The 72,089-nt window shown below is 38.0% G+C and overlaps 2 long non-coding RNA genes across 8 annotated transcripts; both read right to left on the reverse strand.

Moving 5' to 3' along the window:
• Window positions 1–2,132: 2,132 nt before the first annotated feature.
• LOC138819746 (uncharacterized) lies at window positions 2,133–48,466 on the reverse strand. Of its 7 annotated transcripts, XR_011369597.1 has the most exons (7): window positions 38,325–38,517; window positions 37,926–38,065; window positions 37,682–37,825; window positions 33,070–33,152; window positions 32,099–32,238; window positions 31,008–31,111; window positions 2,958–4,207 (listed from the first exon to the last, which is right to left on the reverse strand). It is a non-coding gene; the product is annotated as an uncharacterized lncRNA (long non-coding RNA). The 7 variants fall into 7 exon arrangements; XR_011369601.1 differs by lacking the exons at window positions 37,682–37,825; window positions 37,926–38,065; window positions 38,325–38,517 and adding exons at window positions 5,806–5,975; window positions 48,293–48,466; XR_011369599.1 differs by lacking the exons at window positions 37,682–37,825; window positions 37,926–38,065; window positions 38,325–38,517 and adding exons at window positions 46,716–46,770; window positions 48,293–48,466.
• Window positions 48,467–52,464: 3,998 nt separating this feature from the next.
• Window positions 52,465–58,565, reverse strand: LOC138819747 (uncharacterized). The gene is made up of 3 exons (XR_011369603.1): window positions 57,538–58,565; window positions 55,142–55,259; window positions 52,465–52,873 (listed from the first exon to the last, which is right to left on the reverse strand). It is a non-coding gene; the product is annotated as an uncharacterized lncRNA (long non-coding RNA).
• Between the last annotated feature and the right edge of the window lie 13,524 nt (window positions 58,566–72,089).

Raw genomic sequence — 72,089 nt, forward strand, 5'->3', positions numbered from 1 at the left:
GGCATGAGCCACCAGTGCCCAGCTTACAATGACTGTTTAGTGAGAGGTAGCTATAGGCAGCCTGTAGGTAGATGACTTGTTAGATGGGTTTGGTTTAGTACCAGCGAATTGTTCCTGGAACTTAAGCTTGGAGCTTGGGTGCTGTCCCTCAGTTTTTGTGCTCCGGGCTGCTGCTCTATCACTTGAGCCTCAAGTCTACCTCCAGCCTTTTGGTTAATTGGAGATGAGAGTCTCATGAATTTTCAGGATGGCTTTGAATCATGGTCCTCAGATCTCAGCCTCCTGAGTAGGTAGGATTACAGGCATGAGCCAGGTGCCTGACTTAAAAATGAGATATTTTCACATGCAATTCACATGTGTTTCTAGCTCCTCTGGGACACCAGATTTTTTGATAACATTGGTCTTTTTTTGCCAGTCCTGGGGCTTGAACTTAGGACACTGTCCCTGAGCTTCTTTTGATCAAAGCTAGCATGCTACCACTTGAGCCATGGCACCACTTCCGGCTTTTCTATTTATGTGGTACTGAGGAATTGAACCCAGGACTTCATGCATGATAGGCAAGCACTCTATCATTAAGTCACATTTCAAGCCAATATTGATCCTTATACGTCTTCAGTAGTATACTATGAGAAATTGGTTTGTGTGTGTGTGTGTTTGTGCATGCATGCATGTGTGTGCATATGTGTGCGTACATATGAATGAGTATACACCTTGCTTTGCACTTGCCCAGAGCTCTCTAGTTCCAGACCTCTTGACCTGTCTAGCCATTTTAATACTTGATGGCCCAATCATTTATGACACCTGATCCAGGCAATCATTTAACCTTAGAAGTAAGTACATGAGGCCCAGATAAGGTGTGTGACATTATCAGAGTCACACAGCCTCCACCACAGACAGAGTAGGCATTGTTTACATAATATGAAGTGGCCCTGTGGCTCAAGTGGTAGAGTGCCAACTTTGAGCAAAAGAAACAAAAAAGCCAAGAGCAAGTGCAAGATCCTGAGTTCAAATCCTAGTACTGACACAAAAGACAAGGCTTTCTCTGCATCTCTATGTTATGGCATCTCATTTCCCTCAGAGATGATCGTTGTTAAGATTCCTGAGTGCTTACTTCAACATTTTATTTGGATGAATCTAATAAATTCTTTCTCCCCCAGTATTTTAACACAACAGTAATTAGGCCACTCATGGTGTGTGCAGACCTCTTCAATTTTTGCTTAACATTTTTGCTTTCATTTCAGCACACAGGACTCTTTCATTTATCTCTTTTTTTGGCCGGTTGTGGGGCTTGAACTCTGGGCCTGAACACTGTCCCTCAGCATTTCAGCTAAAGCCAAGTGCTCTACCACTTGAGGCACAGTGCCACTTCTGGTTTTCTGGTGGTTTATGGAAGATATGCCAGCCTAGGCTGGCTCTGAACTGTGACCCTCAGATCTCAGCTTCCTGAGTAGCTAGGATTACAGGTGTGAGGCACTGGCACCTGGCTTTATTTATCTTTGATGGTTGCTTATGACAGATGAACGTAGGCTATTAGTCAGGACCAACAAAGTTAATCCACTAAGAAGCACAGACAAGAAACTTCTTAGACTTTGTGGATCCTAGGATCTCTGGACCTACTCTTCTTCCTTCCTCTTCTTTTGAACACTGCTTTAACAATGCAAGGATTATCACTAGCTCACACCAACAGTCTGATGGGGCTACTACCTCTGGTCTCGAATCACAGCTCATTTACTCAGGCCTAAGGTAGAAAAAACAAAATGTAACCACCAGACACTTTGGGGACACATTTCAAGCAAAATCGTGACCAGTCTTGCCTCAACCTTTGCATCTATGAGTAATAGAAGAAATCATGTGGAGACAGTGATTCACAGACTCCGGGCTATTCAGTGGGTACAGCAGAGCTGCTGGAAGCTCTTCAGTCATTCCTTCAGAGAGCTCTGTCCATTGTGATGAAGATTTGTCCCCTGCTAGAGGCTTACCTGGAACTTGTCTTGGAATACAAAATTGGAAAGACTCACCATTTTCTCAATTTGAGAGGGAGGCTCAGAGCATAGCCGCACCCCTCCCCCCAATGCTGCTTTATCACTTTCCTCCTTTTTTTTTTTTTGGTACCACTTCTGTTGTTCACAGTCTTTGGTGATAGCCCTGCTACCCACACTTTTAGGGCCAGTGAGTGGATCCATGTGGAATGGAGGGGAAAGGAGTTGTTTCATCACTTTGGAGGCTTCTGGCTACCATGAACAGAACCCTGTGGCACAAATGAATTTAAATAAACAACATCAGATATATACCACGTGCAGGTACAGAAGGAAGGATGTGTCAAGATAAGACGCAGAGAGTAGCTGGGTGGGGATGCATCATGGTTTATTTTGGCATATCTATTCAACATATTAAGTCCATCTTTGGGAATAAGATGGGTGGCCTTGCTCTAGGAGACATCGTCTGCTGTTGCTTCACAGAGACAGGAAACTTCTCCCCTCCTCCCTTACACCCTTGACATGCATTCCCTCATTGGCCAGAACTGCATCACCTGGCCAATTCCTGAGCCAATCATTGATAAGAGGAATTTAGAAAACAAGCCCTGGCTGAGAAAAATTCTCTGGGGTTGAACAGATAGCTGTTTGGGCTGCCACTGCCCTTTTTAAAAATTCACTGTGTATTTTTGTTTGTCAAGCAGATCACATCTGGGACACTGGCAGAGAGGAAAGTGGGTAGAACTTTTCTTCTTCAGGGGAGAGATAGGGAGAGTTCTTTCTCTGCAAATCCCTTATCTGAGCAAACCTAGGTCCTGGGAATGAATGGACTCGGAGGAAGGCATTAGAGTGACAGGGAGGAAGAGGAAGAGGTGAAGCTTCAGAGTGAAGCCCGCCTCCTACTTCCTTCTCCATCTTTCTTTACTTTTTCTTCTTCTAAAGTTTCTGTTCTCTGCAGAGACCCAAGCATCCAGAATAGAAGCTCCCAATAGATTTATCTACTCATTTATCCTTCTCTGGGAACAATTGCTTTGTTAGCAGTGAAAAGATTTTTTCACCCAATCTTTGTTTTCACCCTTGTGGGCTTTCTGCTTATTATTGGTTGTTTTTTTTTTTTTTTTTTTTTTTTTGTTTTCTTGCTTTTCCTTTTTGTACCAGTCCTGGACACTGTCTCTGAATTATTTTTTGCTCAAGGCTGGCACTCTACCACTTGAGTCACAGCTCCAATTCTGGTGGTTTCTTTTGTTAAATTTTTTGGGGGGGGTCCTGTCATGGGGCCTGAACTCTGGGCCTGGGTGCTGTCCCTCAGCTCTTCAGCTCAAGGCTAGCGCTCTACCACTTGAGCCACAGTGCCACTTTCTGGCTTTTTTTCTTTTTGCTTATGTTGTGCTTAGGAATTGAACCCAGAGCCTCAGGCATGCAAGGCAAGCGCTCTACCACTGAACCACCTTCCCAGCCCTGGTGGTTTCTTTTGGTAGTTAATTAAAAAGAAGAGTCTCACAGGCTTTCCTACCCAAGCTGGCTTTGAACTGCGATCCTTAGATCTCAGCCTCCTGAGTAGTTAGGATGACAGCGGTGAGCCACAGGCTCCTGGCTCTGCTGATTATATTTTAAGCTTAAAATTGAAAAGCTTCTCTTTGAAATCTTCGCTTATGTGTCAAATGTCACTGGAGAGTTGGAACCAATTTACCATGTGTTTATATCATTTCATTCTTTCCCTAATGCATTAATTCATTCATAATCCTGTAATATCATAAGCACAAGTCCAATGCTGGCCCTTCTTTCTTGCCATAGGGGGGATTTGGGCATGCCCTTTGAGGCCAGACTCCCAGGAGAGTCAAAGGAAGAAATACCAAGGACTGAGGCAAGTACTGAGAAATATAGTCCCCAAATTCCTTCCATGGAATTTTGCTCCAGAATCCATGCTGCCTGAATCCTGGAATAGGTCACCTGCCTAATCTTGTTTCACAGACAAAGTTGGCACAAGTCAGCTGATGCTTTCTGTTGATCTATCCTCCACATCGTCAGGAAGGAGACCACATAATTACATGACCAGAAGATCATGTGACCGTGTGACCACACGTCTCTTTCGCTGCTCCAAAGATGGCAGACACGTGGGATGGGGAACCACATTGGTTTCTGCATCAGGCTGACTCATTCCTTCTGTCTCTACTCCTTTCCAGCATCACAAATCTTGAGATAATGTTTGCCTGTTCTTCAGTTTTCTGGTCTACCTAATGGGAACAAAGATAACGTTTACCTCACAGGGTGATTGCAAAGATAACTCATGGGAAGTCTCTGGTCTAGGCCCTGCCTCTAACAGTGCTCGATACACTGTATTCTTTTTCCTATCTGAAAGTGTATTTTGGTCCCAAACAGTACTATTTTCATAAGCAGAGAAGCATGATCATATGCTGTTGCTGTTTAGAAGGAGGTCATCAGCAAAAGGTTGTTGCTCAGACTGGATCTCTCTCCTGCTTGGGGGCTCGAGTTGTTTGGTCACCCCATGCCTGTCGCTCCCTCAACATGTTAGAATTGAGCTGCATGTCTCACTTTGAACTATGATAATTGCCAGTAAACACTGGGCATAAACTGCATTGGAAATGATTCTTGAAGAGTTTAGCGGGACAGAAAATACACAAATGCAGAACATAGGCAACTAGACTAAGAGCCTTGACCATTGCCAAATGTAGAGTAGCAAAGAGATCAAGGAGAAAACTCCATGATTATTTCATCCACATGAGTCTCTCTGCCTTCGTTTGTGTGTGTGTGTGTGTGTGTGTGTGTGTGTGTGTGTGTGTGTGTGTGTGTGTGTGTGTTTAAAAGAGACAATATTATGATGATATTATATTGTGCTATAGATCCCCCAGATTGGTACCCACAGACGGTTTTGCTTGACCCACAGAAGATTTTAGACTTTCAAATTAGTTTGTCAGGTCTGGTGCCTGTGGCTCACACATGTCATCCCAGATACTCAAGAGGCTGAGATCTGAGGATCAAGGTTCAAAGCCAGCCTGAGCAGACCAACTGGAGAGGCTCTTATCTCCAATTAATCAGCAAAAAAGACAGAGGAAGAGGTGTGGTTCAAGTTGGTAGAGCACCAATCTTGAATTTTTTAAAAAGCTAAATCAGAGCATGAAACCCTGAGTTCAAGTTTCAGTGCCCACTACCACACACAAATTAGTTTTCAACATTTAAAGAATAGATGGTTTCATTCTGCATCTGGAGGAATAGATAGCTGGAGTTGAAAATTGCTACCATTAAAAAATGTCATTCTAGCTGGGAGCTGGTGGCTCACATCTGTAATCCTAGCTACTCAGGGGGCTGAGATCTGAGGATCTCGGTTCAAAGCAAGCCGGGGCAGGAAAGTCTGTGAGACTCCTATCTCCAATAAACCACCCGAAAACCGGAAGTAGCGCTGTAGCTCAAGTGGTAGAGCGCTAGCCTTGAGCTGAAGAGCTGAGGGACAGCGCCCAGGCCCAGAGTTCAAGCCCCATGACTGACAAAAAAAGAAAAAAACATCCTTGTTATTATAAAATAAATGATGCACAGAGGGGTTACAGTTCCATAAGTCAAGTCATGAGGACAATTCTTCTTAGCCAGTGGTCACCCCTTCCCATGCTCTCTTGCAGTGTTTCCTCAACTCCCATCTCCACCAGTAAGTTGGATAGTTCATTTAAAAGTGTCCATTGAGTACTGTTACAGCATTGGTTCACCCTTTGTCCCTCCATTTCTATGCCTCCAACTTCCCACCATTTGAAAGGCCAGAAAGGTGATTGGGGGGGCAGGGGAAAGGGGGCGCTACATTTCCTGGAACTTCATCTCCACTCACCCATATGGATCAGTGGAGTTTGCTGCCTGTATCCCTGAGCAGATCATCTGCTTAGCATGATCCAGATTCTTCTGAGGGTTCTAACTACAGCAAGGCTTGCTCCATTCTTCCAGCCAAAAGGGGAAATAAAGGCAGATTGATATTTTCCTGTCTGTCTGACATTTCACCCCCTGTCCCAGAAAGAATGTGTATCATTAACTTTATTGATCATAACAGCCATTATTTAGTAGAATTTAGGATGATTTCAGCACCTTCTCTCAATGGCTTCTTTTGAATTGTAGGCATTAACTTCTCCCACTTGGTAGAAGAGGAGACAGAAGTTCAAAGAAGCTAAGGAATTTACCGGGCCAACCTCTGATGCAGATTGACTGACAAAACACAACCCCCTGCCCTGGAACATTAAGTAAATATGATAAACTGTACTTCTCCTTTTCTGTTCTTTATCATATCTAAACTGCTACAGGCAAAAGAAATAATAATCCTTGGAGAAGTATAAGATGTTATAGTTGTCTAAAATGGTTCTCATATGGGGCTGGGAAGGTGGCTCAGTGGTAGAGTGCTTGCCTGCATGCATGAGGCCCTGTGTTCTATTCCTCAGCACCACATAAGCAAAAAGAAAAAAATCTGGAAGTGGTGCTGTGGCTCAAGTGGTAGAGCGCTAACCTTGAGCTGAAGAGCTGAGGGACAGCGCCCCGGCCTAGAGTTCAGGCCCAACGACCAGACCCAAAATTTTAAAAAATGGTTCTCATACAACAAAAAGAGATGACTATAAGGTCAACAATGAAATTAAAACAATCCTTTGAAAGACTCATATTACTTAAAGAATAACCTAGATAATCATGTATTTACTACTGAAATTAAGTTTTGAATGTATAAAAATGGCACTGAAGCAATAGAGAATGGCCCTAGTTCTCTCTAACCAAATAGACTTAGGGTCCCATATGCAGTTCCCCCAAGAAATAGACAATAACGAATAAACAAACATGCAGAGAATCACAGGAATTTGCACACACAAAGATGGAAAATCTCAAAGTCCACCCCCTGACCCCTCATGGCAGTGCTGTTAAGCATTGAAAGGGGCCCACTGCTTGTGTCTTCAGGAACACCAGCCAATCTCAAAAGGCAGACACAGAAAACTCCCATAGCACTGGACACAGACCAGGCAGAGACCAAGACCAGAGACCAGGCACAGCAACACCCAGTCAGAGACAGCTCCCACTGCCCCACTGCTCAGCCCACAATTGATATGAAGGAACATAGTGGCCTACCAACCTGAAATCTGCAACAATAGATACAGAAATCTGCCACAGCACTGACAGTCAGCCAAAACCAGTTCTAGGATCAGTAAGTATCAGGCTGGAGCCACTCGCCCCACACAGGAGACCAGTACTGCAGCACTGGTTAGTGACCCACAGAGGTTGATCTGGACCTCTCTCCCTGCTAAGAAGGAACAGCACACTTGAAGCACACAAAGAGGCCTGAGCCCTTCCATATTCCCACCACCCCAACTGCTGGCTTCCAGTGGAAGGCTACAGGAACTCCAACTAGACAGGTGCTAGGACCCTGTATCCCCCATAGCACTGGCTATCCAGAGAAAGGTCAGTGTGAGAACCAACGTTCACTCACCCACAGGGACATGCCCCCTCATCCCAGAGTAGTCCAAATCTCGGCCCTCCCTAACAGACAAGACAGGCACTGGTAGAGGGCTCTCCTGTCAGAAAACACAAACATGTGTGCTAACCAGCCACCTGTAGAGCATTTCCACCAGGAACAGCCAAGTGAATGCATGCACCATCCCTATACAGGAGTGCAAGCTGCCTAGGTGCCAAACCCTGACGAGAACTGCAGGCCCATTAAACATTTGCAGGTCAAATCACAGGTACATGCTGTCCACCAACAGAGCACACCCTTGTTGGTAGCTGCAGCACTGAACCCTGCCAGGACCCACTGGTCCCTGTCTGGAACTGCAAAAAGAGTAAATGTATGAGCAACAGGCAGAGCACATGTAAACACATACAAGATGCACCAGACCAACTGCTGGTCACTTGTTGGAAGAGAACCAACCCAGGGCCAAGGCACAAAAAAAGCCCTGTGCACAGTGAGGACCCCAATCCTTCTGAAGCCAATGCCTAACCCAGACTCCTGAAGCTAACTTCAGTCCCCGCTGCAGACCAGACCAAGCTCCTTTCAGTTATCCCAGGGCTGATTATGCACACAGGTGCTAGCCAGCTTGGGGACCCTGCTTCAGTTACCCTACCCAGTGTAAACCAGCCCAGGCAAAGTGAAGGCTGTTGGTACCTGACAGGCAAAAATTGGGCCAACAGACAAAGATTAGACTACAGCACCGACAATCCCTGAACCCAAATGCATATACCAAAAGGAAAGATTACAAGAGTCATGGACAGTAAAGAAAACAAACCAAATCCAAAAGCCAGCAGCAATCCAGGAAAGAACTACAGTAACAAGGAAGAAGAAATGGAGGACAAAGGAACCAGTAAAGAAATGATGGCCAAATTGGCCAATGAAATAAAAGGGAAGATGGAAAAGCAATTTCAAGAACACAAAAAGAAATATCAAAGAACTTCCAACACTTCAAAAAAGATACAGACAAAAATAGACACAGTATATACCTCATTAAAAGATAGAATTAACAATGAGACCTGATATAGGAACCATAAGTTGTCAATTTCCACAATGCAAACCATAATGGAAGCTATAGGTAACATAATAAGTGAGATGGAAAATAGAATATCAGGAGTTGAGGATAAAACAGAGAATCTGGAACAGCAATTAATAGGTATGGAAAAAAGAACTCAAAAATTACCAAAAGGAAATCCAAGAATTGGCAGAAAAAGCCAAGAACTCAAATCAACATATAAATTGGGATAGGTGAGATGGAAAAATTTCAAAAGAGTTATGGAACACCTATTCAATAAGATCATTACAGAAAATTTCCCCAGTCTTAAGAGAGAAAATCTCACCTGCATAACAGAAGCATATAGAACACCTAGTAGACACGATCCTAGAACACTTCTATACATATCATAGTAAAACCATTAGACCTGAGTAGCAAGGAACTGATTTTAAATGCCACAAAATCAAAGAAGGAATTACATTACAATGGAAAAATCAAAATCGCTGAGGACCTTTCCACATAAACCCTCAATGCAAAGAGCCTGATAATGTAGTTTCCAACAACTGCCTACTCAAATTGGTGTACCCAGAGAAGCTATCGAAATGAAAACCTTTCATGACAAAAATTAAAGAAATTCATGAACACTAAACCCACACTGCAAAAAATAATAAAAGAAGAATACAATCTGAAGAAAACAATTAAGATCAGGGAATCATATCAGACAGAAATCACTAGAAGATCAATTTAGTAAGCGCAGGGAAAGGAAAGAAGCAACAAGAAAACAAGAAAATGGCAGATAACATAACACATCTCTCTCTAATAATCCTAAACATTAACACACTCAAATTCTCCAATCAAAAGAAAAAGAACTACAGACTGGCTCAGAAAAGAAGATCCATGGGGGAGTTAGGGGGTGAGGGGAGATGGGAAGGAATGGGAAGGGATGGGAAGGGGAAACAAAGGAGGAGGCAACAATACTTGATAATAAATGTACTCATTACTTTGCCCATGTAATTGTAACCCCTCTGTACAGTATTTTCACAATATAAATAAATAAATAGCAAAAAAAAGAAAGAAAACAAGATCTATTAATTTATTGTCTCCAAGAGACCCATCTCACAGCCAAAGTAAAAACAAACTCCAAGTCATGTTATTGAAAAGATCTTCCACCCAAATGTACCCTGTAAGAAGGCAGTAGTCACCATATGGATATCTGATAAAAAACAGACTTCTCATTAAAATCAGTACAAAAAGACAATGTAGGTCCCTACATATTAATAAAGGGAATGATCCATAAAGAGAAAATCATAGTGGTCAATGTCTGTGCACCAAACAATAGCGCATCTAAATGTGTTAAACAAAAACTCTTGGATTTACAGAACAAGAAAGACCCAAACAAAATAATAGTGGGAAAGTTTCACACTCCATTCTCACCAAAGGACAGGTCAATCAAACAAAACAAGCCAAGAAGCCTCTGAACTAAATGACACCATAACCTCTTCTCAGTAGCTTGTGGAACATTCTCCAAAATAGATAATTTTATAGTTCACATAAAGAACCTAAACAAATAAAGAGAATTGACATAATCCCTTGCATCCTATTAGACCATAGTGGAATTAAACTAGTTTGTAAGAACAAAGCATACTGTAGAAATTAGTCAAATACAGGGAGGCTGAACAGCACACTACTGAGTAACACCTGGGTCACAGAAGAAATTAGAAAGTTCTTCCAATTCAATGAAAATGGAAACACATCACAACAGCACCTCTGGGATACGGCAATAACAGTGCTGAAGGGAAAGACCTAAGCATAAAGAAAACAGAAGCAGCTCAAGTAAATAATCTCATGATATAATTAAAATTGCTAGAAAAGGAAGAAAAAAGTTAAATCTAAAGCTACATGGAGAGAGATGTTAAAAAAGGTTATGGCAGAAATCGAGATAGAAATTTTTTAAATATACCTGAAATTAATACAACAAAAAGCTTCTTCTTTAAAAAGTGATTAAATTGACAGACCACTTGTGAGGTTACCAAAAATGAAGAAGAAGGAGGAGGAGAAGGAGGAGGAGGAGGAGGAGGAGGAGGAGGAGGAGGAGGAGGAGGAGAAGGAGGAGGAGGAGGAGGAGGAGGAGGAGGAGGAGGTGGAGGAGGAGGAGGAGGAGGAGGAGGAGGAGGAGGAGGAGGAGGAGGAGGAGGAGGAGGAGGAGGAGGAGGAGGAGGAGGGGAGACAAACCAACAAGATCTGGGATGCCACATGAAAAATTACAAAGTAGGCTTCATCCCACAGATGCAAGATACATACACAAGATATATACATACATACCTACATGCCACATATGCAAATCCATAAATGCAATTCAGCACATCAACAGAGCCAAGATCAAGAACCACATGATCATCTCAACCGATGTACAAACAGCCTTTGACAAAATCCATCCACTCCTATTCAAAGAATATAAGGCACTTATATTCAAAGAACAGAAGGAAAATTCTTTAAAGCAACAAAAGTAACATATCATAGACCAACAGCCAAAAGAATACTACATGGGGAAAAACTAGAACCATTTTCCCTAAAATCAGAAACAATGCATAGATGCCCACTTTCTCCATTCTGCTTCAATATGGTTACAGGATCCTTAGCCAGAGAAGTAAGGCAAGAAAAGCACATTCAAGGGATCCACATAAGGACAGAAGAAATGAAACTATCCTTATTTGCAGATGACATGCTGTTATATCTGAAGGACCCCAAATACTCCACTCCCAAACTCATAATAGACCACTTCAGCAAAGTAGCAGAATACAAAATTAATCCACAAAAATGAGCAACCTTTGTGTATGCCAACAATGTTCAAGCAGAAAGGGAAATCATGAAAACAACACAATTTGCAATAGCCTCAAATATATATATAGGAATTAACCTAACCAAAGATGTAAAAGATCTATTTAGTAAAAACTATATACATCTAAAAAAGAAATCAGACACTAGGAAAGTGAAAGACCTCTCATGTTCTTGGAGAGGTACAATCAATATTGTGAAAAAGGCTATACTGCCAAGCACCAGTAGCTCACACTTGTAATCCTAGCTACTCAGGAGGCTGAGATCTGAGGATCACAGTTCAAAGCCAGCTCAGGCAGGACCAAGGCCCCGAGTTCAAGCCCCATGACCAACCAAAAAAAAAATGAAAAAAAAATGGCCCAATAATATAAACATTAAATGAAATCCCCACCAAAATCCCAATGGTGTTCTTTACTGAAATAGAGAAAACAAATAAAAAAATTCATGTGGAACAACAAAAGACCTAAAATAGGCAAAGAAATTCAAGTTCTACAAGGAGCCATGATAATAAAAACAGCTTGGTATTAGTACCAAAATAGAACCAAAGACCAATGAGATTAGAAGACCTAGAAGTAACACCACATACTTTCAGTTATCTGATATTCAACAATGGATCCAAATACATACAGTAGGGAAAACATAGCCTCTTCAACTATTGGTGCTGGAAAAACCAGGAAGCCACATGCATGTTTGTCAACATGCACTAACATCAATTCAAAATGGATTAAAGACCTCAACCTCAGACTCAAAACTCTGAAACTACTGTAAGACAGTGTAGGAGAGACTTTAGAACTTATAGGCTCAGGCAGGAATTTCCTAAATCAAATCCCAGGGGAACTACAGATTGGAGAAAGACTCGACAAATGAAAAGACATAGGTACTAAACAAGGAAGACAGCCAATCAATTGGGAAAAATCACTACCAGCAATACATCAGACAAGGCCTAATATTCCATATAAACAGGGAACTCAAGAAACTAAGCCCCTCCCAAGTCTAATAAACCAATCACTAAATGGGCAATGGACCTCAAAGGAGGTTTCTTAGAATACAAGGTAAAAATGGCAAAGAAACTGTCATCCCTGGCCATAAAGGAGATTTAAATCAAAACAGTCCTGAGATACCATCTCACCCCAGTTAGACTGGCCAATATTCTGAATTCAGACAAAAACAAATGCTGGCGGGGATGTGGAGAAAAAGGAACCTATTGCACTACTGGAGGGTGTAAACTAATACAACCACTCTGGAAAGCAGTCTGGAGGTTCCTCAAAAAACTAAACATAGACCTTCCCAAAATCCAGCCATACCACTCCTAGGCATTTATTCTGAGCATCATGAACCAGAATATGAACAGGATACCTGCACATCCAAGTTCATTGCTGCAATATTCACAACCTCCCACAAGAAGCACTCAGATGTCCCACAACAGATGAATGGATACAAAAAATGTGGTACCTATAGCCAATGGAATTTTAAACAGCCATTACAAAGGATAAAATAATGGCATTTGTAGGGGAATGGATGTAACTAGAACAAATCATGTTGAGCAAGGTAAGCCAAGATTATGGAGACAAAAGGTGCATGAGCTGGGCGTCAGTGGCTCACGCCTGTAATCCTAGCTACTCAGGAGGATCACAGTTCAAAGCCAGCCCGGGCAGGAAAGACTGTGAGACTCCTATCTCCAATAAACCACTAGAAAAATGGAAGTGGCGCTGTAGCTCAAGTGGTAGAGCACTCGCCTTGAGCTGAAGAGCTGAGGGACAGCGACCAAGCCCAAAGTTCAAGCCTCATGACCAACAACAACAACAAAAAAGGTGCATGTTCTCTCTGATATGCAGATGTTAGATTTAAAGCACAACAAGATATGATCAAGTATACAGGGTTCTAGACACAGATATATAGTGAGACCAAAAGAGGATAGCCTTAGGAGAAAAGCACCAAAATGTAATACACAAGCAGCTCTTCATATATATATATATATATATATATATATATATATATATATATATATATATATATATATATATATATATATATATATATATATAAAAATCATAGACATATATATAAAATCATACACATATTGAAAAGAACTCCAAAGAAAACAAAGAACTTTTTCTTAATTTGTCTTATCATTTTTAGATTACTCTATTTTTTTACCTCATATATGGTGTATTCACATGCATATGTGAAAAAAGGTGGGGACAGAGCACAGAATCAGTGGAAGACAAGTAAATATAGATAGCAGTGGGGCTCATCAACTGCATTGGACATTGATGTAAGTGAACCAAGCAACTCGTGGAGGAGATGGAATGAAAGGAAAGAGAGAATGAGGGAACAGATGATACTAAGGAAAAGGAAAGAAATGTACTTATCACCTGACATATGTAAATGTAACCTCATTGTATATCACATCTAAAACATCAATAAAGTAATTTTTTAAAGCTATGTATAATGGGGAATGGTAATACTCAACACTGTGGAGGCAGAAGCAAGGGGACTGCAAGTTCAAAGCCATCTCTACAGTAAAATTTTTTGTCTCAAAAAAACAAAAAAAGGATATGGATGTTACAGGTCTTGATAGACCATGTGAGGTTCTGGGTTAGATCTCTAGCACAAAACAAAACAAAACAACAACAACAAGAACTACTCTTTGTATAATTAATTTACAGTGATAATTACTGAAAGAAATGGCCTATATAGGGCTGGGAAGGTGGCTCAGTGGTAGAGCGCTTGCCTTGCATGCATGAGGCCCTGGGTTCGATTCCTCAGCACCACATAAGCAAAAAGAAAAAAAACACGGAAGTGGCACTGTGGCTCAAGTGGTAGAGTGCTAGCCTTGAGCTGAAGAGCTGAGGGACAGCGCCCAGGCCCAGAGTTCAGGCCCCACGACTGGACCCAAAAATAAATTAATTAATTAAAATGCCAAAAAATATTAAAAAAAAAAGAAATGGCCTATATAAATAAAAACCAAGAAAGAAACCAACTAAAATGGTGCACAATAGAATCTGGCAGGGGGGAAAACTACAAAGGAAACATCACATCTGCAAAATCTAGTTTCAAGAAACATTAGTATGTATAAAAATCTTCAATATATAATTAATTTTTTTTAAAAAGTTTTTAATTCCTCCTGAAACCTCTAGACCAATTTTTTTTTTCACTGAAGAAAAATGTCAGGTGATTTTGACACAGTAAATAATTTTACAATAAATGATGTCCTAGGAGTTGGCACTTGTAGTTTTAAAACGTGGCTTGGGAAAATTGGGAGGGAGCAGAGGAAGGGCTGATATTGTCCAAAAGAAATGGACTCATTAATTGCCTTATGAAATTGTAACCATTCTGTACATCAACTATATAATTATAAAAATATTTTTAAATATGCCAAGTTAAAAAAAAAAAAACCTCAGAAGAGTTCCGGGAAGATGGCGGAGGAGAAGCTGGAATCTGAACAAGCTCTCGCATAGAAAGTAGTTTTAGAGTTCCAGTAAACAGTCCTAAGCCAGAGAATCACACCAAGTGTGCCATCACAGGACAGAGAGTTAGACAAGAGAGGGGAAGCCAAGGAAACGCATCAGTTGCCGCTCCAGCGGCGGCGGGGTCGCGGCGGCAACCACCGGCGTGGAGTCATACCTGAGACACAGAGAGCCGGAGATGAAGGAGCCAGACGCAGCGGACGAGCGGATTCTACTCAACACCAACAAGAACCGACAAGAAGCAAACATCTTCATCCTGCTGTTTGCAGACCAGAGACGACCCAGGATCCAAGACTCGGCGTGAGTACAAGCCCGAAGTCCTCACTCCTCAGGGAGCAGAGGAGGGAAGGCCACCCCTCCCCCCCCCCAGCACCGGTGATCTCCATCTTGGATACCGACAAAGCTCGGAGGAGCTTCTAGCTCCAGCTCAGGCCTTGGAATAAAATGAGTCATTTAGCAGGTCACAAGAACTTAACGGCGAAGTGACCTGCCAGACTCAGCTCCATCCAGGGAAAAGTCACCCAGCTCAGGCGCCAGCCATCGGAGTGCCTTGCCTCACTGGGTAACCAGAGCCAGAGGCTGCCCCTCCCTCTAGCAGCCACCACAATCAATTGAAAAACAGAAACCCTGAGAATGGCTCCAGGCTGGGCACTGTGAGCTTTATCACAAAATAGCCCCAGGGAAAAGCTACTGTTTGTTGAAAGGCCTCAACTCTACCCAGAACCTAGCCTCATCACCACATCCCCCTCTTTTGTGACTCTCAAAGCAGACCACCCTCCCAGAAAACTAACCTGGGAGGGGGAATCTCAAAATCTTGGGTAAAGCAGAGCATTTTTCTGCCTCTTCCAACCAACTGACTTAAGAAACCAATCAAGCCATAGTTCCTCAAGCTGACCAGAGACTCCAACAAGAGACTGGTGGCAGACAAAAGGGAGATACAGGATTCTTCCCACTCCTCCCCCCCCCAAAAAAAAATCAAAAGACTTTTTTTTTCTTTTTCTTTTTTTCTTCTTCTTCTTCTTCTTTTCTTTTTTTTGGCTTGTTTTTTGTTTTTTGTTACCTTATATATATATATATATATATATATATATATATATATATATATATATATATATATATATATATATATATATATATATATATATAATTTTTTTCCCTTCTAAAACTTTTATTAATCTTTAATTTTTGCCTCTTCTGAAAAAATAATTGTTTTCCAGTAACTTTTTTTTTCTCATCTTATAATTTTTATTTTAGGAATACGTGAATAAGAGTTTTCCTTTCTTTTCTTGTCTTCTTTCTCTTTTTCTTTCTTTCTTAATTATCTTTTTCTTTTTTATCTAGGTCTACTGAACTTCTGATCTTTTCTTCTCCCTTTCCCATCCTTCAAGCTTTTCACATCTCCTCTATGTCCCTCCGCTTCTCTGAACATATTCACATTCCTCTCTAAATAGACGGTCTTTTAAGCTCTATAATAACATTAATTTTTACGTTTCTATTCTTTTTCTGGTCTCTCTTTATTCCCCTTTCCGTCTCTTCTTTTTCTCTCTCTCTCTACTTGCATTCTACCCAACCCATTTCCTGCACTGTGATTAGGACATAGTTAACTCTCCCTGTGCCTCCCCACACCAATCTATTCCTATTTTTTACCCACATCTCTCCCTAATCCTAATAATTTCTGGTTTTCCAAATTCTTTTCTGCGGTTCGAAGTCCTTTAACATATAGTCGTTTGATGTTGAATAGATGTATCTGTTGAACTAGATTGTATCTGTAGACTATTGACTGTACAAATGCAAACTTTGGTTGATGGTTGCCTTAAGATATTGTTCTAGCACAAAACTGGTGCAATCTTTATCTCAAATGGGCCGAGTAAGCCGGAAAAACACAAGAAAAATGGCAAATTCGGGTATCTCAATTCCCAACCTGGATAATCAGGGATTAGAACAGATAAAGAATAATCCAGAGGAGAGTTCCCAAATAGCTCTACAAACACTAATAGCAAACATGATAAATGAGAAGTTTGACAATGTACAAAGGACTCTGTATGAGTGTGATAGGGAGAGAGAGGAGGCATCCCAGAAGTTTATACAGGAATATCATAAGCGTGAGGAAGCTTCTCAAAAACTGATACAGGATTTGCGTGAACAACTTGAGAATACTCAAAGAGAAAGGGAGGAATGGCGTGAGCAGGCAGAGAACACTCAAAGAGAACTGCAGGAATCCCACAGAAGGGAGGAAACTAATCAAAGAGTAATTCACGAATTAAGAGACCAGGTAGAGAATACACAAAGATCACTAAAGGCATTCATGGAATCCATTAACAAAGAGCTGAAGGAAGTCAGGGAGACCACAAAGGGAATGCTGAATGGAACCCAACAGAAGGAATGGGAGTCCAAAGAAAATAACCAATCAACTAAGTGATTTGAGAACAAACACTGAACACCAAATTAAGGAAGTAAAGAAATTCATACAAGACCTAAAACAGAGCTTCAACAAAGAACTTGAAGCCATCAAAGCTGACCAATTAGAAGGAAAAGAAATAAAAAACAAAGTAGAGAGTCTTGATAGCAGGTTAGACCATGCAGAAGATCGAATCTCAGGGATTGAAGACAGCCTAGATATTATAGAGAAAGAACATACAACCATCCAAGACAAGTCCAAGAAATATGATAGGTCTATCCAACACCTGGAAGACACCATCAGAAGGCCCAATCTAAGGATAATGGGTGTAGAGGAGCACCTAGAAACAGAAGTTAATGGTCTAGGAAATTTGTTTAACAGGATCCTAGCAGAGAACTTCCCAAACATACAAAAAGATAGGCCTATTCAGATAGAAGAAGCTTTTAGAACCCCAAATAGACCAGACCAGAATAGGACATCCCACCGTCACATTATAATCCACACAGGATCAACCCAGACCAAGGAAAAGATCCTTAAAGCTGTCAAGGAGAAAAGGTTAATCACCTATAAAGGGAAACCAATTAGAATCACCTCAGATTTCTCAGCAGAGACAATCAAAGCAAGAAGAGCCTGGAATGACGTGTGCCATGCCCTAAAAACAAACAACTATCAACCAAGAATGCTGTGCCCAGCTAAACTCTCCTTCATAACTGAAGGCCAAATAAAAACCTTCCATAGCAAAGAAAAATTGAAACAATACATCTCCACCAAACCAGTCCTGCAAAAGATTCTTAAAGATGTCCTACACATAGAAAACGAACAAGAACGCAACAAAGGCCAAGAAACTGCACCCAAACTGAGAATCCAAGAACCTTAGGAAGAACCCAGTTTTCACAGCCCCCAAGAAGGTGGATAACATGGCAGGAACTCCCAAATACCTCTCAGTCCTATCTCTTAACCTTAACGGACTGAACTCTCCAATTAAGCGACATAGACTGTCTAGTTGGATTAAAAAACAAGACCCTTCTATCTGCTGCCTGCAGGAGTCACATCTCGCCTGTAAAAACAAACATATTTTCAAGGTTAAAGGCTGGAACAAAATCTACCAAGCAAACGGCCCTCATAAACAGGCGGGAGTTGCAATCCTAATATCAGATAAAATAGACTTCAAATTAAAATTCGTGAGAAGAGATAAAGAAGGTCGCTACATACTAATTAAAGGATCTCTCCTTAAGGAGGATATTACAATTCTAAATATCTATTCGCCAAACAATGGAGCACCCAAATTTATCAAAGAAACACTACTTTCCCTCAAATCCCATATAGATCCAAAGACATTAATTGTTGGGGATTTTAACACACCACTCTCCCCACTAGATAGATCAACTTGGCAAAAACTCAACAGAGAAACCGCAGATCTAAACAGCTGCATAGATCAACTAGACTTAACAGACATTTACCGAACATTTCACCCAGCAGCAACAGAATACACGTTCTTCTCAGCAGCACATGGAACGTTTTCTAAAATAGACCACATTTTAGGCTACAAAGCAAACTTGTCTAAATTCAGAAACATTGAAGTTATACCTTGCATTCTCTCTGACCACAAGGGAATAAAATTAGAACTCAACACCAAAAGTCACCAAAGAAAGCCCAGTATCACATGGATGCTGAACAACACCCTGCTGAATCATGAGTGGGTCATGGAAGAGATTAGAAAGGAAATTCAAATGTTCATGCTATTCAACAAAAATGAACACACAAATTACCAGCTCCTCTGGGACACAGCAAAGGCAGTACTCAGAGGCAAGTTTATAGCTCTGAGCTCCTACATCAACAAATTGGAGAGATCGGAAACTAACAATTTAATGACACATCTAAACCTCCTTGAAAAAGAGCAGCAAGATAAACCCCAATCCAGTAGATGGAAAGAAATAATCAAAATTAAATCAGAATTAAATGAATTAGAATCCAAAAAATCTATAGAAAGAATCAACAAAACAAAGAGTTGGTTCTTCGAAAAACTTAACAAAATTGACAGACCCTTAGCAAACCTTATCAGAAAAAGGAGAGAACACACCCAAATTAATAAACTCAGAGATGAGAATGGAAACATCACCACGGAAACAACCAAGATTCAGAACATTATAAGGGAATACTTCTCAAAACTTTATGCTAATAAGTTTGAGAACTTGACAGAAATGGACCTTTTCCTAGCAAATATTGACATGCCAAAACTAAACCAAGATGAGTTAAACCAGCTTAACAGGCCCATATCAAGCATTGAAATAGAAACAGCAATAAGAGACCTCCCAGCTAAGAAAAGTCCAGGACCAGATGGTTTTACAGCGGAGTTTTACAAGGCCTTCAAAGCAGAGCTCACACCAATACTCCTCCAACTCTTCAATGAAATTGAAAGAGAAAGCTCACTACCGAACACATTCTATGAAGCCATCATAACCCTCATGCCAAAACCAGGCAGGGACTCATCAAAGAAAGAGAACTATAGACCCATTTCTTTGATGAACATTGATGCAAAACTTCTCAACAAAATTTTGGCCAATCGACTTCAACAATTCATCCAAAAAATCATACACCATGATCAAACAGGATTCATTTCAGGGATGCAAAGCTGGTTCAATATACGCAAATCAATTAATATTATTCATCACATCAACAGGAGCAAGAATAAGAACCACATGGTTATCTCAATAGATGCAGAAAAAGCATTTGACAAGATCCAACACCCCTTTATGATGAAGGTTCTGGAAAAATTAGGAATCCATGGAACATTCCTCAATACAATAAAGGCTGTATATGACAAACCTACAGCCAGCATTATACTCAATGGTGAAAAACTAAAGCCATTTCCTCTTAACTCAGGAACAAGACAAGGATATCCACTCTCTCCAATTCTCTTCAATCTAGTATTAGAATGCCTAGCTACAACAATAAGACAAGATGCAGACATAAAGGGGATCCAAATAGGGAAAGAAGAAATAAAACTCTCCCTCTTTGCAGATGACATGATCTTGTATTTAAAGAATCCCATAGAATCCACTCCCAAATTACTCAAGCTGATTCAAAACTTTGGCAAAGTAGCAGGTTATAAAATTAACCCCCCAAAATCAATGGCTTTTCTATATGCCAACAATGAGAAAAGTGTGGCTGAAATTAGGAAAGCAACTCCATTTGTAATAGCCCCACAAAAAATAAAATACCTAGGAATTAACTTAACCAAAGAAGTGAAGGACCTCTATGATGAAAACTTTAAAATCTTGAAAAAGGAAATCAACACAGAACTTAAAAAATGGCAAAACCTCCCATGCTCCTGGATTGGCAAGATTAACATCGTGAAAATGGCAATACTTCCCAAGGCTATCTACAAATTCAACGCGATACCTATCAAAATTCCACCCTCATTCTTCAAGGAAATAGAGGAGGCAATCCAAAAATTCATATGGAACAATAAAAGACCCCAAATAGCAAAAACGCTCCTCAATGGAAAGAACACTGCTGGAGGAATATCAATACCAAATTTAAACTCTACTATGAAGCCATAGTAATCAAAACAGCTTGGTATTGGCATAAGAACAGACCTGAGGACCAATGGAATAGAATTGAAAACCCAGAAATGAACCTACAGACCTATAGCCATCTAATCTTCGATAAGGAAGCTAAAACAATAGAATGGAAGAAAGACAGCCTCTTCAGTAAATGGTGCTGGCAAAATTGGTTAACTACATGTAGAAAAATAAACCTAGATCCTTATATATCACCCTGCACCCGAATCAACTCCAAATGGTTCAAAGACCTTGAACTCAAAGCAGACACTCTGAAAACATTACAGGATGGAATAGGAGAAACCCTAGGTCTCCTTGGCTCAGGTCGAAATTTTCTGAATAGAGACCCGGAAGCACAACAAATCAAAGAAAGGTTGGACAAATGGGATTGCATAAGATTGCAGAGCTTCTGCAGGGCAAATGACATAGCTGGCAAGATCAATAGAAAGCCCACGGATTGGGAGAAGATCTTTACTAGCCATACAACGGACAAGGGTCTCATATCTAAAATATACTTGGACCTCAAAAAATTAAACCCTCCAACAACAAATCCTCAAAGAAACAACTGCCCAATAAATAAGTGGGCGAAAGACTTAAAGAGAAGCTTCTCTGAAGAAGAAAGAAGGATGGCCAATAGACACATGAAGAAATGTTCAACATCCCTAGCCATAAAAGAAATGCAAATCAAAACAACATTGAGATATCACCTCACTCCAGTTAGAACAGCAAAAATCAAGAACTCTAACAACAACAGATGCTGGAGGGGATGTGGACAGAAAGGAACCTTACTTCATTGTTGGTGGGAATGTAAACTTGTTCAACCACTTTGGAAAGCAGTATGGAGGTTCCTCAAAAGACTTCACATAGATCTCCCCTATGATCCAGCAATCCCACTTTTGGGCATTTACCCAAATGTTTACAAAGAAGACCACACTAAAGCTACCAGCACAACTATGTTTATTGCAGCATTATTTACCATAGCTAAGATATGGAACCAACCCACATGCCCCTCAGTAAATGAATGGATCAAGAAAATGTGGTATATATACACAATGGAATTCTATGCCTCCATCAGAAAGAATGACATTTCCCCATTTGTTAGGAAATGGAAAGGTTTGGAAAAAATTATATTAAGTGAAGTAAGCCAGGCCCAAAGAAGCATAGGTCCCATGGTTTCCCTTATTTGCAATATCTAGTATAGGTATGAGTCAAGCGGAAAAGGTCAGATAATGTGATGTTAGGAAAATGAACCCTTAAATATGTATTTTAATGTTTTCGTTTCTTTCATGCATGTGTTTCTAACGCATTTATAAGATTATTTCTTTGTTGCTTTGTATGTCCCTCCCCCACAGTGTAACCCCTGCTTTCACTATATTTGATGTCAGTATAACATGTGGAGGAGATGGGGACAAACAAGTCGTTTAAGGATTCAGGTGGACCTGTTGCAACAATGAGAAGTACAAAATGTCATGTCAAAACCAGCTTTACAATGTCGGTGTGGGGGGGAGGGGGGTATAATTGGGTGGGGGAGGGGGGTAAAATTGGGTGGGGGGAGGGGGGAGGCGGGGAAAGGAAGTGAAGGGTAAACAAAGGAGGAGGCTGCAATGCTTGGTAAGAAATGTATGCATTATCCTGCCCATGTAATTGTAGCCCCTGTGTACAGTATGTTCTCAAATAAAATAAAATACAATTTAAAAAAAAAACCTCATAGATCTAAACATAACCCACATACTACAACACTTTAAATGAAAGCACATGAAACTTCATGTATTTGTGTTGCTTTGAAAATGACCTCTGTGTACACTTTAATGGGTTTTTTTGTTTGTGGTTTTAGTTTTGTCTTTGGATTGTTGTTCTTCATCACTGATGTCATGAAGCTTGGACTCAGCCTGGGTGCTGTCACTGAGCTATTTATTTCGAGGATAGTGGTCTACCACTTTGAGCTACATCTCTAATTCCAGGTTTTGAGGACTGTTCATGAGTGCGCCACTAGCACCTGGCTACACTTCGGATTTTATTATTTTATGTCGGTTGTGGGGCTTGAACTTTGTGCTTGGGTGTTGTCTCTTCAAAATTCTACCACTGGAAACAAGGTCAATTCCGGTCTTCTGAAGATTAGAGTCTTACGGACTTTCTTGCTGGCTAATACTAATACTGTGTCTTTGAGAAATCATTAACGACAGCCCGAGATTTCTATAGGTAACAAAGGCCTGGATATTTTTTCATGACAAGTTGATTAAAGACAAAGCATTGGGGAAGCTTTACAGATATTTAAGAAAAGGACACAAAACACCATCTCTAGAAAGATGGCTTACATTTACATTTTCATTCTAAGAAGGCACCCTCTAAAACTTCCTTTCTATTCATAAAGTACAAGTAATTCCATCAAAAGATAGCAGCAGCACATAAATAGTCTGCAATATGATACAAAAACAGCAAAGATGTAAGCCATAACGTATTATGTAAAGAACTGAAAATATTCAAACAAGACCAAGAAAAATGATCCCATTTACACTATGTATCTCCTATATGCTTACTTATAGTACAGCATTATATGGGCCAACCTTGTCTATCTGCTTGTTTTCATTGCCAATTAGGCAGAAAATAGCCACAAGTGAAGGTGTGATACAAGAGGTAGACCTCAAGCCTTTAACAAAAAGCCAAGTAAGAAAAGCAAGTTCCTGACTTCAAACCCCAGTACTAGCACAAAAAATAAAATAAAACTATTATTATCTCGATGAAAATAATAGGGAAGGTAGTGCCATTACATCAGCATTTTGGAGCTTAAATATAAATAAATTGATGTTATTTAAATGAAATTATGAATGTATATGGAGGAAACAGAGATTATGTTTTCTAACTGTGGAGTCAGGGAGGAACTTTAAAGCAAAATGTAAATATCAGAAACAAGAAAAAAGATGGACTAATTTTGGCATAAGATAGTATGTTGGTATATATCACTAACAAAAACTAGAATAACATATTTGTAAAAAAATAATCTGCAACATATTTGATAGGTAATATATGTTGTAAAAATATTTTTAAGCTTTCAGATGCAGAGTTGTAGCTCAACAAAATGAAGCTGGAAATTGAAATATAACAGGGGAAAGTAAAGGGGAGGAGTGTAAATGAATGAAGAGTGGGTAGTAATGGCAGTATGCAGTGATAATATTCAATGCATATCCTATGAAATGAGGAAAGTTGAAGAAATGGCTTGGGTTGGTGAGAGGGAGTTGGTAGAATGATGATAGGATTGATATTGAGTAAGATACTTTGTACTTATAAACTGGTACATTGACAGATAAACCCTTTGTACAACTACTTGAAGATAATCAAAATATAAAAAACAAAAAAAAATTAGCTGGGTGCCAGTGGCTACAACTGTAACTCTAGCTTCTTAGGAGGATTTGAGTATTGAAGCCAATCTGGGCAGGAAAATCCATGAGATTTTCACCTCTAATTAATCACCAAAATGTCAGAAATAAAAGTTCTGGCTCAAGTGGTAGAGCACTAGCCCCAAGCAAAAAGAGTTCAAAAATAGTGCCCAGACCCCATTGTTCAAGCCCTGTACCAACAGACACACACACACACACACACACACACACACACACACACACACACACACACACACAATGTCTCAAAACTCACTAAAAAGAAATCTTCCTAGGCTGGTAGTAGTGACTCACACCTCTAATCCGAGCTACTCAGCTTGATATCTGAGGCACTTAGTTCAAAGACAATCCAAGCAAGAAGATCCTTGAGCCTTATGTGTAAATAAATAATAAAAAACCAGAAGAGGGGCTGTGGCAATACACAATACAGGCACAAAAGGCAAAACAAAACTTGTTTCAGTCAAATAACATCATATATTATACTCAGAGTAATATAAATTGTCAAAAAGACCTTTTGAAAATATATACAAAAAGCACTAAAAATACTAGTACCCTTCAACCCACTGGCTGTAACAAAACAATAAAAGAGAGGCAATTGATAAGCTAAGATGATGTTTACCATGCTAATTCATAACTTAAAAAGTGAAGAAACATATAAACTAGCTAGTAGGTGATTGAATAATACAATACTTTTTATCATGACATTCAGACATACAATGATAGTCTACGTATATATTTATGTAGATAGATGATAAATAGCTAGATAGGTAGATATATGAGCAGAAATATATTTGCTGCTAATTATTCAATATTAAAAGCCTCCACAAGCATTTATATATTCCTATTCTAAGTTCTTGTCTCCTGCCTCAACATAAAAGGAAAATAAACATCCATAACTAGCATTTTACTTTTACAGGAACTGAGCACAATCTTCTCAAACAGCTCACTCCATCTTTCACCACACAGTCAAGCCCTCTACTTTTTAAATTTACATATTTCCTTTTTAAATTTGAGGCTAGAATTCTTACACTTCTCCCCCCTCCTCTCTCGTGACAACTAAAAGTGTAAATGGTCATCATGTTTTTTAAATATGCTCATTGAAGCCAGGACCCAATCACCTTCTTAGTCTTACTTTATTTCCATTCTTTTTGTTGTTGTTGTTGGTCATGGGGCTTGGATGCTGTCCCTCAGCTCTTCAGTTCAAGGTTAGCACTCTTAACACTTGATGCACAGGGCCACTTCCAGTTTTCTGAGTGGTTTATTGGAGATAAGAGTCTTATGGCCTTTCCTGCCTGGGTTGGCTTTGAACCGTGATCCTCAGATCTCACCTCCTGAGTAACTAGGATTACAGGTGTGAGCCACCAGTGCCCAGCCTCACTTTATTTCCAAAAGAAAGCTTCCAGCTCTCAAAGCAGAGCCTTATACAAAACATGTACCAAATAAATTTATTCCATTAACATTTTCTATGTACCTACTGCATGACAGCAGGACAATACAATACTGTGTTTGGATCTCAAAGATCATGAAATATGTTCATGTATAAACATGACTAGTGCTTGGGAAAATTGGGAAGTGGAGTAGAAGTATCAATAGGTTATTGATATATTATTATCCTCACAATAGTATGTATATTAGCTCAAATTCCCAAAAATAGCTCAACAATGTCTTATGCATGTTTTAAATATTTGATAACAATATGTCTATATAAATATATCAAGTATCAATAGATATTTGGGAATAAGAGAGGTAAAATAGAGAAAAAAGGCTTTGATTAACCTAGACATAAACAATAAACAAGTACTACTATACTGAAGCCTGTATCTTGAGAGGTGGAGATTAACACTGTCAAATTCAGATTCACCATACATCTTCCAAGAATACAATTCTGAAGATATATAAGCAAAAGTTATGGTTATAGTTTGGAAAGAATCCAATGATAGATCTGAAGTTTGTCTTCCTTTCTTAGGGAAATAGAAATGTAAGAGGAAGATATCAAAACATTCCCAACACAACAGTTGATTTCCTCCTGGTATCATTTAGTGCAATTTAATCTAACTTGACTCATTTTCTAAATTGTTACAGTTCCTCAAACTATGGTGCAGAATGACAATATGAAAAGAATGCAAATGCAGTGAGACAAAGGTAATCTCTACAAATTAGTTGATTTAAACTTGCTTGCTATTTTCTCATTCAAAAATGCTATATTGATGCATTTCACTCAAAGTGGATTTCACTCAGTATTCTTTTGCTTGCTTGCGTTTTGAGTTCTGCTGCCTACTTTGTTAGCATAGGGTTGAGTGAGGGCAGTTCATGCTGCAAAACACAAGAAAAAAAACAGAATGTCTGTAATCTTAATGCAAAATGTTGCCATCTATTGTTATAGGAAATGATATTGAAATTTCAAAACCTAAATGAGTAAGATGAATCAGTAACTGAATAGAATTTGTCACATAATGTTTCCAATGGGCATAATAAAACAGTACAATCATCAAGGCATTTTTAAAAAGAAAAGAAAAGGTAGGCATGGTGATTCACATCTGCAATCCCTACTCATTAGACTGAGGAAGATCATTGTTCAAGGTCAATATGAGACAGAACTTTACAAGACCCTATTCTCAACCAGAAAGAGTGTAGAGGTGCACACCTATCATCTCAGCTAGGGCACATAGACACACACACAAACACACACACACACACACACACACACACACACACACACACACACACACACACACACACACACACACACACAAAGAACAGGAGGATTACAGCCTATGCTGGCTCATGCCAAAAGCAGATATTTTTATCTCAAAACTCACAAGCACTTCTGTGCTCATAAGAGAGTAATTGAGGGGGCTGGGAAGGTGGCTCAGTGGTAAAGCACTTGCCTTGCATGCCTGAGGCCCTGGGTTTGATTCTTCAGCACCACATAAGCAAAAAGAAAAAAATCCGGAAGTGGCACTGTGGCTCAAGTGGTAAAGCGCTAGCCTTGAGCTGAAGAGCTGAGGAACAGCTCCCAGGCCCAGAGTTCAGGCCGCACAACCGGACCAAAAAAAAAAGAGAGAGTAATTGACTACCATGTCAAATCCTAGTATTTCCAGAGAAAAAATACTTTAAATGATGATAATATAGCAACTTTCAATTGACTTTCCTTTGAAAAAGGGGACTTAAAGATAGATATTTGAGGCATCTGAACACTGGTTTTAAGGTGAAAGTTTCCAAGAGTTGGCTGGGAAGGAATTCTGGACATGGGTTCTCTGCAGTTTTTCAGTGCATGAAAATACCATGGCAATTCAGAAAATTTCGGCATGAGCCAAGGAGACCTAGGGTTTCTCCTATTCCATCCTGTAATGATTTCAGAGTGTCTGCTTTGACTTCGAGGTCTTTGGTCCATTTGGAATTGATTCTGGTGTAGGGTGATATATAAGGATCTAGCTTTAGTTTTCTACAAGTAGTTAACCAATTTTGCCAGCAGCATTTACTGAAGAGGCTGTCTTTCTTCCATTCTATTTTTTTAGCTCCCTTTTCAAAGATTAGATGGCTATAGGTCTGTAGGTTCATTTCTGGGTTTTCAATTCTATTTTATTGGTCCTGAGGTCTATTCTTATGCCAATACCAAGCTGTTTTGATTACTATGTCTTTATAGTAGAGTTTGAAATTTAGTATTGATATTCCTCCAGCAGTGTTCTTTCCGTTGAGGAGCGTTTTTTCTACTCGGGGTCTTTTATTGTTCCATATGAATTTTTGGATTGCCTCTTCTATTTCCTTGAAGAAAGCAGGCCAAAATTTTCTGAATAGAGACCCGGAAACACAACAAATCAAAGAAAATTGGACAAATGGGATTGCATGAAGTTGCAGAGCTTCTGCATGGCAAAGGACATAGCTAGCAAGATCAATAGAAAGCCCACGGATTGGGAGAAGGTCTTCACTAGCCATACAACAGACAAGGGTCTCATATCTAAAATGTACTTGGAACTCAACAAATTAAACCCCCACAACAAATCCTCAAAGAAACAACTGTCCAATAAATAAGTGGGCTAAAGACTTAAGAGAAACTTCTCTGAAGAGGAAAGAAGGATGGCCAATAGACACATGAAGAAATGCTCAACATCCCTAGCCATAAAAGAAATGCACATCAAACAACATTGAGATACCACCTCACTCCAGTTAGAATGGCAAAAATCAAGAACTCTAACAACAACAGATACTAGAAGGGATGTGGACAGAAGGGATCCTTACTTCATTGTTGGTGGGAATGTAAACTTGTTCAACCACTTTGGAAAGTAGTATGGAGGTTCCTCAAAAGACTTCACATAGAGCTCCCCTATGATCCAGCAATCCCACTTTTGGGCATTTACCCAAATGTTTACAAACAAGACCACACTAAAGCTACCAGCACAACTATGTTTATTGCAGCATTATTTACCATAGCTCATATATGGAACCAACCCAGATGTCTCTCAGTAGATGAAAAGATCAAGAAAATGTAGTATATATAAACAATGGAATTCTATGCCTCCATCAGAAAGAATGACATTGCCCCATTTGTTAGGAAATGGAAAAACTTGGGAAAATTATATTAAGTGAAGCAAGCCAGGCACAAAGAAACATAGGTCCCATGGTTTCCCTTATTTGCAATATCTAGTATATATATGAGTCAAGCGGAAAAGGTCAGATAATATGATGTTAGGAAAATGAACCCTTAGATATGTATTTTAATGTTTTTTTTTCTTTCATGCATTTGTTTCTAATGCATTTGTAAGATTATTTCTTTGTTGCTTTGTATGTCCCTCCCCCACAGGATAACCCCTGCTTTCACTATATTTGATGTCAGTATAACTTGTGGAGGAGATGGAGAAAAACAAGTCGTTTAAGGATACAGGTGGACCTGTTGCAATAATGAGAAGTACAAGTTGTCATGTCGAAAATGAGCTTTACAACGTTGGTGTTGGGGTGGGAGGTGGGAGGATTGGGTGGGGGGGTGGGGAGGAGGCTGGGAAGGGATGTGAAGTGTAAACAAAGGAGGAGGCTGCAATGCTTGATAAGAAATGGACGCATTATCCTGCGCATGTAATTGTAACCCCTCTGTACAGTATGTTCACAAAAATAAAATAAAAAAAAATAAAATAAAATACCATGGCAAGGGCACTGAAAACCAGTGAAATAGAAATCTCCCTTGTATTTTACTGCAAGTCTTCAGAAATACAAGAGAAGCCTCATTGGTCTAAAGACTGTAATAAGAGTATTGTTTCATTAGGAGAGAATGGTGTTTTCAGCCACTGTCTTCTTCTAATACATGGAACAGATTTTAGTAAATATTGCGCAATTGATTCTGTACAACTTAAAATTTTGAGGCATGGAGTAAAACCAGATCTTTGGAATCAAGAATCAAAAATAGAGCAGCATAACTTGGCAGAGTTAAAGAGGGAACAAGAAACAAAGGAAGTAAACAAGAACGAATAAGGGAAGGGCTAAGAAAATATTATAAGTAAAAGAATCAACACATTAAAAAACTGAAGCCTATCAAAATACATCGAAGTATCCTATTGACTTGGTCAACCCTTCTACATTTAGTTCTATCCTAGTTATTATGGCTGCTCAGTCTCTGAAAGCTCAGATCTACAATGTTTAGAATTAAGAAGTAAATTGATACAATATAAAAAAATAGGAAAGTAGCACATTTTTTTTCATTTGCAACTTATTCACATCCTTCAATTTTAAAATACATAATGGGAAAATACAGTTAAATAATTACCTGGTAAAGCCAATAAAATTTGACTCAGTTTGGGGGGAAAGATTAAGGTGGTTATGGATTTAGAATTTCTTACAATGACATTATGTACAAGACATTATGTCGAAAAATGAATTTTACAACTTTGGCGGGGGTGCGAGAGCACGGGATGGGAGGGCAGGGATGGTAAGGAGGAGGCAACAATGCTTAATAAGAATTGTACTCATGGGCTGAGAAGGTGGCTTAGTGGTAAAGAGCTTGCCTTGCATGCATGAGGCCCTGGGTTTGATTACTCAGCACCACATAAACAAAAAGAATAAAGCCGGAAGTGGTGCTGTGGCTCAAGTGGTAGAGCACTAGCCGTGAGCTGAAGAGCTGAGGGACAGTGCCAGGCCCAGAGTTCAGGCCCCATGACCGGACCCCCCACCCAAAAAAAAGAATTGTACTCATTACCTTGCTCATGTAATTGTAACCCCTCTGTATGGTATTTTCACAATAATAAAAACTTATTATTAGTAAGTTTTAGCAATGTTTATCTTACATCTCTAATTTTGATGATCATCAAAAGAAGTCTGACTCTTAAAAGAACATATGTTTTTATACAAATAGAATATTTATCTGAAAAGTAAAGCTTTCCTTTAAATGCTAATTTCTTCAATTGGCTACTTCATGATGAGATTTGAAGTTTATTGTCTTTCTTCTAGAGTTGATTTTTTTGTTATCAGCAGTTATAAGAATAAGTCAAATGCATGATTTCAAAAGAACATCTGGATAGTAGAACATTTGCCTAGCACAAGTGAGAGGTCCTGAGTTTGATCCTCAGTAGCCCAAGAGAAGGTGGAGGAGGAAGAGGTAGGCAGAAAGGGTGTGATGGGTGTGCAGAAGGATAAAAAGGAAGAGAAAGCAGAAGTAAAGCATCATATTATTCACTGTGAAACTGGTAGAAAAGCATGACCTTATTCTGTTATTTCTGCTGACACTATAAGCAGGAGGATTCATAGATTTCTCATAAGGAACAAAAGTGCTGAGCCATACCCAGGATTGGAAAAAGCAATTGTTCCTGTTTCCATCATGTTAAATGTTTGTATGTTGGTTACCCTGAGGATAATTTCTTTCAAAATTATCTCTATTTTTCCTGCAATTAACTTCATGTCTACGTATCTATAGGTTTAACTTACCTAGGTTTTAGTTTGATGTGTTTTCTCTCTTGAGTTGAAGAGGTAACTGTGAAGAGTATGGGGCTCTGAAATGGAATTAACTTTGTCCAGAATGTTATCTTGTGCTGTCAAAATAGTTACAATAAATATTTAAAGATCTGTGATGTATCATGCATCATATAGCAAGCAGCTAATGTATTAATGACATACTTCTGGTGTACATTAATGACTGAAATTTCTGATGTACTTATTAGTAAAGTTTTTTAATCTCTCTTGTGTACTTATTTGTAAAGTTTTTTTTTACTGTCTTCAAGTATAGCTACATATGCATTTGTCTGACCATATATCATTGCAAGTATGGCTAATTTCTTAGGGTTCCTCATTACATGGTCATTTTATGGTATCTCCAAATTTTTTGGTTGTCAGAGCCAAGGGTGTTTTATTTCCCGTCTAACTGCCATGAATTCCCACAATGATGAAAACTCATTGGGTGGTTAGTTGAGATCCTCAGTAATCCGTGGCTTATATTTACATTTTTCTCTTAAGAAGAATTTTTTATTAATATCAGAACTTAATATTAATATTACAATATAATATAATCATATCATAATAACATTATTAGTATTGAGGCTTTTCTTGGCCATTCCTTGAGGATTTTCCTTGGAAATCTATTGTCTTTTTCTAGGTATAATTGTGTATCCTACCCCCAAGGATTTTGAGATCCGAGGTTTCAGAGATCCAAATTTCAAGCAAATAATTCAGAACTCTGTTTATATTGCCTACTTTTATATTAATTTACAGCACTATGCCTTCAAAATACTTTATAAATTTGCCCATTCTTCTGTCCTCAAGAATTTGGACAGGCTTTTAAACAATATCTTAGAAATCTATTCTCTTGGTGCTTTATGTACTACTACACTTACCTTATTAGGATCTGTTAAACATAATCTTCTGGTACTATTGCTCTTATCTTTTTTCTATTCTTCTCTGTGGGGTATCATGTATCCCCTGAGGTGAGCCCAATTTTAGGCCATATATGGTTCCCTCATCTGTCTCATCTTTCTTCCCAGACATAAGTATTAAGAACTAACTTAGCTAGTTTTCTTGCTCACCTGAATGATTTCTCAGTACAATGTAATTCAATAGTACATCTTACAGATGAATAATCAGAGATGTGTGATCTTAGATTTCCTTTTCTTCTTTCTGTTAAGTCAAATATATGCCTTCCCAGTTCTCCAAACCTCAAAACAATCTGTATTAAAAAATAAGGCATCAAAGGTATATGATAATTGGTTATTATTTTTCATGAAGTTTTTTTTAATGACTGGTAGACAGGACAGACAGAAATGGCTGCCTTGCTTTTGAAGTTTTTTTTTTTTTTTTTTTTTTTTAATGACTGGTAGACAGGACAGACAGAAATGGCTGCCTTGCTTTCCCTTCATCTGGTTCACCTAATTCCATTTTGGACATTTTGAGATGTGTTATCACCTCAACCTACAGCTACATTCAGAAATCACTAATCATGGAAGTTATTTTGCTACTCTTATTCTGAATGATTATTCAATTATTTTACTGAATATCAATATAAGTTATGATATGCCACTTTCAAAATAAAGAACATAAAACAATTATCACTCATACAATGCTATTCATTCATTAATCATTTAACAAATATATTTTGAACAGTTTTGTGGGTTGGGGGACATGGGTATATCTGCTGTACTGGAGCTTGAATTCCAGGCCTGGGGGCTGTCCCTGAGCTATTTTGCTTAAAGCTAAAGCTCTACTACTTGAGCCACTTCTGACTTTTACATAAGTTAATTAGATATAAGGGTCTCACAGGCTTTCCTGCTCAGTCTGGCTTTAAATTGTAATTCTCGGATCTCAGACTCCAGAGTGGCTAGGATTGCAAGAATGAACTATTGGGCCGAGCTGAGAGCTAGAGATATAGTGTTGAGCAAAAACATTATATCTAGTCTTATAAACTGTAAGTCTTCTACAGAAAAGGGTCATTAGACAATTACCACACAAAACAAGTAAAGAATAGCATTAATTCCACAAGGTGCAAAGCAATTGTACTCACCTATTCAAGTCTACAATTGAAGGGCAAGCTGATACAAAAAGTTTTCCCAACAGACAAGGAAAGTTTACAGGAACCCAGGAAGCCTGTGAATAACAACTTCCTTTAGATAGGTAGAGTTGAATATCAGCACTTTCCTGTTTCCTCTAAAGATGCTTTTGGTCTAAACCCTTTATCTCTGAGGAGTTAGGTGAGTCACAAAGGAATGGATTGGTCACAGAGAGCCTTGTTTCCTAGTAGTGATCAAGAACCCTGAGTATCCTATGTTATAACCTCAGGTGAGGGATGTCTTTTTTATACTGTCCTGGAGCAGCTGGAGGTCTATAGACATAATGAGATAAGACAATATTCAGTAAGCTAGAAGACATTTATCTGCACTTGCTGTTAGCAAGGAAGCTTCTCCCCATAGTTTTCAAAGGTCTAGCCTCTCTAGAGTAGGATAAGTTTTGGACAAGTGGGTGGAAGAGCCATGAAACCGGAGAATCAGCAGGAATTTTGCCAAAAAGAAATTGCCCATTCACTTTAGGGTGAAAAATGTATTTTAGTAAGACTTAGAAGAGTGTGGCTTCTCATCAGTGGCACAAGCTCAGCAGCATCATGGGACAAGCCACTGATACATGCTGCACTGCAGGAACTCCAAAACATGACAAGAAATGTTACAAATGCTATCATACATCATATCTTTTTTGTAATGTGTACAGAAAAGCTATATGCATATATAGAACCAGTAAGTAGTCTCTCTTGGGGCCAAGTATCAGAATGGGGTTTGTCACATTGACCCCAAGATGGGATGCATCATAATTGCATGGGGTATGGCATGGTAGGGTATATCTGTAATCTAGGCTATTAAAAAATTAGAGGCAGAAAGAATTACTTGAGCCCAAGAACGTAAGCCTAGCCAAATATAACATAAGCCAGACAAACAGCAAACAAAAAAGCATTAGTAGCTCCCCAACTGGCAGGGTAAAGAGGCTTCATGGAGGCAGTACAGGTACCAGTCCTTGTCTTTAATTGTTCCAGTCCAGGGACCACACATGAGAGTAATGAAGCCTTTCGATCTGTGAAGATTTGGCCTGAATTATCACAGCATGTAGCACCTAAAATGCATGACCAGTAATAAAACTGCACCATTATATACATCTAATCCAGATAAGCTTTCAGAGAGCAAAAATATTTTTAAAAATACAGAAAAGAAATTCAAATAAACACATGCTCCAATTTTGTATTCTTATTTATTATCCCAGTAGCAAGTTCATAAATAGATGAGGGAGCCATCTGGGGTATAAATGATAAAGGAATGAAATAGAAGGAAAAAGTTGTTTTTTCTGACTACATTGCCTTATATTTTGTAACGAAAGATCTTCTCAGTCTATGTACTCTCTCAGAAGTTCGTATACAGAACCTTCTATAGAGGAGAAAGAAGATCAACTGACTTGTCTGGATGGGATCCTTACAGATCCCATTTTTCCTAAGCTGGTGGGTCTTAGGATTCTTGCACTGCATATGGAAAAGTCAGACCCATAAAAATACATACTTATATCTATTTTTTTCCAAAAACTTCCATGTATTTATTACTCAGTTCATTCTTAGGGCAAAGTAAAAGAAAAAGGGAAATCAGACTTTTAATTTAAACTACAAATCTTTCTGGGTAGTATTAAATATTTCAGTCTGAATTATGTAGAGCATAAATATTTATGAATTATCTTGATTCTTCTCCAATGTAGGAGTTGTGCATAACTTTGTTATGAGTTTTGTATTTTTTTTCTAAAACCATTGGAAAATGGGCCATGTTTGCTTTTGTTTCTTGAATGACTACACTCACTTCATCCTGACAGTCTTTGTAAAAAGACCTGGTAAACAGCCCTTCTAAATATATACATCATGTTGAAGGCATAGAAAAACATATCTATTGAAAGTTAAAAATCCATTGTTGTTCTATGTTAAGCAAATCAAACAAATTTGTCACACAATACCCAGTCTTTATAAATTGGTTCTAAATTGATACACTAAAAAAAATCTAGTGATTTTTCATTGTTTATATGGTGAATTTGTCTAAGTTGTCAAAACCTTTGATTTCTTTTAATTTTATGTCCAAGACTGGAACTCTAAATCAGTATATTCTGCTTTCGCTCATTGGCTCTACCAACTAATCCAAGCTTCCAACCTCAATTTAATCCCCTTTAAAATAAGAATAACTGATTTAGGAGTTACTCTTTTGCTTACTTCTGTTTTTTTCTATAATGTTAAATAATTTTTGATGCAGTTAAATCATATTTCCATTGTTAAAAATGTTTTAGGATGTTGTTCCATTACATAATCCTTGTACTTGGTTTTCTAGAATGTTTCTTAAATAACTCTAGTCATTTTAGTTGGACAGAAAGCTCTACAAACTGACATTTTAACATATATCAAGTATGACTCTATAATCCACAAATCAAACTAATAGATTGAAAGCCAATAAGAGTCAAATTGTAGGTTACTGTCTAAGAACTTGGAAAAATCACCAGGATTGTTATGATGTTGAAAAGATTACGTTACTGCATTGTTGGTGGGATTGTAAACTTGTTCAACCACTTTGGCAAGTAGTATGGAGGTTCCTCAAAAGACTCCACATAGAGCTCCCCTATGACCCAGCAATCTCACTTTTGGGCATTTAACCAAATGTTTACAAACAAGACCACACTAAAGCTACCAGCACAACTATGTTTATTGCAGCATTATTTACTATAGCTAAGATATGGAACCAACCCAGATGCCCCACAGTAGATGAATGGATCAAGAAAATGTGGTATATATACACAATGGAATTCTATGCCTCCAGCAGAAAGAACAACATTGCCCCATTTGTTAGGAAATGGAAAAACTTGGAAAAAAATTATATTATGTGAAGTAAGCCAGGCCCAAAGAAACATAGGTCCCATGGTATCCATTATTTGCAATACCTAGTATATGTCTGAGTCACGCAGAAAAGGTCAATTAAGGTGATGTTAGGGAAATGAACCCTAAGATATGTATTCAAATGTTTTTTTTTCTTTCATGCGATTGTTTCTAACACATTTATAAGATTATTTCTTTGTTGCTTTGTATGTCCCTCCCCCATAGTATAACCCCTGCTTTCACTGTATTTGATGTCGGTATAATTTGTGGAGGGAAAGGATAAAAACAAATCATTTAAATAGGGATACAGGTGGACCCATTGCAACAGTGAGATGTACAAGTAATTATGTCGAAAAGGAACTTTACAACTTTGGTGCAGGGGGGTAGCAGGGAGCATTGGGTGGGGGATGGGGGGAGGATGGGAAGGGATGGGAAGGGGAAACAAAGGAGGAGGCTACAATACTTGATAAGAAATGTACTCATTGTCTTGCCCATGTAATTGTAACCCCTCTGTACAGTATTTTCACAGTAAAAAGAAAAGATTAGATGATAAAAATGTATTTCAAGTTGTTTAGCATGATTTGTCTAGGCACCAGAGTTCTGTGAGGGGGAAAAAATGAAATCTATGTTGAAGTTCACATAGATATATAAAAAGTGCTTCCAGTTTATTAGGCATAAAGCCAATAGGCCCCAAAATAAAGTTTAATTATAAAGCCAAGCTGGATATGAAAAACAATGAGGTAAAGTAGAAAATTCTTGAAGGATATTAATATATAACTGAAATGGCTTCTGGAGCTTTTAAAAAATTATAACTGGCAGATTAACTAGAAATCAATCATCTTATAAATATGTTAGAAACAATAGCAAGAAAGAAAAACAATTTAAGTCCTTATCTTGAGGTAAATGCTTGATAAGAAATGTACTCATTACCATGCTCATGTAATTGTAACCCCTCTGGTATGGTATTTTCACAGTAAAAACAAAACTTATTAATAAAAAAATCAATCAATTGCCTTTAAATCAAACATTGGTTATTCTTCATCAGAAGTTCTTAAAACATGACTGGTGCATATTGTAGAAGGCATGAAATTTTTGTTTTGCTGTTTTCTGGCCCTTCTATACCATTAGGGATACTGTATTATTCTTTGTGTAATCACCTCAAATCCAGAATACTTTATAATTATTCAACTTGGAAGTTCCTTTGCTATACTCATATCCTGACACACTCTTTAACTATTCTATACTGAGTATTGATATAGTGAAAAATATTCCAGTGTTAAAATAATAAAACAAATAAGCTACCACTAAATGAGAGCTATTCATTCACAATTCAATTAACAAATTATTTTAGGCAGTTTTATATACATAGCCTCTGCTAAGGGCTAAAGAAACAATGATGACCAAGACAAAGGTTATTTCTAGTCTTGTGAGCTGTAAAGTTTTGTATGGAAAAGAGACACTATGCTGGTAGCTCATGCCTATGGTCCTAGCTACTCAAAGCCTCATGTGGTAGAGAACTAGACATCACACACACACACACACACACACACACACACACACACACACACACACACACACACACGTACACACAAACAACCTCAGGGACACTTTTCCAATCCTTAGTTCAAGCCCCAATAATGGTACTAAAGAAAGAAAAAAATAAGAGGCACAAAAAAATATCACACAACCCACATGACTGACATTGTTACACAGCAAGGAAGGAAAAGAAAGTACTCACCTATTCAGATCCACAGTCTAAGAACAAGTTGGTGAAAAAGTGTTCCCAGAAGACCAAACAGGAGACCCAAGAAACTTCCCAATAGCAACCTCTTATGGGTAGGCACAGTTAAGTATCACATCTTCCTTCTTGCTCTGAAGAATGCTATGACCAATTACAGAAAACCTAATGGGTTAGGTGATTCACAAAGGAATAGAATGTTCACAGATACCTTCTATAGTTTTCCAGTAGTGTTATCAAGTACCTTGAATAGGTCTGGGAAGTTGACTCAGTGGTAGAGTGTTTGCCTTACATGCATGAGTCCCTGGTTTCATCTCATCAGCAACACATAAGCAGAAAAAAGCTGGAAGTGGTGCTGTGGCTCAAGCCACTCAAGCTGAAGAGCTGAAGGACAACACCCAGGCCCAGAGTTCAGGCCCCACAACCAACAACAAATAAAAAAGAAACGTCAGTAGTCCAATGTAATACCTTCAGATCAGAAATATCTTTTTCAGTTATCCCCAACACTGAACAACTCTACAGCCAGGGAATGTGTGGAGGCTGAGCAGGCAGTATTTGAAGGAGGAAGGACCATGCCGCCTGCATCTTTTACAGCAATTATATTCAAAACATAATAAAACTTCAGTAACAAAAAAAGAAATACCTTTTCTCATGATACTTGCATAGCTGGAGGACAGCTACACAAAATCCAACACAAAACATAAGTAAGAAATCCTTTCCTTGTTGTGCTTCACTATCCAGGCTTCTCTAAGGTGAACTCAGTTTTGCCTATTCCCCAGTCGATAGAGAAGCCATGAGGCAGGAGCAAGGGCACGACTTTTGCCAGAAAAAGGACTGCCAGTTGCCTTTAAGGAGAGAGGACAAAATAGGTCAGAGGAAAAGTGTGTTAAGAAATAATGTGAAGTCCCATGGTTTCCCTTATTTGCAATATATAATATATGTATGAGTCAAGCAGAAAAGATCAGATAAAGTGATGTTAGGAAAATGAACCCTTAGATATGTATTTTAATGTTTTTTTTTTCTTTCATGCATGTGTTTCTAACGCATTTATAATATTATTTCTTTGTTGCTTTGTATGTCCCTCCCCCACAGTATAACCCCTGCTTTCACTATATTTGATGTCAGTATAACTTGTGAAGGAGATGGGGAAAAACAAGTCGTTTAAGGATACAGGTGGACCTGTTGCAACAATGAGAAGTACAAGTTGTCATGTCGAAAATGAGCTTTACAATGTCGGTGCAGGGGCGGGGGGAGGGGAGGGGAAGAATTGGGAATGGGGGGAGGGGGAGGCTGGGAAGGGATGTGAAGGGTAAACAAAGGAGGAGGCTGCAATGCTTGGTAAGAAATGTGCGCATTATCCTGCCCATGTAATTGTAACCCCTCTGTATAGTATGTTCACAAATAAAATTAAATTAAATTTAAAAAAAAAAAGAAATAAGGTGAAGACTGGTTTCTCATCAGTGGAATGTGCTTACAGCCATGAAGAACAATCCTGTATAAATGCTGTACTATGGAGGAACCAATAGACAGCTGTCTATTTGCCTGTGTGCAAATGGGGATTGGCTACAATGAACATAAGATCATATTATAGAATGATTAAAAAGAATTCTTTTATTAATTTTTTTTTGTCAGTCGTGGGGCTTGAACTCTGGGCCTGGGCGCTGTCCCTCAGCTCTTCAGCTCAAGGCGAGCACTCTACCACTTGAGCTACAGAGCCACTTCTGGTTTTCTGGTGGTTTATTGGAGATAGGAGTCTCACGGTCCCTCTTGCCCGGGCTGGCTTTGAACCGCGATCCTCAGATCTCAGCCTCCTGAGTAGCTAGGATTACAGGTGTGAGCCACCAGCACCCGGCTATTAATAAGTTTTTTTTTTTTAGTGAAAATACTGTACAGAGGGGTTACAATTACATGAGCAAGGTAAAGGTAATGAGTACGTTTCTTATCAAGCATTGTTGCCGCCTCCTTTGTTTCCCCTTACCATCCTTGCCCTCCTACTCCCTTGCCTCACCCCACTCTACACCCCCTTCCACTAATGCCCCACACAAACATGCCAAAGGGAACCAGGCACCAGTAGCTCAAACTTGTAATCTTAGCTACTTAGGAGACTGAAATCTAAGGATCAAGATTCTAAACCAGCCCTGTCTGTAAGAACCTGATCTCCAATTAACCACCAAATGGCTGGATGTAGAGCTGTGATTCAAGTGGTAGAGCACTAGTCCTGACCAAAATAGTTGAGGGACAGTGCCCAAGGTCTGAGATTAATCTCTAAGACCAACATACCCACACAGACACACACACACACACACACACACACACACACACACACACACACACACACACACACACACACAAACACATAAACACACACACACACACACCAAAAAACTGGATTGAGCCTAACATGGTAGGGGTGTTCCTATAGTCCCAGGTGCACAAAAAGCTGAGAAACTAGAAATAATTGAGACCTTGTACTAAAATGAACAGCAAACAAAGGCATTAGTTGTTCCCCACCTCAGCTGGAGGGCCCCTATGGTAATAGTTTAGATAAAAGAATGATCTCTGTCTAGTTCAGCACAGATACTACACTGTGAGTAAATAAGTCTTTAGATGATTACACATAGGGCTTTCAGTCATCACAGTGTGTATCAGCCAGCATTAGTGACCCAGAACCTCAAACGCTCCATTATGTACATCTATGCTGACAAAGCTTTCAGATGATGTAGCCCAGAAAATATCTGATAGCCATTGTCTAGAAACTCACTAAAGTATTAAATAATACCTGTCTTGAATTTCTGATTCATAAAATTATGAGCAAATACTTTTTTTTTTTTGTCGGTCGTGGGGCTTGAACTCTGGGCCTGGACGCTGTCCCTCAGCTCTTCAGCTCAAGGCGAGCGCTCTACCACTTGAGCTACAGTGCCACTTCCGGTTTTCTGGTGGTTTATTGGAGATAGGAGTCTCACAGTCTCTCCTGCCCGGGCTGGCTTTGAACCGCGATCCTCAGATCTCAGCCTCCTGAGTAGCTAGGATTACAGGCGTGAGCCACCGGCGCCCGGCGCAAATAGTTGTTTTAAACTGCTAGGATTTGGGTAATTTGTTACATGGCAGAAGCCAGGTGAAGGGAAGTGATAGGGTAGAGAGGAAGGTTAGCCAAGAGTTAAGTCCCAAAAGATAGTTAAGTCTTCATGTTAGCTGAGAAATGTGGTTCATTATACTACTTCACTACTTCTGTTAATACCTTAATTTTGGCTTTGTAAAACACACTGACATAACCATATTATATACAGCATATTACAATATAGTACAAAATTATAATCACCCCATTTTGTTTATAATCAAAACTATTATCAGCCTATATTAGAATGTTGCAAATTCTACCAACATTTCACAGATTTTTTCAAGTAAAAGATTTTAAAAAGGGAGATTGTCCCCCAACAAAAAATCTTCAAAGAAACAACTGTCCAATAAATAAGTGGGCTAAAGATTTAAAGAGAAAATTCTCTGAAGTGGAAAGACACATGAAGAAATGCTAAACCTCCCTAGCCATAAAAGAAATGCAAATCAAAACAACATTGAGATACCACCTCACCCCAGTTAGAATGACTATATTCAAGAATTCTAATAACAACAGATGCTGGAGGGGATGTGGACAAAAGGGCACCTTACTACAATGTTGGTGGGAGTGTAAACTTGTTCAACCACTTTGGAAAGTAATATGGAGGTTCCTCAATAGACTGCACATAGAGCTCCCCTATAACCCAGCAATGCCACTTTTGGGCATTTACCCAATTGTTCACAAACACTAAAGCTACCAGCATGACTATGTTTATTATGCATTATTTACCATAGCTAAGATATGGAACGAACCCAGATGCCCCTCAGTAGATGAATGGATCAAGAAAATGTAGTATATAAACACAATGGAATTTTGTGCCTCCATCAGAAGGAATGACATTGTTCCATTTGTTAGGAAATGGAAAGACTTGGAAAAAATTATATTAAGTGAAGTAAGCCAGGCCCAAAGAAACATAGGTCCCAAGGTTTCCCTTATTACAATAACCAGTGTATGTCTTGAGTCAAGCAGAAAAGGTCAGACAAGTTGATGTTAGGGAAATGAACCCTAAGATATGTATTCAAATGCTTTTTTTTCTTTCATGCGATTGTTTCTAACAAATTTATAAGATTATTTCTTTGTTGCTTTTTATGTCCCTCCCCCATTTTATAACCCCTACTTTCACTGTATTTGATGTCGGTATAATTTGTGGAGGGGAAGGGATAAAAACAAATCATTTAAATAGGGATACAGGTGGACCCATTGCAACAATGAGATGTACAAGTCATTATGTCGAAAACAAACTTTACAACTTTGGTGGGGGGGAGGAGGATTGGGTGGCGGTCAGGATGAGGATGAGAAGGCTACAATGCTTGATAAGAAATATACTTATTATCTTGCCCACGTAATTGTAACCCCTCTGTACAGTATTTTCACAATAAAGTAAAAAGGGGAGGATTGTTATGAGGAATCTGGGTTAAGATTCAAATGTACTTGTGGACCTGGGATAGTTTATCTTGAAGAATAAAGTTAATAATAATAATATAAATAAATAAAGAGTTGATGTTAAGGTGGTGCCATAGCTCAGTGGTAGTCATTGCCTAACACACAAGACTCTGCAGTACCACAGTATGTGTGTGTGTGTTTGTGTGTGTGTGTGTGTCTGTGTGTGTGTCTGTGTCTGTGTCTTTGTGTGTGTGTGTGTGTGTGTGTGTGTGTGTATTTCATAACTGGTTGAAACTTGATGAAACCCGGTGAAAGCTTTACACCACTTTGGATTACATGTTCATTTCATTACATTTACATTATTCATAAATGAGTTAAGATACTAAAAACAAAACATTTTAAACTATAAAAAGAAAAATAGTAGACAATTTCCCATTGTGATATATGCTCTAAAAAATACAAGATTATTTGCGAAACAGAGATTTGTTCACTTTCAAGGATCCAAAGATTCCCAGAAAGAAATAATATTCTGCAAAATGTTAATCTGTAAACTAGGAATTAAAAAGCATGTAACTAAATGATGATGGGAAGGAAGATTAAGAGAAGAAACAGGAACTAAGTGACATAGGGTTGACTGTATTGGTTTATAGAATATGCAAAGTGAGAACTTCAGATAAACAGAGGAAAGAGTTTCCATCAAGATATATCTTTGTCAGCTGGAGACTTGACAGGTTAAGATAAACTTAACAGATCAATGTCTCTTCATCCTAATTGGAACTGAAAAAAACCCAGTAATAAATGTTTACCTATCTACCAGGTCAGCACAGGCTACACACAGGAACTCAGAGTCGCCTATATCATAAAACAGTGAAAAAGCTATTTACTACAGTTTGGGGAGGTCCTTTATCAATTTTATGCTATTCTAGTAATGGCTTAATCTTTTAGCTTTGCATAAAAGATTTAAAACTGCCTTTTGAATGACCATCTATTTCACAAAGATTCCAGAGTTTAAACTTTTCACCTCTGGCTGCACAGAATGAATCAGTAGTACCTGAAATTTACTAACCACTTAAAAACTAGGTATATGGAATGAAAGGGTACAGAATATAATGCAACACAGGCAGGTTTCAGCAGCTCAGCGTGACATTTAGCCAGTGATACAAATGAAACAGCTAGGTGACATGGAAAGACCTAAACAAATCTAGCAAGGTACTTATTCTTAAACCAAACAGAAGGAAGTTTGACAGGTGAACGAACACAGGAACACTGTTATTTCAGAGGTCAGAAGACTTGCTGTCCAAGCACCAGCTATGTCTGTACTTTCTAACATGCTTAATGCATGATACACACCACTATGTGCACAAGTACACACACTTACACGCACACACATTGAAAAACCAGTTGCTTTCATTCTAGTAATTTTTATCTTTAGATGTTGTCTCAATTATTCAGAGTATTCTGAACTGTAAGAGACTTGAAAGATACTATATTATCTAACAGAAGAAAGAAGAAAACTAAATTCCCATATTTTGGTTCTTTCACTATGTTCTCAGAAGGGGATTTCGAGATATATAAACATAAACTGCAGACTGTGAGTGTCCTGTAAATGTACAAGTCATTTTTACTTTCTTTCTTTTTTTTTTGGTCGGTCGTGGGGTTTGAACTCTGGGCCTGGGCAATGTCCCTCAGCTCTTCAGCTCAAGGCTAGCACTCTACCACTTGAGCTACAGCACCACTTCCATATATATATATACATACATATACATACACATGTATACATATACAACATATGCATGTATATACATGTTATATATTATGTATGTATATCTACATATATGTTATATGTTTTATATATGTTGCATGTGTTATATACATGTATATATGTTATATACATATATACATGTATGCATAAATGTGTGTATATGTGCATATATACATAAGCATGTGTGTATATATACATATATACATGTATACACACATATATACATATACATATATACATACATCTATATCTTCTCCTGAAGTTGCTTTTTAATCAAAAAAATGTTTAGACTTCAATTTTGTTAATTTTTTTGAAGAACCAACTCTTTGTTTTGTTGATTCTTTCTATAGTTTTTTTGGATTCTAATTCATTTAATTCTAATTTAATTTTAATTATTTCTTTCTGTCTACTGGATTGGGGATTATCTTGCTGCTCTTTTTCAAGGAGGTTCAGATGTCTCATTAAATTGTTGGTTTCAGATCTCTCCAATTTGTTGATGTAGGAACTCAGAGCTATAAACTTGCCTCTGAGTACTGCCTTTCCTGTGTCCCAGAAGAGCCGGTAATTTGTGTGCTCATTTTTGTTGAATAGCATTAACCTGTGAATTTCCTTTCTAATCTCTTCCATGACCCACTCGTGATTCAGCAGTGTGTTGTTCAACATCCATGTGTTACCGGACTTTCTTTGGTGGCTTTTGGTGTCGAGTTCTAATTTTATTCCCTTGTGGTCTGAGAGAATGCAAGGTATAACTTCAATGTTTCTGAATTTAGACAAGTTTGCTTTGTAGCCTAAAATGTGGTCTATTTTAGAAAACGTTCCATGTGCTGCTGAGAAAAACGTGTATTCTGATGCGGTTGGGTGAAATATTTGTTAGATGTCTGTTAAATCTAGTTGATCTATGCAGTTGTTTAGATCTGTGGTTTCTCTGTTGAGTGTTTGCCAAGTTGATCTATCTAGTGAGGAGAGTGGTGTGTTAAAATCCCCAACAATTAATGTCTTTGGATCTATGTGGGATTTGAGGGAAAGTAGTGTTTCTTGGATAAATTTGGGTGCTCCGTTGTTTGGCATATAGATATTTAAAATTGTAATATCCTCCTGAAGGAGAGATCCCTTAATTAGTATGTGGCAACCTTCTTTATCTCTTCTCACAAATTTTAATTTAAAGTCTATTTTATCTGATATTAGGATTGCAACTCCCGCCTGTTTATGGGGGCCGTTTGCTTGGTAGATTTTTCTCCAGCCTTTAACATTGAAAATGTGTTTGTTTTTATGGGCAAGATGTGACTCCTGAAGGCAGCAGATAGAAGGATCTTGTTTTTTAATCCAACTAGACAGTCTATGTCACTTAATTGCATCGTTAAATCCGTTAATGTTGATAGATAGGACGGAGAGGTATTTGGGAGTTCCTGCCATGTTATGCACCTTCTTGGGGGCTGCAAAAACTGGGTTCTTCCTATGGTTCTTGAATTCTCAGTTTGGGTGCAGTGTCTTGGCCTTTTTTGTGGTCTTGCTGGTTTTCTCCTCACTCCAGTTAAAATGGCAAAAATCAAGAACTCTAACAACAACAGATGCTGGAGGGGATGTGGACAGAAGCGAACCATACTGCATTGTTGGTGGGAGTGTAAGCTTGTTCAACCACTTTGAAAAGCAGTATGGAGGTTCCTCAAAAGACTTCACATAGAGCTCCCCTATGACCCAGCAATCCCACATTTGGGCATTTACCCAAATGCTCACAAACAAGACCACACTAAAGCTACCAGCACAACTATGTTTATTGCAACATTATTTACCATAGCTAAGATATGGAACCAACCCAGATGCCCCTCAGCAGAGAAATGGATCAAGAAAATGTGGTATATATACACAATGGAATTCTATGCCTCCATCAGAAAGAATGGCATTGCCCCATTTGTTAGGAAATGGAAAGACTTGGAAAAAACTTATATTAAGTGAAGTAAGCCAAGCCCAAAAAAGCATAGGTCCCATGGTTTCCCTTATTTGTAATATCTAGTATATGTATGAGTGAAGCAGAAAAGGTCAGATAATATGATGTGAGGAAAATGAACCCTTAGATATGTATTTTAATGTTTTTTTCTTTTATCCATTTGTTTCTAATGCATATATAAGATTATTTCTTTGTTGCTTTGTATGTCCCTCCCCCACAGTATAAACCCTGTTTTCACTGTATTTGATGTCGGTATAGTTTGTGGAGGGGAAGGGGAAAAACAAGTTGTTTAAATAAGGATACAGCTGGACCTGTTGCAACAATGAGAAGTACAAGTTGTCATGTAGAAAACGAACTTTACAACTTGGGGGTGGGAGAATTGGGGGGAGAGAGAGGATGGGTATGGATGGGAAAGGTAAACAAAGGAGGAGGCTACAATGATTGATAAGAAATGTACTCACTATCTTACCCATGTAATTGTAACCCCTCTGTACATTATTTTCACAATTAAAAAATTAAAAAAAATTTGGACTTCAAAGATTGCAGAGGCGCACCTAGGAGCTAACTGAGATATCATGAAGAAACCAGTTTTAGTGTTCCAGTGAAAAATCCAAGGCTGGAGAGTCACCCAAGTGAGCCATCATAGTACAGAGAGTTTGGCCAGAGAGGAAAATTTCAGGCAGCCTGTTTAAGGAGGCAGATTTGAGCATACACCAGTGACCGAGGTGGCAGTGGCTGTGGCTGCCAACATAACAGTAGACCGAGCCTGAGGAAAAGGTGACAGAAACAGAGTGCAAGCAGCTTCTATTCACTACCAGTGTGAATTTACCAGGAGCAAAAATCTTCATCCTGCTGACCACAGATGGACGCAGATCACAGATAGCCTGAAAAACCAAGGGAAGGTAAGTACCCAAAAAGGCATTCCCATTCCTTCTCACAAAACAGAGTTTGGAAGGTAGCTCTTCCCCTATCATCCCAGAAGAATGTCATCTTTCATATTGGCAAAGACGGAGCCAGGGAAGCCAGTAGATACCTCAGGCCTTAGAATTAGACACTGCTGAGCCATTCAACAGTGCAAAGCAACCCAACCACTGGCACTCAGCTCCATACTGGGGAAATTTGACCTTTCCAGATGGGGGAAGGACCATCCAAGGCAGGGCAACTTTCTTCACAGAGTAAACAGAGCCAGAGGTGGCCCCACCCTCTGCGGCATGGCAGCAGCAGCTCTCCATGCTGCAGGATGTTAAAAATAAATAAATTCAAAACTGGAGAGTAAGAGAAAAGTCCAGGACTAGATGCATTCACAGCTGAATTCTACAAGGCCTTTGAAGCAGAACTCAATTGATACTACTCCAACTCTTCAATACAAATGAAAGTTCACTACTAATCTCATTCTAGGAAGCCTGCACAACCCTCATTCTCAAAACAGACAGGGGATCATCAAAGAAACAGAACTCAAGACCCATTTCTCAGATGACCATTAATGCAAAACTACAAAATCCTGGCCAATCAACTTCAACAATTCATCAAAAAAATCATACACTATGATCAAACAGGATTCATTCCATGGATGCAAAGTTGGTTCAATATACACAAAACAATAAATGTAATACATCACATCAACAGGAGCAAGGATAAGAATTACATAGTAATCTCAATAGATGCAGAAAAAAGATTTGACAAGATCCAACACCACTTTATTAAGAAAGCTCTGCAGAAACTAGGAATCCATGGAATGAACATTCCTCAATATAAGAAAAGCTGTGTATGACAAACTTACATTATAACTTATACTATAACTAGTATTATACATAATGGCAAAAGTAAAGCCATTTCCTCAAATTTCAGGAAGGAGACAGATTGTCCACTCTCTCCATTCCTCTTCAGTATAATATTAGAATACCTAGCTAGAAAAATAAAACAAGATGCAAACTTTAAGGGGATCTAAATAGAAAAACTCTTCCTCTTAGTAGATGACATGATTTTGTATTTAAAGAATCCCCTAGACTCCACCCTCAAGTTATTCGAGCTGATCTGAAACTTTGGCAAAATGGCAAGGTATATAAATTAACCCTCAAAATTCCGTGGCTTTTCTGTATGCCAACAATGAGAGTAACCCTATATCCTCAAATAGTTATACTTTCTTTCTGTTAAAGCAATCAAACTCCTCTCATTGCTCTTTTGGAAACATGTAGTATATATTTCCGTAGTCAGTCTACCATGAACACTACAAGTTACTTCTACTGAATTATTAATCTCTACATACGGAGCAATATTTTTCCATCTCTCCATTCCCATTCCTAACTTCTATTTCTTATAAAATCACTGTTCTATTCTCAATTTCTGAACATTTAAGTCCTACCACGAGTGAGATTATGCACATTTGCTTTTTTGTTCCTGCCTTACCTCACTTAACATGATTTCCAAAGGTCACAGTAATGTCAGCATCAAAGGCCAACACTGTTCCAACCACAATAGAAAACAGTTCTATTCGACGTTCTAAGTAGGTGAGTGACTAGTGTCCCTCCATAGAAAACAGTCACAGCTTCTGGTTCTAAACCTTTGAAAGGCAACTGTAGCCAGAGAATAGGATGAATTAAGCAGTAAATAAAATTTAAAATCCCTACCTAAGTCCTAAGTAACATATTAACCTCAGATTCCTAATTAGAAAATGCATGGCTTGCAATAAAAGCATTTGCTATTAATGAATGTAAATTATGCAACCAGTTTAATAATGTTTAACTATTGAAACTAATATTGAAACATTTGTTTGCCCTCTTTCTTCACAAGTTAATAAAAAACCAAGTAAATTAGAGCACTGTGACGTATCTCAATTGAAGAAAGAAAATCCTTCCTTTTAGAATGACTAATGAAACTTGAATTAAAATCAACCTCAAAGAAATTATGAGTGAAGGGGCTGGGAAGGTGGCTCAGTGGTAGAGCACTTGCCTTGCATTCATGAGGCCCTGTGTTCGATTCCTCAGCACCACATAAGCAAAAAGAAAAAAGCCGGAAGTGGCACTGTGGCTCAAGTGGTAGAGCAGTAGCCTTGAACTGAAGAGTTGAGGGACAGCGTCCAGGCCCAGAGTTCAGGTCCCATGACCGGACCCTCTCCTCCCCCCCAAAAGAAATTATGAGTGAAAACTATTGTCTACACTACTCTAGAAGACAAAGCCAATTTCAGTGTAGAACTTTTCTGGCATACAACAAATTCTTACAGTCTCACTGAATTATTTCACTACTATAATATCCTAGGTGTTACATATAGAAGGCACATAGGATGCGTATACAAATAAGAGATGGTGTTAATAGTCCTGTAGTTAGACTTTTCTTCATGTATCCCATTTCAAACACATCTATCCTCAAAACCTTACCCATGGCTGCACATTGGTGGATATCCATAAAGTAGGCAAATAGCTCTCAAGAAAATTCCACAGCAAAGTCAGACTATGCTCAAGAAAACTCTTAAAACTCATTTTAATAATATTTTTTTTTCATTTCTCCTCAGTACTATTTCCAAGTTCCTTCCAAAATTTTCCCTTGTCCTTTGATTGTCACCTAATTAAAACTATTAGTTAATGCACCTAATTCTACGTTTACGAGCCTATAATCATAAATTTAGAAGAGATGTTATAGATGTTCAATACATTTTCCTAAAATTGAACTACACACTATGGAAGCAATAATATCAGGGAAATCTCTAATCTTTTGCCAACCTAATTACTTCCTCAATGTTCTAGTGTCACTATTTTGAAAGAGCTATATAATCCATTCCCTGAGAGCTTCTATCTACTGATTGAATCTTGCCATTTGAAGCAGATATCGTGTTCTATAACTTTGTTTTCCTAGAGTTTCAGAAAACATAAAATTTTAGCTTCGTTTCCTATAGCACAATAGGAAATTTCTTCCTATCTTGATTTCATTCCTCTGAATATTCTGAGACAACCTTATACTTCTTCACTAAAAGCTATTGTTGGGTTGAAACTGATGCCATCCCTTTCACCTATTAGACTCATTTTTGTAACTTGAGTGCACATTTACTGTATGGGTAAGCCCAGGATATTTTTGATACTTGGTGCTAAGTAAAATTATTCTGCTCCACAGTGAGTGAGATAGTTAACAGTTCTAAATAGAGAATATAACATTTACCTCTACAAAATTTAGTCATTTCATCCTGTTCAAATTTCTTGAAATTCAAATTCCGTAATCCAGCATTAAAAATATAAGTAAGTCACTATTTAAACTTACGGAGTTAGATTTGCATAAATAGGTAAAACATTCATGTGTGTGTGTGTGTGTGTGTGTGTGTGTGTGTGTGTGTGTGTGTGTGTGTGTGTGTGTGTGTGTGTGTGTGTTTTAGAAAACATTGGTTTTCTGTGGTTTTTGCCTTTTCTAAAAGTCCATTATGTATGTCTAAAAATACTATTTTAAAAATACAATAATAAGTAGCTTTCAACTGCTATGGATCTTAATATTAAGACTCTATTAGCCTTTGAAATTCTAAATTTAGTCACATATTGTTAATCTAACAAAACTATGTACACCTTCTTTGGAATTAATCTATGAATTAGCAGAGTATGTCAACATATATAGAAATAAAATTAGTTCTATTATTCACTTCATCATGTAAATCATATTAATGATTACAATGTCATGTGCAATTTCAGAAGACACATGATTTTTGGTAAGATTCTAGAAGTCATTGATAAATACTCAACAACCAGCATAAAGTCTTCATGCTCTGTGCCAAGCAAGTAAGGTCTAGTTAAAGTGTGATGGGAAGAGTCAGAGTACAATATATCCTAAAGCCATCCACAGCAATTCAGAGCCAGTAAGTCCCCCAAGATTATTCATTTTTTTTGGTGGGGGGAATCTGGTCATGGGGCCTGAACTCTAGGCCTGGGCACTGTCCCTCAGCTCTTCAGCTCAAGGCTAGCACTCTACCACTTGAGCCACAGCGCCACTTCTGGCTTTTTTCTTTTTGCTTATGTAGTGCTGAGGAATCGAACCCAGGGCCTCATGCATGCAAGGCAAGTGCTCTACCACTGAGCCACCTTCCCAGCCCAAGAATATTCATTTTTTATGTCTTAAAAATAACCTGAATTTCAATGGCTTTGCAGTATCCCACTGTATTTGATTTCAACTAGAATTTATGCCTGAAAACTCTTAACTTCTAATGTTAAAACATGTTAGTTTTATGTACCCAAACATTTTCTTAGTGCTCCAAATGAGGAGTTCTGGTCCTCTGACCTACCCCATGAAAAACATTGTGTGGTCAAATAAGCAGAAAATCTATTCCTTTTGGGTATCTATAATCCTCTTTGTCTATAATCCTCATTAGCTTTCTGTTTAAGATGGGTAGAACATTCCTTAACTCACCTAACCATATTAACTTTCCACAGGCTACCCTCAACATTTATTAACATTTCACTGACCTACAGAAACGTGGGGAAATTTTTACTTCTTTTCTTTAGTTATACATTTATCCCAGTACTATTCCATAGAGCTTTGTATTTCATATTTTAAATTTGTCCAGATTTGTGAAGAAATCCCTCCTCTTCCTTTAAGACCCTCTAAAGGTTAGATGCACATACTATTTCTTTTCTAAAAGAAGTTGGCAATATAGGTGGGAAAAAGAAAGTTTAGTGATAATCCTTATCATCTGAGACACTGAAGATCTTTAATTACTTGGATCTTTCTAACATATTCAGAGAGACTCAGAAAAGACATCAAAACAAAGAGGAGTCACCAATACTTTCTGGAAGTCCCTTAAAAGCACTAAAACCCTCATTTCTGTTTGGCTAAGAAAAATTCCCTTTCTCATTACCTAAAATGCTTGACCAACCTTACCTCTCTGAAATGAGGGTTTTCCCCCCCTTTTATTAAAAAAAAAACAGTCTGTTACAGATTATTTTGTTTTATTATTTGTAGTTTTTTCCTAGCTGTTCTGAAAGAAAAGGAATTTCCAAAACCATAGAGAGCTAATGCTATTTTTTCAGAAGTACACAGCAAAGAAGAATGAGTTTATAAATAAAAAAAATGTTTTGACAGGACATGTGACTTCAAATTCCAGACTTGTTTAGAGCTTGTACAAAGTTTTTGATAGACTGATAGAATCAAAAGATGGTAAAATTCTTTAAATGACTCTATGTGTGAAAGGATCCATTTGAGAAAATAATCATAGGTTAGCTGAAGAGAGGGAAGGAACAAATATCGAGAGTTCTTTTGGACTTTACCCTGAAGCAAGCCAAGTAAAACGAAATGTTTAATGAAATCTGTCTAAATCCAACCAACACATGCAGAAAAATGCCAAGAGGTCACTCACCCGGGGATACTACTAATGGTGGGACAAGTAAAGCAAAGGATGGACTTAATTCTGGGGTGATTTGAATCATAGCCACAATTAAAGCTTCAGTACCATGTCAAATACATTTCAACACTTTAAAATCCTTTGCTTGCATAAAGGTTTTCAAGTCAACTAATGACTAATGACTACGTGGAACAAAAGCAATGTATGAGAATTGCAATTATCACAACAACAAAGGAAAGAAAGCATAGGTGATATTAATGACCCACTGTATAGAACTCACATTAATTTATCTCCATGAGTAAATGAAATAACTTCTTAAATGTGACTCCCTGCCAACATTCAAGCTCAATGCAATCGATCTTTCACACTGTAACCAGAGGAACCTTACAAACCTCATCATGGTTATTTCCCTACCTAAATAATGTCACTAGCATCCTGCTTCTCCAGAACTAAACTACAAATCACTGGTTTAACCTGAAAATCCTTCCCAGTTTCCCTTTGTCCCACCCTCTTCAGCTACATCATTTGCCCTAACTTCTCCATCCTCACCCCATTTCCACAATTTATCCAGAGCTCCACACATAATACACTTCTTAATTTTTTCATACCTGAACCATTTCATCAGCTTTCTCTCTTCTTGGATTGCCTTCCCTTCATTGCATCCCTTAGGAAATGATCTGTTGATCAAATTTATGTTCAAAGATCATTATCTCTTTAGAGGTCTTCTTTGCTCCCCTAGGTCAAATTAATGTTGATCTTCTTGTACCCACAGGAACCCCTTACAATAGATAATAAATTCTAACACATGAACATTATTAAGAAATGATTTTCTAGACATAGTTTTACTCAATTAAATCCTAACAATAACCTCATGAGGCTGGTACTATGATTATTATCATCAATTTTCAAATAAGACAGTCTGAGATATACAGACACTGAGTGTTCTAGATGAGGTCATTCAAGCATTCGCTGACAAACACAAATTTGGATACAGTTGGTCTGTCCCATTTACAGATTATCCCACAGTTCCATCGCTTGAGGTTCTCCTGGGATCAAGCTAAAAAGAGAATCCAGGGCTTTGTTTGACTAGAGGTTCCATGAGGCAGGAGTCAACTTCCATAGGAAGCCTCAAAATCAGGGGGAAAAAAGCAGATCCATGTTCTAAAATGGGCGATTAAGTCAAGCAAACCAAAAAGATAAGATTTCACAAGCCCTCAAATAAAGAGCAAATACAAATGTCAGAAACTGGGCTCTGAAATAAATAAAAAGTGAGAATAAGTCTGGTTCCATAAGCAGGGTAATTTCTAACTCCTTATGTCCTGAAAAATGAGTTAGGAGTTCTCCCTTAGAGGAAGTAGAAATAAATCTATCCATGTGCTTCAAAGTGTCAGAAAACTATAAACTCCCCCTTCAAAGCTTCTTCACTTCCCTGTTCAGGATAGAGGAGGTCAAATTTTGAACAGCTCCTCACTGGCCTGGGCAAGGTTCTCTCCCATCTGAACAGCACATTCCCCATACAGCAAAACAAGAACCACAGTCATTTATTTATAAATCATAGACTACTCAATTTTAAGTTTTCTGTGCATGATGCTGGGATTAACTTCTTGTAATTGCTAAACAAGCACTCAATACTGAGCCAAGTCCCTAGCCCTCATTTATAACTTTTATCAGCTTGCTATTTGTCTTAATTGGCACTGCATTTCAGGTCAAATTTCACCAAATTTCTTCAGCAATATCCTTGTTCCCTCTGGCACCCTATTCTGCAAATTGCATTTTTCTTCACAGATTTAGTGGAAAAGGAACACATTTTTTAGGACCCTACTCAAATGCATTTTTCTTCATGAATTGTTACTTTTTCAACTTTACTGAAAGTAAGCTGATTCTCTCAAATTCCTATACACATTCTTTGTACCAATTAAAGGTATTCTCTGTATTTTTTATGTCAATAGCCATGATTGATGATTCTATTCCCAGTGCAACTACCACTAATACTAGAATCTATCTCTTTTTTTCCTGTGCTAGAACTGAGTTTCAACTCATGGCTTGGAATTCTCAAGTTCTCAGTTGACCATACCTTCACTTCCAACATTTTTCTGATTAGTTGAAGGTAAGAATCTCACTGATTTTACTACTCCAAACCCCATGATTCTTAAACTGAGCCTCTTGAGCAGCTAAGCTTATACATGTGAGCCCCCAGAACCTGGGTTCACTTCTTAAGAATATGCTATGGGGGCTGGGACGGTGGCTCAGTGGTAGAGCGCTTGCCTCCATGCATGAGGTGCTGGATTCGACTCCTAAGCACCACATAAGCAAAAAGAAAAAAGCTGGAAGTGGTGCTGTGGCTCAAATGGTAGAGCACTAGCCTTGAGCTGAAGAGCTGAGGGACAGCAATCCAGGCCCCAAGTTCAGGCCCCACAATCAGAACACCCCCCATCCCCCCCAATAAAAAGAATGTGCTATGTGCCTTTACATATAGTCACTTATTCAGCAACCTGAAATGCAGTTGTTGTTTCATGTCAGTAAATAAGAATAACTTTGAAAAACTATGAAATAATCTTTTGCTGAAAAGACATATTCTTTTTTTTGGGGGGGGGTCCGGTCATGGGCCTGAACTCTGGGCCTGGACGCTGTCCCTTAGCTCTTCAGGTCAAGGCTAGCGCTCTACCACTTGAGCCACAGCTCCACTTCAAGCCTTTTTCTTTTTGCTTATGTGGTGCTGAGGAATTGAGCCCAAGGCCTCAAGCATGCAAGGCAAGCGCTCTACCACTGAGCCACCTTCCCAGGCCTGAAAAGTCATATTCTTATCCTTATTTTATAAACAAGAAAACTAAGATACTAAATTATTGACAATCTTGTCAAGTTGACACAGCAGTTAGCCGTAGAGATGTGAAGTGACTCCAGGCCTGATTTCTACATACAGTTATACTTACTGTGTGCTGACTCACTTTTCTTGTCTCCATGTAATAAGGCTAATATCATGTGAACATGGACTGAAAGCAGAACAAATTATAATCAGTAGAAAATGAGTCTCTCTTCTGAGCTGAGGCATTTTAGAGTACAACCCTGGAAACCACAAAAGAGAGAGCCTGGATCTAAAAAACACATTACACAATGCAGATGTGTTTTACATCAGACCTTCAGAAAGCAAAAGACAAACCAGCGATGATCCCTTAGTTCTCTAATTTGTTTTTCTTGTTGTCAATGCTGCTATAATAGAGACTCTCAAACCTAGTTTCTCAACTCTAACTCTACTCCAACTTCTCATTCAACATTTCAGAGTATTTTTCAGCTAAAACAGGCAGAAGAAAGAAGAGAAGGAAATGAATACAGTAAAGGCTACTAGCTTCTTCACATGGAAATAAAACAACAGTGAAGCAATCAGATAGAATATGTGAGGAACTCATGGAGAACCTCACAAATCCTATAGTACCTCAGGTGTAATCTCAGATTCCACAAGATCATCTCAGAGTAAGAGAAGAGGACTGAATGCAAACAAGTTATGCAGTTGTCTTACTCCAACAAAAATCTTTTCTAGTCTTTCTACCTATACTACATTTACATATTAGTTTCATTTCCTGTGTATCAGGAAATCTTGTCTAACATTGGAATACAGAGACTAACATTGGAATACAGACTCTAACATTGGAATACAGGAGTCAGAATAGCTTTTAGAAACAGCACAAATTCATTCATGGCCTTCTTTATTTCAGTTTCTATAATAGTAGGCATTATCCTCTCTACTGCCTTTCCTATGCATTGGTCATAATACATACACTCTTTCCAATACTATTAAATTTAGAAATATTAAATGTGTTTTCCTCCCTCCAAGCAAATTCACCATGGCAATTTACACTACTCACAAAAACCCAAATATATACACATTAGTTAATGGCAGTATTTCTCACAATGGTGAAAAACTAGAAACCTCAGTGTTCCACACTAGTTTTATTATTGTATTTTCTATAAAAGATTATTTCATAGTGTTTTTAAAGTGATTCTTCTTTACAGACATGAGACAACCACATTTCAGGCTTGTGAGTAAAATTGTAAATTACAAACATCTGTATTTTGATTCTATTTATGTGTGTGTTTGTATATATGTCTGAGGACTATTTTGTGTATGGAAATAAAGAAGGCATAAAAATCTGCTTCAGAATTTTAACAGTTCTTTATTATTGATAGGTTTTGAGATGCACTTCACTTCTATACACTTCTGTGTTGCTTCTGTTTTAAATGTTCATATATCTTTGTGTATATATATATATATATATATATATATATATATATATATAAAGGATTTTATATATATATATATATATATATATATATGATTAGAGATATACCTTAATGACAGTGCTTATCTAGCATGCTTAAGATACCAGGTTCAATATCCACTAGCACAAAAATCACAAATGTAATACAGATTCATATTGGGAAAATGTTTAAGCTGTATCTTAACTGCCACCTTCCAGCACACCAAAATTTCATTCAATGGATACACAAAGTGAAATAAACTAAGGTTAGCAATTTAGTTTACAGAGATCATTTCTACCTAGTTTCTATAATCAGAATGTTGCCTGTTATTACTCAATCTATGATGAAAATAATGAGGTTTCAAAAGTACATTCAGAGTTAATTCTTTCACTTCAGATTTCAACATTAAACCATCAAGGTAGATTCTATATATAGACCATAATTCCAATGAAATCTTGGGTAAAAATCTTGTTGCAGAATGAGTTCCTAAGTGATAATGGTTTTCTCTTTCTGACCACATTTCCAATTTATGAAGTCATAAATGTAACAGTACCAGAAATCTTACTGGCTGTCAAATAAAGAAAAAATAAGAGAGGCTCTAAACTATATTTGTTAACACACCAAGCAGTATATCAGACAAGATATTGTAAAATAAGATCTATACTTTAAGCCTCTTTTACCAGTTAAATGATTTTTTTCAAATAAGAAAGTAATAGACAAAATACACCATCAAGTTTTCTATTTTAAAATCTAACCACCAGAATTTACCAACTAAGATTGAAAAATAGGAGAATAAACAGGAAAATGTTCTAAAATCCTATTGGAACAATAACCTGTGATATCACGGGTTATTCCACCAGAGTATGAATGAAGTTTTATTTTAGGGCTAGCCCATCCATTAAACAGATGCTACATTAAACTTAAAGTTGCTTAATAACAAAGTATTTGTGTCATTGGCTATTCTGGTTAAATACACACTATGTTCATTATGGTTAAAACAATAAATCTTAATTTGTACTTTAAGTCATAGTTCAGTTGGTTGCATAGCTATTCAGGAATGCTCTCATTCATCTAAATGGTGACTTACAGAGACAGGATTCTTCCATATTGCAGTTTAACATTTGGAATATGTAGTTTCCAAGGTTGCCACAGAACAGATGCTGGGGAATAAAATACAGGATTTTATGGATTGAGCTGGAAATTGCATATACCATTTACAACTATGTGCTGTTTTCTAGAATTTAACCATATTATTTTACCTTGCTCCAAGAAAGGATTGAAAATATAGTTTATGTACCTAGGAAGACAAAATGGATTTGTGAACATGAGGAATGCTGCTGTAGTTTGATGTTAACTGTTCTTTTTATCTTTGTAGAACATATTAGATACTATGGTAATTTCTTTCCTTTTCTGTATGCCTCAAACTCATGTGGCAAAGGAACACTCACTGCTCTAAAGTATAGACCTAAAAGTTATCTCCAGCTTCTCCCTTTCCTCAGTGCTCCCACAGTCATCAACATTCCCGTGGCTCATTTTTTTCAGCCTATTCCTTTATCACCAGCACCACCAGCTCACGTGTTCAACTAGCCTCTCCTGGAAAGAAATCTCTGCCTCCACTCTGACCTCAACCACAATTTTCCCACCCCATCCATTGTCACTTCCACCAATGCAGAAACAATAACAAATCTTTCTTATCCTAAGACATATTACCACTCTCCTTACCTTTACACTTCAGTAGGTTTACTTCAAGCTCTATAAACTGAGACAACTAACTTTTTGATCCTTTTGCTCAATATTATAGTTTAACCAGTTGTATTATATTCTGACTCCAGGACGTCTTTACTGTCTATATTTTGCTGCACCCTACTTTCCAGACTCTTGTTCTCTATTACTTAAACATATGCTTCTGTGGCAGAAAAACAAACATTTTATTCTGCTGAAAATTTTCAGACTATTTTCTTCTAGTTTCAGGGAATAACCAATAAATTCTCATCATCTAAATCACCTATCTCCATAATGGCACATCAGAATTTCTTGATCCTAACTGTAAGTTGGTACTTACTGTTGAGCCTTCCTCTATGGTCACATTCTCCTTATTCTCCCCAACTTCTAGTAACTACAATTCTATTCTCAACTATGACATCAGCTTGGATAGGGTGGGGAAGTGAGGGTGGGGACGTTTTTTCTTTTCATCTTCTCATGACAGTTAACATGATATACTGAGTTTTATTTTAGAAAGGTATATTGTTTTGACTAATAAACCAAAATTAATAAAAAGATAATAATGATAATAACAGTGATTTGAAGAACAAAACTAAAAAATCAGTGGCTTGACAGAAGTTTGTTTCTTCTCTCCTAAAGTCCAAATTAGGTATTCATGATAGTCAAGCAGCTCTTCTCTTGATGTAGGAATACAGATTCTGCCACGGATTCTGCTTAACTTTGATATTTGGCTTCCAGTGTCACTAGTGCAAGAAGAGAAAGGATAATGATTAGGAGAGTTTTGTAGATGAGGCCTGAAAATAGCACATATCATGGGACTGACAATATTACATGGCTAGAACTCTTTTACATGGCTACACATAAAAATCAAAGTAGGGTGTGAACTCAAAGGATACTGGATCTGAAAAATAGCTTTCCTTTAACTATTTTCCTATCACTCCAGCTCCTTCCTCCTCTGCATATTTCTAGTATTTTCTAGAACCTTCCTGATATGCTGCATCAAACTCTGAACTGGACTCTGTTAAATATCTCACAATATCTCCTACAACTACAAAACTGCTCTGCACACTAAATGAGTTCCTTACATATGGACTAAGGAGACAAACAATAATCTCTTAGGAGCTATTAAAGTATATATAGGCATTTCTTCATATTCTAAGTGGTCCCAGACTTCTAGAAATAGAGAGTTTGGCTCTACACATTTTATTATTCCTTTCCTTGCCATACAGATATACACTTGCAATATTTTAAAATATGAAATGCTTTAGCAATTTGTTTGTCATCCTTATACAGTAGACATGCTAATCTCTGCATCATTTTGATCTTAGTATACAGTATATGTTGCTGTAGCAAGTAGTTGATATTGCTTTCTATTGCCTTCAGCATGTTGATGCTCTAGCCAGCCCTTCTTTACTGTTTCTACAATATGCAGCAATGGGTTCTACAACATATACAATCAAATAAATACAATCTCTAACAAATGTAATTATTCCATATTATATATTACATTGTTATATATTAATGTAATTACTAACATATATTTGATTATAGTTTACAAGAGAATAAATAAATGCGAAATTGTTCATGCTGTGGCCCCTGGGAGCACTTGTTCACTTTGCAGATGCCCATCCCTAAAATAATATAAACTTGTCTTCTTTCCTCTCTTCCTACCATTACCATGTGTTCATTGAAGAGTATTTAATAAATGAAGTCATCTAAGAATTCTAACCAAATCTACAATTTTATCAGCAATTCACCTTTATATTATCCCAATAAATCAAGACAGAAAGAGATGAAGAAGAAGAAATTAGAGAGCTAAAGAAGTCTTAAAAGTGTGGTGGATATTAAAGCAGACAGTTGTGACAGAGCTATGATAGACTTTTCAATAGCATCCTAGTTAAACCATGACAAGTCTATACATCCCAAGAATTTCATAATGCCTCTTCTTTAAACACAACATAAATATGGAAACATACATATAATTGCATCAAATCAACTTCATGAAGAAATAATATGGCTTGTCAGAGGTGTCTATCTGAATAGCATTGAATAGAGGCACAAATCTATTTCTAAAAGGAAACTAGAAGAATAATTCATGTATTTTTTAAACAAAAGTGGTAACAATTTCCATGATAAAGGGAAAAATACTTCAAATATTTCCAAGAATATTAAAGTCCATGGGCTCAGTCAAAATTTCTATGTACCAAAATCAATATCATTGTATAAGTTAATGTTTGTAGAAGTTGTCATTTTAATTGACTTCTATTCCCTTGGCCATTATTTTTAACATCACAGTGATTAAGGTGCTTTGAACTAAATGTTAATTCAATGTAGTCTGAAATGAAGCAGAACAAAATTTCTTTAAGCCACATTGACCGCTAGAGACACAAGATTATAAATATGCTGGAGTAAAATAAAAATGCATCTCAACAACATCAACATGAGTAAAATGGGTTTATATTTTGTCACAAGTTAGCACAATAAACTGAACTGTATGTAATACTCCACTAAATATACAGCATTGCAAGTTATTAAAATTTCACTTCAAAGACAAAAAGACAGAGGCAAAGAGAAATAATCTAGACCAAAAAAGACTTTGCAACAACTGAAAATGCCCAACTTTGCAAACAATTGAAATGTATGTACCGATTCAAGCCAGCCCAGGCAGGAAAGACCGTGAGACTCCTATCTCCAATAACCACCAGAAAACTGGAAAAGGTGCTGTAGCTCAAGTGGTAAAGCGCTCACCTTGAGCTGAAGAGCTGAGGGACAGCACCCAGGCCCAGATTTTAAGCCCCACGACTAACCAAAAAAAAACAAAAACAAAAAACTATTTTCCAATTTGAAAAGCAACAACAAAATCAAAAAGAAGTCTACATTAAATTTACCTTTTAAAAATCCTCTATTAGCCAGGTGCTGGTGGCTCTTGTCTGTAATCCTAGCTACGTCTGTAATCCTAGCTACTCAGGAGGCTGAGATCTGAGATTCATGGTTCAAAACCAGTCCAGACAGGAAAGTCTGTGATACTCTTATCTCCAATTAACCACCAGAGAACCAAAGTGGTGCTGTGGTTCAACTGATAGAGCACTAGCCTTGAGCTGAAAAGCTCAAGGACAGCATCCAAGCCCAGAGTTCAAGACTCATGACCAAAAAAAAATCCTCTATTATTATATAATTAAACTGGTTCATAGAGTACATCACTGGTAAAGATGGTTATATTTGGTGTTGAATGTCACTGTAACAAAGGATAACAAAGTGAGCAGCTTGCAGCACACACACAGAAAAATGAACACTCTCACAGTTTTGGAGATTAGAAGGCTGAAGTCAAAGGTGTCAGCAGAACTTTGCTCCTCCTGCTTATTTCTAGCTTTTGTGGTGGCCATGAACTTTTCACATTCCTTGTCTTGCACTTTACCACTCTGATATCTTCTTCTAGTATCTTCTCTCTGCATGTATCACTTTATTTTTCTCTTTCCTTTTAAGGATGCTGATCATTTCTGATAAATGTACCACTCTACTCTCATGTTAATTTTAAGTAATACTACTTCCAAAGAAGGACATACTCTGAGATACTAGGTTAGCACTTTATCATACTTTTGAGAAGCATACATTTAAAAATGATGATATCAGGCAGGCACTGGTGGCTCACACCTGTAATCCTGGCTACTCAAGGGGCTGATATCTGAGGATCATGGTTCAAAGCCAGCATGAGCAGGAAAGCCTGTGAGATTTTAATTTCCAATTAACTACCGGAATTGGTGCTATGTGCCGGAACTAGCCGGCAACGAAAGGAACTCCTGATTTAGGGGGCGAGGACGGAAAAATAAAGACATAAGACAAAGGATGGGGTTGGGAGGTCTGCAGCTCAAGACTGCAGCCCCGTTTATTTTTAACTCTCCTTATTTATACTATTAGAAGTCAAGAGGTAACCTAAGGTCACCATAGTGCAGAAAAGCAAGAAAAGTCTTTAATAAAAACAAGGGTGCAGAAAGAAACAAGACAAGGTCAACTGATAGAAAGTAAAGAAAATTCTACAGACATAGCAAGGCAAACCCGGACACCTGGTGTTATTCATGAAAGCCAGGTCCTTGTATGTGCCTTCAAGTGAGCACAAGGGTCAAGATGACCTTGGAGTTTTACTGTCGGCTCCCAACAGCTATGGGTCCAAATGATGTAGTGCTAGCCTCAAGTAAAAAAATCTCAGGGAAAGCACCCAGGTCCTACGTTCAAGCCCAAGACCAGCAAAACTAATGATGATACCTATCACTGATTATGGGAAAATACATGTGCAGAGAAACCTGACAGATCTACTCTAATAACAACAGAGGCTGGAGGGGATGTGGACCGAGGGGAACCTTACTACATTGTTGGTGGGGGTGTAAACTTGTTCAACCACTTTGGAAAGCAGTATGGAGGTTCCTCAAAAGACTCCACATAGAGCTCCCCTATGACCCAGCAATCCCACTTTTGGGCATTTACCCAAATATTTACAAACAAGACCACACTAAAGCTACCAGCACGACTATGTTTATTGCAGCATTATTTACCATAGCTGACATATGGAACAAACCCAGATGCCTCTCAGTAGATGAATAGATCAAGAAAATGAGGTGTATATATACACAATGGAATTCTATGCCTCCATCAGAAAGAATGACATTGCCCAATTTGTTAGGAAATGGAAAGACTTGGAAAAAATTATATTAAGTGAAGTAAGCCAAGCCCAAAGAAACATAGGTCCCATGTTTTCCCTTATTTCCAATATCTAGTATATGTATGAGTCAAGCAGAAAAGGTCAGATAAGGTGATGTTAGGAAAATGAACCCTAAGATATGTATTCAAATTTTTTCTTTCATGTGATTGTTACTAACACATTCATAAGATTATTTCTTTGTTGCTTTGTATGTCCGTCCCCCACAGTATAATCCCTGCTTTCACTGTATTTGCTGTTGGTATAATTAGTGGAGGGGAAGGGGAAAAACAAATCATTTAAATAGGGATACAGGTGGACCCATTGCAACAATGAGATATACAAGTCGTTATGTCGAAAACGAACTTTACAACTTTGGTGGGGGGGCAGCGCGGGGAGGATTGGGGGGGCGGGAGGAGGATGGGAAGGGCTGGGAAGGGGAAACAAAGGAGGAGGCTACAATGCTTGATAAGAAATGTACTCATTAATTTAACCCTTCTGTACAATATTTTCACAATAAAAAAAAAGAAAAAAGAAACCTGACAGTTCTAAAATAGGAAACAATTTGGGCATGATGGCACTCACCTGAAATCCCAACTCTGGAGGTAGAGGCAGGAAGATGAAGACCCATAGACCAGCCTGTTATTAGTAGTTGGACATCATCAATAATACAGATAATAACAGATTCTAGTATGGATGTGAGTGAATAGTAACTCTAGTACAATGTTAGTAAGAGTGTAAACTTGTTCAACTACACTGGAAAACAATATGGAAGATCCTCAAAGAACTACAGTAAAATCCAGCAATTCTATTCTTAAAAATTACAAACTAGGATACAGTAAAGTCACTTGCACAACCATGTTTATTGCAGCACTGTTCACCACAGCCAAGGTATGGAATCAGCCCAGGTGGCCCTCAATAGATGAATGGGTAAAGAAATTTATATAACTAAATTTTACTCATCCTTTAGAAAGAATAATATTGTATCATTTGCAAAAAAATGGAAAGACCTAGAAAATATCATACTAAAAGAAATCAGGCTCAGGGAGTCAAAGATGTATGTTTTCTCTCATATATGAAAGCTAGAATTCATTTATAAATATAAGTAAACATCTTCAATGTTATGCAAATATACACAAATGTATCAGCCAAAATCTGGTAGAATCAGGAATGAACTCAGAGTGTAATTGCTAAGAAAGGCTGACTCACAGTCCAACAAAATAAACAACAGGAAACGAGTATTCAAAAGTGAAAAGGATCAAAGAAAGAGAGCTAGACAAATGAAGAACAGGGAAGAATGCAGTCATAAAATTCAATGTTTATCTTACAAAACTGAGAAAGGGGTGAAATTGGGAGGGATGGGGAAATGATGAAATGGATGATATTAATCAAGATGCATTGTACTCATATATTGCTTTGTTGAACGGCAATTCCTTAACACAACTACTTTAACATACTAAAAATACACTAAAAATAAAATATAAAATAAACATAAAAAAAAGGTGATCTTTACTCAATCTACATATCAAAATACTAATCTCTCATGTGAACATCCTCATATTCACCCAAAAATAGCTTTGTCAGCTATCTGGAAATCTTTAGCCCACTCAACTTGATGCATACAATTAGCCATCATAATTAAGGCGATGTGGTGAGCCTTTTCTTTTTTTTCCTTTTGAAGAATAATAGAGAAGTACATCATTTTGAAAACTTGCCAATAAAAGTCAAAAATAAAATATCTGTCCTCCCTTTTTTTTCTGTTGGTCATGGTCTGTTGGGCCTGGAAACTGTCCCTGAGCTCTTCAGCTCAAGGCTAGTGCTCTACCCACATAAGCCACAGCTCCACTTCAGTTTTCTGGTGGTTTATTAGAGATTAGAGTCTGACAGACTTTTCTTCCTAGGCTGGCTTTAAACCGCAATCATCAGATCTCAGCCTCCTGAGTAGCTAGCATTACAGGCGTGAGGCACCAGTGCCTAGCTTGGTCTTTCTTTAACTACACAAATTACAACCGTGTTTTTAAGCAAACAGTGCATGTTTCTCTTTATAAATGTATTCTGGACACTCAGCAAATGAAAGAGATCATAGAATTATAACATCACCATTGGGCAGCCCTTAATGATTTAATGTATCTATGCACTGACCACCATTTTTCTCATGTTAGAAAGACACAGAGAGAGAGAGTCAGAAAGGCAGAGGCACAACCAGACCTTGTAAGTCTGTATCTTTCTTATACTGAGGATGGAGGGCCACCTCCTAACCTATGAGGTAGATATAACCAAAATAGTCTAACCATAATTGGATAAAACCTTGAAAACTTAATTATCAATTTGCAGAAAATAAACAAGGCAGAAGAATTTATTAAACTATACCATGAAACACTAAGAGAACAATCATAGAGAAAATCTGGGCATGGAAAATTCTAAAGGGCAAACCAAAACTAGGAAGAAAAAAGATGCAGGGGGTGAACCTACAAAGATTAAAAGGTGTCAAACAATTATTGGGGTGTATTTATGTCATTTATAAGAAAAATGTCAGCATGTTAAATGGCATTAAGATGCTGCTGTTAGCTGCTAAGAGTAATAACTATTCTGTTTTTTGTAGAGTCCTGTCATTTTTGGTTGCACCATGAAGGTTTCCAGGTAAAGTCATATGTCTGAGATTTGATTCAGTATCAATTAGTGTGAAAGGTAGAGGACAGAACAGAATTTCCCACATTTGATTGAAGATAGATATAGAGAGGTCACTAAAGAATTCTGTTTACTTTTGTATGAATGTTTAACTTTTTCATAAAAACTTGCAATTCACTGACATAGCTCTTGCTTAGCCTGGTTAAGGCCCTATGTTGAATCTCCAGCACCGCCAAAGACAATAAATGAGAGAAAAAAAATCACTTCAATTTTTTTTCATATGTAGAATAAAAAGGAAACTAAGAACTAAATTTCTTCTATGACTTTGTGATCTGGGAAAGTCATACAAGGATAAAATTTCCTCTTCTGCTATCAAACCATAAACTCTGTGAGAACAAAATCTGTTTTCTTCCTTTTCTGTATTCTTGAGAGATAATTCAGTGCCTTGTATACCATGGACATACAATACATATATGTTGAATTATGTTGAAAAACCTGCTAATATATTAGCTGCTTCAACGAAAAATCCTTTTGAAATTCTCTTTCAGATGTGATCTCTAAACCTGTATAGGAAATATTGTTACCCAGTGATAATTCTACCGGAGACCTTGATTCCCACCAAATGTAATCATAAATGAATGAACTCATATAACATATGCACTACTCAGGTAATATTCTATTTTTAGCAAGGTCTAAAAGTGAAGAATTTTACTGCAGTTAGTAGAGACTCTCAACATACATTTTACATATATATTTTTTCAGTGTTTTAAATATGTTGTACTAAAATGAAGCCAGGGAATCCAGGATTGGGGGAGAGTCATTATAGGCAGCCCAAGCAAGTCAGGCCTGACCTCTCCACTACCATGATACATATACCACAGCAAACAACTTTACTTTTTCCACCTATATTATTATGATAGTTTCATATAATGGTGTAAATTTTTTAAAGTTTCCTTATTTTAAAAAGATTTTTTAAAAAAACATTTGTTTTCAAAGAAGTTAGAAACCCTGAGCAGGGTACTGGTGGCTCATAACTATAATCATAGCTACTCAGGAGGCTGAGATCTGAGAATCTTGGTTTGAAGCCAGTCCAGGGAGGAAAGTCGATGAGCCTCTTACCTCCAATAAACTACCAAAAAAGCTGAAAGTGAAGCTGTGACTCTCAAGTGGTAGAATGTTAGCCTTGAGCAAAAGAATCTAAGGGACTGTGCCTCTGGGCCTGAGCTTAAGCCACAGGACCAGCCCCCCCCAAAAAAAGGAGTTAGCAACCTTATTTCAGAGTATCATTATTATAAATTTTTCTTCCCCATAACTGTATAGAACTATAACAGAGCAATGGGGTAACTAGCATATTAAAGAACAAAACATTTGGGGCTGGGAAGGTGGCTCAGTGGTGGAGTGCTTGCCTTACATGCATGAGGCCCTGGGTTCAATTCCTCAGCACCACATAAGCAGAAAAAGCCGAAAGTGGGGCTGATGCTCAAGTAGTAGAGTGCTAACCTTCACCTGAAGAACTAAGGGACAGCGCCCAGGCCCAGGTTTCAGGCCCCACAACCGACCAAAAAAAAAAAAAACATTTGTTAAAAATATTTTTATATAATGTAAAGTTTTCTGACAATCAAAAATGCCCACTTATTTTACCTTCTTTAATATTCTTGTTATTCTGTATTCTAATTAACACAAATACATAAATCATGTTCACAGTCTGTAATTAGGCAGTGCTTCTGACATATCCAAACGATGTGAAATTAATAACACAGGGAAAAAGTTCTCAGAGCAAAGCTGATTCTGTTGAGTATTGAAAACCATTCTTCTGCTGTGAAATATACCCCAAAACAGTACTGGGAATTCAGTATCTGTAAGGATGAACAGTATTTTTTATTATTCAAAACTATTTCAGCGTTTGAATTATTATTATTCTAACTCCAGAGAACTAGAAACTTTAAGATGTCAAATGTAAAACCTACATAAAACCATGTATTTTTTTGTTTAAAAGGAGATCCAATAGCTTTTCACTGAAGAAAAACAAAGTATTAACATATCAAGGCAGAAAATGAAAAAGAAGACAAAAATTGGGAAGAGATCATAGTGAAATACAGAAAGAGGTAGAGAATATCTAAGAAACCAGATCAGCTGAATCTTAGTTACAAGTATATCCACACAATCATTTCAGTACTCATTGTCAGTGGGAGTCTTATCTCTGCTTCCTTGATTTGATCTCCATCTGGTATTATTTTCAGAACATATCACTGTGATCTCATAACTCTTAGTAAGCCATTATAAAGTTGAAGATTTGCTTTTCTGCTTTAAATAAATATCAGGATTATTAAATATACTATAAAATATTATGTCAAAAATCTGCCAGTCAAGAAGAGAGGACTGCACTGCATTTGCAAAATCAATAATGGCTCTGTGTGTGTGTGTGTGTTTAGTGTGTGTGTGTTTATGTACAAACGTGTGCATGTGCCATTAATGAGGCTTCAAATCAGGGCCTGGGAACTGCCTCTCAGCTTTTTTGCTCAAACCTAATGCTCTCCCACTTGAGCCAGAGCTCCACTTTCAACTTTTTCATAGTTAATTGGAGATAAGAGTTTCATGGATCTTCCTGTCCATGCTAGCTTTGAACTGTGGTCTTCAGATTTCAGCCACCTGAGTAGCTAGTATTAAAGCATAAACCCTAGTGTCTGGGTAATAACAGACTCTTAATCAGAACACCGGTTAAATGATCTCACCACCCACTCTATGACATTAATGTTTTGATCAATTTTTTAAGAAGAGAAGACCTTAAGTCAGTCCTACATTTCCATATAATATTAATAGACACAAAATGTAGAAACTCAAAGCCTAAATCTAAACCTATATACCAGAATAAATCATAGCTTCCAGCATTAAAGTACTCAGTTCTGTTTTTTGAAAACTATTTCTCTTAGGGTGAGATTGTGATTGGGACACATTGTATACATGTACAGAAATGTCACACCAAAATTCTTCTTGTGTAACTAATGGATACTAATAAATTAAAAAACAAAACAAAACAAACCTCTCTTGAGCCAGGCATGGGTGGCTCACAAATTCTAACTACTCATGATCTAGGATCCCAGTTCAAAGCCAGCCAGGGCAGCCATGATACTCTTTTCTCCAATTAAACACCAGAAAAACGGAAGTGGATCTGTGCTCAAAGTTTAGAGTGCTAGCCTGGAGCAAAGAAGGTCAGAGACATTGCCCAGGCCCTAAATTCATGCCTCACGACTCACAAAAATAAAAAACAAAACAAAACCCCTCTCTATTTTTTTTTCTGGAATCCTAAATACGCTTACCAAAGCAAAAATTACACTGAACAAGAGATAGTCAAAATTGCATCATTGAACATTCTGGATCACCACAATAATCAACAGAACCATCATCTTAACCATAATAAGCACAAGGTTCTAGTGTCAGATCTACACTGAAGGCCAGTCACAGGGCCTTAGGCCTCTTATCTATCTCTAATTTCTCATCTCTAAAATATATAAATTGGATACAGCCCTATATAACACTAAAATACTCTGTACAGTTATGTTTCTGCAACTTCCATTGAAGTGCAAAAAAAGTATTCAAACATAAATATCTAAAGTTTACTGACTTTATGAATTACAATGACCTTACAAACAGTTTTACCTAATATAAGTTTTTGAAAAGCTATAGAAAATGTTATCACAAACATACATTCTCTATTAATAGGGGTTAAGTTATTTCTTTCTTGAATTAAGAAACTATAACAAAGGGACTTAGAAAGTTATAATATTGGTAAAAGCTAATTTGTGATAAGGTATGAACCTGAGCAACCAATGTCCCTTCATATATAAAATTACAACTGGATATCTGTTGCTACTGATCTATCAAAACATCCTATAAACTTAAACTCTCAGAAGAAAACTATAAATTCACTTCTTTTATGATTCTATGAAGGTTTAATTATTATTTATATTTATTCAGCATTTTGTAACTACTGAAAATGAGAATTCATAATTAGGAACTGAAGTCCAAAAATTCTGGATATGAGTAAATTCAACTCTTTCACATTAGAGGCCATCTATGTTTCTATATACACATTTATGCAAACAAATATCTACATATACACATATACACACCACCCTCCAACTAATTAACTGAATTTCCCAATATTCCATAGCTATATATCCCAAGGCTATTGCTACTATAAGCATAATAGATCAATATATGCAGTTGACAAGGTTATCGTCAAAATTCTTTCGGGGCTGGGAAGGTGGCTCAGTAGTAGAGTGCTTGCCTTGCATACATAAGGTCCTGGGTTCGATTCCTCAGCACCACATAGGCAAAAAGAAAAAAAGCCGGAAGTGGCGCTGTGACTCAAGTGGTAGAGCACTAGCATTGAGCTGAAGAGGTGAAGGACAGCGCCCAGGCCCAGAGTTCAGGCCCCAAGACCGGACCACCCCCCAAAAAATTCTTTCTTGACTAAAATCCTAGGCTCCTTGGAAATACTCACTGTCCTGAGAGAAATTAGATATTCCATTTCCTAAAAAAATGAGCTGAGAAGTTTCCTAGCCTTTGTAGTTTCTTAGTGTGTGTGTGAGGGGGGGGGGCGGAGGGGGATGATCCCAGACAGTTTAAAAAAGAAAGGAACATTTTGAAGGATTATTTGGTAGCTTCCAAAATAACAGGATACTGACTGTGAAGTATAAATATGAAGATAATTGCTAGCAAAATACCCATTATAAAGGAAGCTAGGCAGCTTCTAAGGCCAAAATAGAAATGAGGTCATAGAGCAATAGGTGGGCACCCCAGCACTGTAAACCATGCACACCGGACTTTGGGTAGGACTATAAAGCAAGATGAAGAACATCTGGAACTTTCAGCTCTGTCCATAGAAGGCAGGTTTTGCACGGGACTTCCCAAAACAAAGGGTCCAAATCCAGTGAAGTCGGGCACAAAGAAAATTGACAGATAGATAGGTGACAGAAACTGACATTATTATGAATAAGAAGACTTCATTAGCCTTTAAGGAGAAGAGGGGGAAGGGGATGAAATGAGGACAGGAAGCAGGGGAGGGACAGGGGGTGGAGCAGGATAGAGGGAAGAGAGGAGGGGGAAGAGAGGCAGGGAAGGGAAGAGGAGGGAGGCAGCCATGGGCTGTAGTGGCTATGCCAGGCCAGAAGAGAGAACAGCAGGGTGAAAGCTGAGCACAGAGTGCAGAACTGAGGGCTAGTGGGAGAGCAAGCTGCCTGCCAATCCGGCCTCTGCTGCCTTCTCTTGCAGGTAGCAGCTCCAGCCAGGGCACCGGCCGCCTTGCAGCTCTGCAACAGGCAGCCAGGTCCAGGTTGAGGGAGCCTAAGAGCCAGGGAGTGGGCGAGCAATAGAGCCTGGGTATTGAGCACTGCAGCAGGAGGCAGCCAAACCCAGCAGGCACAGTGCTGGTGGCCTTGGGAGTGGGAGCCCATCCCTTGGCCTGCTTGGCCCCTTCTTCGCCTTCCCTGCACTCCCGCCCACAGCACCTGCACGGCCCTACACATCTTACATAGAGCCAAAAATAGTGATTTAATTCATAACTGATCACATGATTGGATATTAGAAATAATCATCTTTATTTTACACTCATTTACAGTGAAACAATGTTCCAGTTAGCTTTAAAAGGCATATGGTGCCAATTAGTAAAATACTGAAAGCAATATTTTACTGTTATCTTGCAAAATCATAAATGTTTAAAAAAATGAAAACATTTTTTAAAAAATAGCAAAAGTAAGCCTAAATTTTTAAGAAGAATGTTACAGGTATCCGGAAAACACACTTCAAATTATGCTACAGAAACACAGTATACAACCAGATTGGTACTGGCACAAAAATATACCCAAATACTAATAAACCTTAATAAGAAGACCAGGAACAAAACCACACAGCTACAATCACCTAATTTTCAACAAGGAAACGAAAAACGTGCAGTAGAAAGCAATCGCATCCTCAACAAATAGTGCTAAGAAAACTGGTTATCCACTTGAAGGACACTGAAAGTTGACATCTCTCACTTTCTCCAAAAATTAATTCCACATAGTCTGAAAATCTCAAAAATATGATCTAAAACTCTCAATCTACTACAGGAAAGTCTAGAGATTTCCCCAGAAGATAAGCGGCACATCTAATTATTTTCTGAGTAAGATTCCACTTACCCAGAAAACAAGAACAGTAACAAGTGGGACTGCACCAAATTAAAAAGTTTAAGTACAGTAGAAGCAACAATCCACTGAAAACAAACAGTCCACTGAATGAGAGAAAATATTCACTAGCTATTCAGGTAAATGAGTAAATGTCCAGAATATACAAAGCTCTGAAAAAAATAAACAGAAAATGAATAAATAATTCAACGAATTAATGGGTAAGAAAACTGAACAGTTTCCAGATTAAGAAATCTAAAAAGTATTTTAACATCCTTAGCTATAAAGGAAACATGAGTTAAAAGTCCTAAGGAAACCTCAAAGGTTCCATCTCACCACAGTCACAATGACAATCATCAAAAAAGCAAACAACAAATGCTGGTAAGTATTCAGGGGGAAAAGACCCTCAAACATTGATGGTGGGAATGTAAACTA

This window comes from Dipodomys merriami, unplaced genomic scaffold, assembly GCF_024711535.1.
Source record: "Dipodomys merriami isolate MVZ:Mamm:240054 unplaced genomic scaffold, mDipMer1.0.p SCAF_813, whole genome shotgun sequence".
Lineage (NCBI taxonomy): Eukaryota > Metazoa > Chordata > Mammalia > Rodentia > Heteromyidae > Dipodomys > Dipodomys merriami.